We start from the raw sequence: 52,323 nt of genomic DNA on the forward strand, positions 1-52,323 counted from the left end.
TCGTATTTTATTTATTTACACGCACACATTTTCGCTGGTTTCTCCACTTCCCAATAGGAATATTCCACGATATATTTCGACCAATAAATCATAACGGGACATCTAGTGGACGGAGCCTCTACTATTGATTTGAATTATTCAATCATCTAGTGGCAAGAGCCTCAATAATTGATTTGAATAATTCAATTCCTTCAGAAATTCTTTGAAACTGTATAACATAAAAAAATCCGAAAATATCCGAAATATTTTTAAATCCGAAAAAAATCCGCAAGAGCTAAAAAAATCCGCAATTCGGATAAAAATCCGCCGATTGGCAACACTGCCTCGTCGTGTACTTCCTGTTTCCTCAAGTGCCCAAGTTTTGATTGTGTTCACAGAGGGACAGATGCGTTGACAGGAATGTCGAAATGGCGCCGAAACGTTTGCTGGGTCGCGATCACAGAACGGTTATTTTTTTGAAACGTAGGAGTGGCAAAGCCCCGATGCATCTCGGTCCGAATCATGATACCGACCACAGAACACGACTAAAAACTGCAGATCCCAAGAAACACAAAGAGCGCTTCCGTACCTACCTGCCCCCACCACAGCCCGAGCAATGACCCTTTGAAACTCGCCAATCGGTTCCGCCAAACCCTGTATCACAGAACACCTGTATGAAGAAATACACAAAATGTTTGGAACAATATAATTAAAATGTTACTGATGGGAACTAACATTGCTTTTCACCTCATCCAAAATGGAATCAATAGCTTCTACAATACTTGGAAAAACTGCATTTGGTTCAGGACTTATTTTATGCTCATCCCCTTCTTTGTATTTACCTGTTTGAACTAGATATCCTCTAATTCCCGTTCTCTGAGCACCTTGTATATCATCTGTTACATCCTGTAAAAAGTTGTATATGGGAAGAAATTAGCAAAAAACCTAGTAATAAATTTCTTTTCGCAATGAAAAAAACCCACTTAGAAGCACTTAAAGTGTGTGCGTTCGACCATTTTTCTGGAGGCACATCATGCCGCAAAGTATCAATATTTTTCCTACAAGCAAAGCAGAGATTGGGCAAGCAGTTGAGTGCGGGAAATACAATTTCCGCAAGAGTAGAAAGAAGCCGACTGGGGCTGCGTTATTCCAATAGGGCTACCCTGAACTGTCATCAAAACTTCTCTAGTACCATTGAGTATTATTGACTATTATTAAGTGGGTTCGATACTCAATGCTAGTACAAATCTGAGATCACTCATTGCCTTATTTACGGTGAACTGCAGCAGACTCATCGTAGCCTGGAATCGTCGACGACGTAGTAACAGAGTACTCTGTCTACCCTGCGGTGGAGAGCGACCAGGTTTTTTCATGTAACCGCTAAATTTTATGAAAAAGGAATTTACGGTACGAGTAACAACGATTATATGCGTACAAAGCACAAAGATGTAATCTGGGAGGAGATAAGCAAAGAATTGGAAAAACTATATAAAAACAAAATATTTCCATTTTCTGAATTTGATTTCGAATCAGCTGATCGGCTGGATCCACATTTTTCCTATGTATACTCCATTCACATTTATTTTAGCAGTCGGTTGGTCATGAACTAATTTCCTCAAGTTTTTGTAACTAGAACGGAGTAAGGTTGGCACTCATGAAATGTCGTTAATGTCATAACGCCGTTACCACAACTAATATCAATTTTTATTACGAAAATGCCGAAAAGTGATTGAAAAAAGAGACAGGGTTTCAAGAAGTGCTATTTAGAATTCAGGTCCGCTCATTCAAATAGTTATACCCTGATATTCTAAACTCCACGTCAGACGGTAGCGAACATATTCAATGTAAGAGAATTTATATATAATGTTTCATCTGAATCTAAACGACTTATATTTCAGCTGAATATTTCCACAATCAAAAAGATTGTAAATAAAGAGGGTGACAAAGAATTAGGAGACCCGAACATGTGGTGGCATTTGGGAATTTTATGTTTGAGTGAATTAATGCGAAAAGTTTACTACAGGATTTTCGATTAATGTCATCGTAAAATAAGTTCCCGAAAATTGATTATTTTTCATTTGACTTGTCCTATACATTGTGAATATCCTAAGGTACCAAAAAATACCTAATTATTATTACGCGCCAGTTGTCCTGTTAATTGTTTATTCATGTGAAATTTTTGTTCAAAGGTGAAGTTCATCTTGACTTGATTTTGAAACTTCCTTTAATTCCTTTTACTTATACTGATGCAAGATGATTGTTGTTGAAGAATTTAACATTCTTGTAATTATCTGTTAATTCCTTCGTGAGATACCCATTCCCAACCACTGCATAATATGCATTTCATTTTCGGGTTAATTTTTGAAATCTACAACTGATATAAAACGTATTCAAACTTCAGCCAAAGAAGATAACGAACATTTACTCTCCTCAAGCTAGTGCATATTATGATATTATACTGATCTCCTGTAATTACCATGCAAATAACTGGATTTGGTATGCCTTCAGTTCATCAGTTTGTATAAACTTCAATTATGTTCGTCAAATATTTTCCGAAGAGATTTGACATTGTGATAAAATACGTAATAACAGAAATTTTTACGTAGAACGGGCAACATAGCGTTGATTTAAAACCCAAAAATGTTTTGACAAGCGTCATAACCCCACATTTTCGTACTATACACAGTGAAATGTGTCAAATTTCCATTGCTAACCGAGTGCTAATATAAAAGTGAATGGAGTACAGTTACATCATAGGGATCTCTTGTCTCTGAGTTACATATTACATTTTAGCTGTATTCGGTTTCGAATTTCGGACAGTCCGAGAATTGTTCTAGAACTGCGCAGAACTGTTGCGCCCTAGTTTCAAATCCTAGAAACAAACGTCATGAATACATATATGGCGCGTAAAATATGAAAAAAATTTAATACTCAATCTCTGTGGTATGTGTTTATTTTGAAAATCCTCAAGGATCTTTTGCCATCCATTGTTCGAAATCTTTTGTGAAAACACTCCATAGTAATACTTCTTTTGTCCAAATTATCTTGTTGAAATTCTGTTGTTAAAACTCTTTTTTTGCAATTATCTTATTGAAGTCTTATTTATTTGATTATAATGGTACTGTCTCCTCAACGTAACCATCATTTTAAGGCTACTATTAGTTCTAATAAAATTTCAAGAATCAACAAGTTTGGTACTATATTTTTATCAAATTCGCCAAGGAACTCTTCATCACAGTTCGAAGAGGACGATGAAGAACTATTAGTATCAAACAAATGAATGAACTCCATACTTCGCAAAATTAATGAAAACAGAAGGATAAAAATAAATAGAACACAATTGGAACTTCATATTTAATATTTTATGTGTTCACCCTAAGGCAACTCATATTATTTCAAATTGTATGTATTTTCCTAGCAGCTCACAATTAGAATTTAGAATTAGTGTTGATATCTGTTGGTTTTCAAAAGAGCTTATAGAAGCTTCTCACAACAGGCAGACAACGCTAAGGGGATTCCCCGAATGTTCGCCCAGGAATCTCATAATTACAATTAGAACTAGTATTGGCATATGTTGGTTTTCAAGAGGGATTATAGAAACTTCTCATCCCTCGATCAGGGGTTTCCCCGAATGTTCGCCGGGTTATCCCCTAATTAAAATTAAGGGTATATATAAAACACTAAAATCGGTAAATATTTGATTGATTCACTTGATGCTTGATGGAAGTTCTTTTTGAATTAGATTAAAATTAGGCTGTGACTAGAGTCTCGACTCGGGACCAGTGTCCAGTCCCGAGATACGCTGCACTGGTGCAGTGAAAGAAGTAGCGAAAATCATGCGCCTATGCCCAGTCAATTAGAAACAATGATTTATATTTCAATCGGGCATGTAGATATGAGTTGCTATAAAGGTAAATATGTTGTTAAAGTATATTTTATTTTCAAATCATCACATTTATAAAGAGAAAAAAGAGCAATCTTGAAATGAAATATCTAGGGTGAACATTTTAAACAGAACCACAACCTCTACATTTTTGGCTAAATTTTCATACACTTCAAATAAAAATACATTTCATTGAGGTGCCGCAGCATTGTATCGTTATTTCGTATAGAATATCATACATTTCACAAATATATTTTCCAGGTTCCTTTCTCGATCACATTTTTTTAAGTCAAGAATGGCTGTGAGGAAGGTTCACTTCTGAATCAAAAATTGTCTGGCAATTCCTCTGGATCAATTTACACTAAGCAATTCTCAACTTTCTCGCCAGTTAGAATAGCATACTTCGATGATCCTTCCATTCTCATATTCCAAGATAGTATTTCTCCTGTCTTTGCAATCTTGATTTTGAAAAAGCCCACACTATTTTTTGATAAGCAATCACTACTTGAATTTTGTCGCAACTATTCATAAATAATATTATAGGATTCGCGAACATAACCTCAAAACTCTTTTACAATGTCGGGACTGGACAAGGATACCGAGTAAGGACAAGAGACTTGTTTGGTAATTGAGTCATTTGATTTCGTCCGTCGGGACTCTCATTTTACTCTCAATTTTAAGGCTGTGACTAGAGTCACAGCCTTAAAATTAAAAATATTTCACGGATCAGGCAGCCATGCAACCGAATCATTGAATGACACAGTCTTTATTATATTTTCGAAGTTTGAATGTGCAAGATAAAGAGTATTCATTTAATGTGAATATAGTTTTTTTGGTAATAATATTATTATTATTGAAATATCTTCTTATCCACATAAATAGGGAAGTGTTTGGGAGAGCGATTCAGGACTTAAAGGTATATTATACTATTCAATTTATATTCCTATTTTCTGTATATCAATTTTTCATAGGATGGATTGCTCCAGATCCAAGTGATAATAAGCGAGCTGTGTGCAAGTTATGTAACTGTTCTCTCGTTCTCTGTTAGCACATAAAAAAGATTTGTTGCTACACAGTGAATCAAAAAACACGCAGAGTCTGTGAAAAAATGTAATGCTACCCCAAGTAGAAAAATTACCGAATATGATAACTTATAATAACTTTATTTCTCAAATAGGGTAACCCTAATATACAAACAGTAATCTAAAATAAACAGTAATACACTCGAAATATTATCGTGAAAATGTTTAAAGGCTCCTAATGTTTCAACAAAGTTTAAAGAAAAAAAGAAATCATCAACCACAACTCCATAAACAGCAAAAAAAGAAGAAAGAAATCCCATTTAGTCTAATTATCCTTCCCAACTGTGTCCACTTCTGAGATGACGGGATAAATTCACTCTGAACGAAGAAATGGAGCAAGAGGTCTTAATATCCACAGGCAATCTATCGAACAAATCAAATCCCTTGAAGAAAATAGAAATCATAGCAGCAGCTTTGCATGTTTTCCTAATGTATATATTACAATTGTTTCTTGTTGGATAACCATGCACTTTCCATCCATAGATAATGAATTTTCTCAGGTAAGGTGATGAAGTGCCATGCAGAATCTTAAAAACAAACAACATTGTCATGTAGTATAATCTCTGCTCGACATTTATCCATTGCAACGTCTCCAACATGCATGTGACAGGTGTAAGCCTGCCACACTTAAGTATGATCCGCATTTCCCTGTTCTGCAACTTCTGCAGTTCATTTTTCTGGGTTTTATTAAATAGGAACAACACTGATGGGCAATAATCGAAATGAGGCTGAACAATTGAGTTGTACACGGTGATTTTCGACTGCATTGACAAGCACTCATTGATCCTTGCGAAAAAATATAGTTTTTTAGATATTTTTTTCTTAATGTACAAAAAGTGTTCGGCAAAGGTCAACAGGTTGTCCAATTGAAAGCCTAGATATTTCACTGAAGATACAAACTGGATTTCTTCATTATTCAACTGAAGAGACAGAATATTTCAATCTATACATTCCAATTTCCTCCTGGTAATAAAGACCATAGCTTTAGTTTTACGAACATTGAGTTTCAGCTTATTATCAAGTAAATATCGGTTTACCTGCGCCAATGTTACATTAATTCCTCCAGAACATATTCTAGGACAGGACCACAACAGGCCACAGGAGTATCATCAGCAAAGAGGTTAACGAAGTCACACACTACATACAATCCAATATCGTTCAAATATAACAAGAACAAAACTGGGCGCAGTACACCACCCTGTGGTAAACCAAACCCATTATAAAGTTCCTCTGACACTCCTTGTTCAAATCTAATGTTCTGCTTCCTATTTGTGAGGTAATCCACTACCCAGTCCAACACCAAATCATCAAACCCATGTACTCGGAGTTTAGAAATCAAAATAGTTCTATCAACCGTTTCAAATGCTCTTCGGAGGTCCAGGAAAACCGCGACAACATAATTACCCTTATCAATTTCTTGCTTGAAATTGCTCAACGCCATTTGAAGAGCCCCCTCACAGGAATAGCCCTTTCTGAATCCCGACTGATTCAGACTTCCACAGTGTATATTCTAGACTATCAATTATCTTCTTTATATTGTCGACAAAAAACATGTTAAATTCTTTTGCAAATTTTTTTTTTTTGATCACTCAGTGAACCAGAACTGAACCTTATACAAGTGGATGTAGCCTTATGTTTAGTATTGACTAAATTTTTCAATGTTATTAATGTTTTCAATGTATAAATTCTCCACACAGATTTCTGAACCTCTTTCAGAGTGAAACACTAGCATTAGTTTCATGACAAAAACTTACTGACAACAGGGAATGATCACTTATTTTGGGAGTTCTGTGCACAAGTGCATCAGCAATGCCACTATTATTAACCAGTACATAGTCCACCAAGGTAGAAGATTGATCTGCTATCCTAGTAGGTGAAGTAATCATTTGTTGAATTCCATATTGTAAAAGAAGATATTTAAATTTCCTGGCATAAAAAGAATCACCCAAAAGGTCAAAATTAAAGTCCCCAACAACAATACAACGTGATTTAGGAATGAAATAATTTTCACATAAATTCTCGAATTCTTCCAAAAATAATGCACTCGAACTTGATGGCGATCTATAAGTGTGTAATAAATTGTGTACTTGGAATCATTTATCCTTATCTTGGCCATCTTACACCAGAAAACTCCATTCAAAAAACAAGATTTTTCATATAAACAAATTATATCTTTTCATAAACTTTTTAGGGTTTTCACTCCCAATCTCTAATGTATATGATAACACCACCCGTATGCCTGCTATCACTATCACATCGTAAAACATTGTATCCCTGCAGTGCTATTTCAGACTGTTCAATGTCCTCAGTAACTCTAGTCTCACTAACACATAGGATCTTGGGATTATAACACAACAAAGAAATTCTCACTTGATCCATCTTATTTAAAATACTTTGTGAATTGAGATAGATGATTGTACAGAATGCTGGGACATCTACCTAGTTTTTTCTATTGTTCTTAAAAGATTCCTTCTTAACAATCGTTGGCCTATTATTAATTAATTTAATGGTATTCGAATCGTCGCCCGCCGAAAACAATTCATTGAGTTCTGACTTACCGTCTGTTCCGATATTCCTGAACAGTACTGTCAGTATATCAGAAACGATGCCTATTGGCCCAGTCGTTCGAGTTCTATTGTTATTCGATTACTGGCCAGTAAAACCAGCAATATCGGAACAGGCCCTTAATCTTTCTATAATACTCCTGCTGTGCCCTAGTTTGATTGGACACAATCTTTATTCCACTTTGTCTCTCAAGCTTATGTTTTAGGATTCCCATTGCTTCCATAGGCGACTTTAGAACAACCTTCATTAGGCGAACCCTGTCCTTATCAAATTTACCAAGTCTGAAGGAGTTCACAATTTCTACATCTGAGCTTATATTGTGGATAATACTGGCTACATTCTCTTTATCTTCTCGTTTTCTGTCTTGATCCGATCTCTTAACCGACTCCTTGACGTTGAATATAATAACATTAGATGCTCTATTCTGCCTTTCCAACATTTCAGACATAATATTCTCCATGTGGATCTCTTTAATTGTATCAGCCGCGAAATGAGATCCAACAACCGACTCCCTCTCATCAATTATTGAATTTATATTATCGATCGATCTATGAATTATATATTATCGATCGCTGATTTAAGCTCTTGAACCTCTTTTATGAGCTCCGGGACTCTGCTGAATCACAAGCTTCACAGTAAAATTTCAATTTTTTTTAGTTTTTAATTGCAGAAATTTAAACTCAGATGCCGTAAGATCCCCACAATCACCACAATAGAGTTTATTGCAGCTATCACACGGAAATATCTGGTTTGCTTCATATGTTAGTTTGCATCTAACACAGATCTCCATGTTTGCCTTGATCCGTTATCATATATTACAAAATCTATTCATTCAATTCTTCTCGGTTATTTGGGATGGGTACAAGGATTGAACACTCTTCACTTTCCTCACACTCTCCTGGGTCTATAGGAGAGAGTCACAACAGAAGGCGACCGCGGTTAACGGGAAAAAGGGTAAGGAGAAAAACAAAGGAGACAACGGTTCAGTGTTTGGCAGTTTATACCGATTCCAGCAAGCGAAACAACGAGCATATGAACACCCGCGCTACCATATGCATATGTTAACGCCGATAAGAAAGAAAACCAACAAATCGGACCCAAAGCGCAGACACAAATCACTTTTATTAGAGAGATATGGAAGCATCCTTAACGTCATGCGGTAATAACGTCAAGCGCTAATAACGTTACGACGCGTGCGTATTCCCATTTTCAGAATAGCGGGCGGTATTAACGTTACCGCATGCCGTAATTTTACGTAATTTACGGGTGGATAACGTAGCACGTATCGTAATTTATGTTGTTTTCTTGCCTTGCGTATTACTATTTTTTCGTTTGTTTTGACAGAAATAGGTTATGTTTTGAAACAGGGGCCTCTTAATTGACATTGAGACGAATTTTTTCAAGAGAAAAGTAGCAGAAGAGACGAAATGAGTTCCTCAAGAATAATCTAATAACCAAAGTTAAAAGTGTATATCTTCAATTAATGGGTCACATGAAAGGAAGAGCCGAATGAAAATAGAAATTTCCATCCTAGTGTTTAATTCTGAGTACCTATTTCAATCCCATATTGATGATTATGAACTATGTACATAACTTGTTTTCAATAGGAAATAAAAGGGTTCAATTCGAGCTTTTTTTTATTAAGACTAATAAAAGTAGAAACATCTAGATTGAACATTGGCTTATGGCTTGATAATAGTAAAGCAGTACATGTGTACTCCTTTACTAACGTGTATATACACGTTATCTCTACATATCCTCCAGGTGATATTCCAATTTTTTCTTGGTAACTATAGTGGCCACTTATAGGTCCATGCCCATAAATTTTAAAATTATGAAAGCATCACTGTGAACAGGTATTTTTCAATACAGTTTAATCCAACTCCACAAACAGGGTTCCTTTGATAGCAAGGTATCTGTTCCCCTGGTGAAGAATTCATCTGGAGAACAGTGCAGCACCTATTCTGAGTCAGCTGATGTTCTCGCTGAAACATTTTACTCCCACTTCACTGATGAACCTATGTCGGCCATACCACCTTTACTTACTCCTCGATGTTCTGGCTCCCTTGATCATATACCATTGTCGTCAGACATTGTGGAAAAGTATCTTTCCAGCCTGAGGGTCGCTGCTGCTCCTGGTAGTGATGGAATTACTTGTCTTCTCCTTTCGAAATGTTCTGGTGCTTTTGCTGAACCACTTTTCCATCTTTTTCAAAGATCTTTCCTTACTTCATCACTTCCTTCACAATGGCGTTCGGCTTCGGTTACGCCTGTTTATAAGAATGGGGATAAGACCTCCCCTTCTAACTACCGCCCCATAAGTCTCGTGTCTACTGTATGCAAGGTATTCGAAAGAATAATAACCGACCACATTCTTGATTTTGCCAAGTCCAATAAATTGATACCTGATGCTCAGCACGGTTTTCTTCCGGGTCGATCAACGATGACTAACCTTCTCATGGCAGTGAATGACTGGTCCAGATGCTTAGACGATGGCCTTCCGATTGATGTTGTTTATTTGGATTTTGACAAGGCGTTTGACAGAGTTCCCCACCGTCGGCTAATTCATAAGCTGGAGTATATGGGAATTCGAGGAGGATTGCTCTCATGGATCAAGTCCTTTCTCAGTGATAGAACTTTTAGAGTTAGGGTTGGTGGTGTTTTCTCTACAAGTGATAGGAAGGTTACAAGTGGTGTTCCCCAGGGATCGGTTCTTGGTCCGATTCTTTTCCTGCTGTACATAGCGGACCTCCCACAATCATTGATCTCAAAGTGTCTCCTGTTCGCCGACGATGCCAAATTATACAGTGTCCCATCCCTTACCTATAACCAGCTGCAGTCCGACCTGGATAGTATTGCTCTCTGGGTTGAAAAATGGTTGCTACCTCTCAACATCAGCAAGTGCTGTGTTCTGCACCTCGGCAGAAACAATCCCAGGCTTCCTTATACGCTGGCTGGAGAGTCTCTTACTGTGGTCCGGAGCCATCTTGATCTTGGGGTGATCGTCAATTCCGATCTTGACTGGTCGGAGCATATAACTGAGGCTTGTAGTAGAGCCAAGAAGGCCGCCTTCCTCATTCAACGGTCTTTCAGGGGTTGTAGTATACAGACTGCCAAATTGCTGTACACAACCTACGTGAGGCCTATTCTAGAGTACGCTGGGCCAGTTTGGTGGGTAGCTCTCAAATCTGACTTACAGCTTCTTGAGTCTATCCAGAGATGGTGCACAAGAATCCCGTTTTCCTGGTTCTCTCGACCAAGCTACGAGGCAAGAATGAGATTGTTTGACCTGACAAGATTCGAGGACCGGCGTGCCAGGGGTGACATGATAGTGGCTTTTAGGGCTACGCATGGATTCTTTGGTGTAGACCTTGAACATTTATTCCCTTTAAATACGAACCATCTTCGCGGACATAGTTTCAAACTTGCCAAGGAATCGTTTAAAACCACCTGCCGGATGAACTTCCTACCTAATAGAATTTTCGACGTTTGGAATCGTCTCCCGAATGAAGTGGTGAATGCTGATACAGTCAACAGGTTCAAGAACATGTACGACCGATGGCGAAATGCTTAAATTCATCTACTTTCTAGCATACATTGTATATATTAGTTCTGTATTGAGTGCATAGGTTTAACCTCCACTCTTATTGTAGTGTAATAATAATAATAATAATAATAAAAACAAAAATTCCTGTAGATATGCATCCATATAAACGCACATAATCCACAAAAACAGCATAAAATCAACCCAACAAGCATTAGAAACAAACTTTGACATTTACCGATCATCTGTTGCTAACGCTAATAACGTAAATTCGTATCTTCCATACGACTAAATTCCGAGCCAGATAGCGCAAGACGTTATTTCATTACCGCATAACGTTATTAGCGTACGTCGGCGTTGTACGCTTCTTCCATATCTCTCTATTTACCGATCATCTGTTGCTTACGCTAATAACGTAAATTCGTATCTTCCATACGACTAAATTCCGAGCCAGATAGCGCAAGACGTTATTCCATTACCGCATAACCTTATTAGCGTACGTGGGCGTTTTACGCTTCTTCCATATCTCTCTATTATCAGGGAATTCCCTCGAGAAAACGAGAAACAAACAACTCCCACCTTAGCCTTCAATTGAACGAACTCAAAATAGAAACTCAGCGAAACAAACCGACAAAATCGCTAAAAAAGCGGAGCACCTCGAAATTCATGTACACTGTACCACCATAACATTTTCTAAAGCTATCAACGAAAAGAAAAATTGCTGAATTGAAAACAGCTGCATTTATGGCTGAGCACTGTTCAACTAGAACTGCAGATCATTTGACTGAATTGATTAACCAATTGGATGAAAATTCAGAACTCCTCAAATCGATGAAAATCCATAGGACAAAATGCACAACTCTCATTCTGAATGTGATCGCACCATGTCTGTTGAAAGATCTCATTTCTGACGTCGGCAATGAGAAATACTTTCTCATAATAGATGAAAGTACCGCTATCGACTGCACGAAAATGCATGCATAATGATAAAGTATTTCAGCAAATCATGTAAGGAAATAAAAACTGCCATATGTACAGACTGATCGAAATTGAAGCCGGCGACGCAGCAACAGCATCAACTGCCACTGGAAAATTTAACTGGAATTGGTGTGGATGGAGCAAATGTGATGATAGGACTGCACAATTCTCTTTCAACATTGCTTCAGAGTATGATTAACCATGATCTGGTAGTTATTAAGTGTGTGTGCCATTCTTCAACAGCAGAATGCATTTTATTATCAAAGAAAAAAAATTGGTTTAGTTGTAGCTCAAAGCGGAAAATTGAATATGAAAAATTATATGAAACAATGAATGAGTGGAATCAAACAAAAATTGATAAACTGAGTGGAACAAGGAGGTTGGCTAGATCCAATGCTATCAATAAAATCATTGATCAATGGGACATTTTGAAATTGCATTTTCATATAGCAAAAGAAAATGAAAGATGTTACACAGCACAACAACTGTTTGATATGCTGATAGATAAGACAAACTTCCTGTATTTGACTTTTTTCGGATTATCTAATGGGAGCAGAATTTCTGCACTTTGGATTTGCATTTGATGAAGCAGCTATGGGAATAGAGAAAAACAAGGTTGACATTGTCCGAGAAAGATGCAAATATTTTTTGGTTGAATTATACAAACAGATGCAAATAAGATTACCAAAAAATATGGGAATATTGGAAAAAATTAATATTTTGACTCCGGAAAATGCAACGGCTCGAGTAAGAAGACCAGATATCACACCTCAGGCTCTACACTTCAGAAGTATACATATGTATGTGCAGATGTTTATAAAACAGTGAGCGAGTGGAAGGCCCTCCATCGTATCGAATGGAAAAATACTGAGAATGCAGAACATTTTTGGATTGAGGTTTCCGAAAACAAAAATGCTCTAGAGGAGCCACGTTTTGGAGAAATATCTAAGCCTGCTACATCTCTGCTATCTCTGTCTTCCTCAAATGCCCCTGTAGAAAGAGCATTTTCTTTAGTGAACATAATTAAACATAAGTTAAGAAATCGATTGTCAATTCCAAGCGGAAGCTTGGTGCCGCCTTTAAGCCCACCGAAGCCATGATAAATAAGTTTAATATAAATATGTATCAAACAAGTGCAGAAAAAAGTTCTGCCCTAGATGCTAACGAATGATTTTCATTGTTTTTAGGGTCTGATAGTCATTTTTATATGTACCTATGTGAAAATAAATTGTGTTATTTTTAAGAAAACCACCATTGTACTATTATTTTTTGTGTTCTTTGTTATAGCAGTTTATAGAGTGCGTATGACTGACATAGTTAATTTTAAAATTGAAATTTTCTGTCATTGATTATTTCATTTCGATTGATTGTATTTAATTCACACTTAGTAGAAGAAATAGCATTGTTTTTTTTTATTCCAGGTCAGTAATTGGAACTTTGTTTATGCTAGTTTGTAGATAATATTTGAAATATTGTTTCCACTACAGGTTAATGACATCAGAAGAACCTATTTCTTCAATAATGAATAGATTACATTCTTATAAATCAAAAACTCAGGCTATTGATCGTGATATAAGAAGTAGGTAAGCTGAGTGAAATGCCTCTTTCCATGAGAATCTGTATCGCACTTGAAACACACAGAAATAGTAAGAAAAATATATTCAAGTTCAAATGGATCCAAAATATTGATACGAAGATGTATTATAAAATACCAGCTGACAAACAGAATCCAAGTGATCATTGTGCACTCTTTGCTGTTCAGAAAGTGAAGAATATTTTGAGTTCAATAAAAACACCGGGATTATTCCGCGCATGTGTTATTCCACTTACTACTGAATTAGAGCAACTATATTTCGGAGAGGTGATTTTCAAAGAGGAGTATTCACAGCTGACCTATTCACCTGCATATGAAACAAAACCTGAGAAAGAGCAGACAGTGCTTTCAGAATTTCTGAAGAAGATTCAAGAAATGAATATTCTTGTGAGCAACAAGAAGGATCTCAAGGATATGAAGGATAACTTCGTACTCAACAATTTTGATGGAAAGAATGCATCAGTTACGTCATGGTTGGAGACCTTTGAGACTGAATGCGATCGATGTGGAGTAGAAGCTGATGCAGACAAAATACTGATTCTACGTTTGTTTCTCGATGGAACAGCTAAAGAATGGTTTGCTTCAAAATTAATAGTATTAAGTGTTGAATTTGATTCGATAATGACAAAATATAAATCAAGTTGGAAGTTTGGTCAGTTTTAAAAAAAATATCAAGTTTGCTTTTTTGACATCTGTCAATAATAAAAATATAAAATAAATGTTGCTGAATAAATAGAGTTACGAACTTGTGAATCTCTTTTATTAAATACAGAGTGAAGCAAATATTAAAATATAACAGGTTATGGGCCCAGAAGCACCAGTGATTGAAATATAGTAAGAGGACAATCTCAAATTTCGTAAAGAAGAAAGTGAAGAAGTGCGCAGTATCATATAATAATTTGAAAGAAAACCAGTGGGCAGTAAAACAAGTAAAACTATGGCTTTCAATGACGATTCTAATGAAATATCAAATATCACAAAACTCAAGGATTCATCGACGTTTTCAATGTGGGAATTTGAAATTAACATTCTGTTTGAAGCAAAGAACATAAAAGATATCGTAGATGGATTAGAAGAAAAACCAAATGACCCAGAAAAACTGAAGAAATGGAAGGTTAGAGATGCTCAAGCCAAAAATTACATCTTGAAAACAGTCGACAAGAGTGTGAAGACTCATCTTTTCACTTGTGATTCTTCTAAAAGTATGTTCGAAAATCTTAGCAAGATATACAAAAGAAACACCAATCAACAGAAGTGTAGTCTCCTACAAGATTTCCATACGTTCAAATTCGAGAAGAACAAAAATGTAGCTAGTAATATAAGTAGTTTGCTTACTATTTCTCACAAACTAAAAAGTATGAATGAGGAAATCAAAGATATTATGTTGATAGCAAAAATAATGTCAGTGTTACCTGAAGAATATAGACATTTCAGTAGTGCTTGGGATTCTGTAGCTGATTCGGAGAAAACTTTAGAAAACCTTCAAGCACGTCTTACTGCTGAAGAAGAGAAATTGAAAGAAGGAAACAAAGAAAATGTGGCTTTCAAGGCTTTCATGAACAATTCAAGAAGTAACATTGTTGCAGGAAAATTCCAAGGAAAATGTTTCAAATGTAATAAAATAGGACATATGGCTAATAAATGCCGAATGTTGAAATGCAGAATTTGCAGAAAAACTAATCATGAAGAAAAAGACTGCTTCTTCAGAGATGAAAAACTTAAACAAAGTAAAACGTTCAAATGTAATATTTGCAGAAAAGACAATCATGAAGAAAAAGACTGTTTCAAAAATAAAAAAAATGAGAAAGTCAGTTTTCTTGCAGAAGTGTTGACTGTAACCAAAGAAGATACTCCAGAAGAATCATTATATACAAACGAGGAGAAAGATGATATATTCATTGTTGATAGTGGATGTACAAATCATATGGTTAATGATCAATTTAAGCTCACCAATATTAAAAAGGAGAAAAACATGGTAAAAAGTGCCAAGAAGGGGGCATGCATGAATACAATTGCTGTTGGTGAATATCAATCCAGTAAAATTGAATTGAAAAATGTGTCTGTGGTGCCAGAATTAAGTAAAAACTTGATGTCAGTTAATGCCAAAACTAACAATGGTGGAGAAGTATGTTTCTCGGAGTATACAGTGAAAATACTCAAGAACGATGTCGTGGTCCTGGAAGGATGGAAAAATGAAAATGGATTATATGAAGTGTGTCTCAGTAAATGTCGAGAAGCTCTCCTGACTCAGTCTGACATAACAATGGAATGGCATAAGAAGTTAGGACATATTAGTTTTGACAACCTTAAAAAAATCTCCAAAATATGTGATGACGTTCCTGAATTCAACAATATAAAAGAAGTGTGTGAAATATGTATGACCTCTCGCCAAAATAGACTACCATTTCGAGAAATAAGGGAAAGAGCTACAAGACCGGTACAGATCATACATACAGATTTGTGTGGTCCGATCGATCCTTCTACTCATGATGATAAACATTATTTTATGACAGTTGTGGATGACTTCACTCATTTTACTTCAGTATATTTACTGAAGTACAAGAATGAAGCAGAAAGCTATTTGAAGGAGTATATTAATAGAGCAGAAACACATTTCAATCTAAAAGTGTCAAAAATAAGGTGTGATAATGGTGGTGAATTCAAAAGTAACGACCTGAAGGAGTGGACAAGACGGAAAGGAATCATGATAAACTTTACCATTCTTCATACTCCACAATTAAATGGAACATGTGAAAGAATGCATCAGACAATCATGAACAAAGCGAGGGCTCTGTTGTTTGACTCACAACTAGATAAAGAGATGTGGGGAGAAGCAGTGTACACAGCAACATATCTTATAAACCGTAGTCCAACAACTACAACAAATTTTCTTCCTTCTGAAAAATGGTATGGAAAGAAACCTAATATGTCGAGACTCAGAATTTTTGGTAATATTGCCTATGCAAAAGTACTAGGACCTCTAAAGAAATTGGACAAAAGAAGTAAGAAATACGTTTTTGTTGGATATGCCGACAATGGTTATCGATTGTGGGATCCAGCAACGAGAAGAATATCTATTCACAGGGATGTGGTAATTACTACAGGAACTCCTATTCAAGAAGAAGACAATAATGAAATATTTGTAAGAATAAATGAAGAAAATTTTCAAGAAGATGAAAATGAGAATCAAGATACTGTAAGTCAAGAAGAAGAACTAGTTGAAGATAATCAAGATGAAGATAACCATAATGATGAAGCGAATGAATATTACGACCAAAATGAATGTAATAGCAGACTGAGAGACAGAAGAAACATAAAGAAACCCACAAAATATGATGACTATTTGATGGAATCAGATGATGAAGAAAGTTTTTTGACATATCAGGACTGTATCAATGATGAAAATAAAGATAAGTGGTTGCAAGCAATAAATGATGAAAAAAAATCGCTTGAGGAGAATAACACATGGAATTTTGTTGATGAAAATCAAGCAGAAGGTAAAGAAATTTTAACCAGTAGATGGATTTTCAAAGTTAAAGATGATGGAAGATATAAAGCAAGATTAGTTGTCAGAGGATGTCAACAAAAATCAAAATTGGATTTCAAAGACATTTTCAGTCCTGTGGTGGAAAGTAGTTCGCTAAGATTGTTATTAGCAATTGCAGCTCAAAATAATCTTCAAATTCAGACATTCGATGTGAGAACTGCATTTCTAAATGGAAAAATTGACAATGAAGTATATATGAAAGTTCCAGAAGGATATGATATGCCAGGGAAAGTGTGTTTGCTTAATAAAGCACTTTATGGATTGAAACAAGCTCCATTACAGTGGAACAAAAGGTTAACTTCTTTCCTAAAAAATGAAGGAATGATTCAGTTGAAATCTGATCAGTGCTTATTCAAGAAGAAAAATAATAACCTATATTTGGCAATCCATGTAGATGATGGAATGATGGTTGGTCAAAATGATGAAATACAAAATTTTATAAAAAAATTGAGTCAAGAATTTAAAATAGTTATAACAGATTTTAAAAATTATTTGGGCATGGAAATAAAGAAGAATGAAGATGGAATACAACTATGTCAAGCTGAATATGCTAAGAAAATTTTGAACAAATTCCGAATGGATAAAGCGAAACCAATAAAAACCCCTCTCGTTGTTCAAGGACATGCAGAAGATGAAGGTTCTTGTGAAAATAAATTTCAATACAATGAAGCAATAGGGAGTTTGCTGTATTTGACATGTAAAACAAGACCAGATATATCTTATGCAGTAAATTATGAAAGTCGTGCTACTGCAAATCCAAGCAATGAAGATTTTCAGAATGTGAAAAGAACAATGAGATATTTGAGAGGAACTATTAACACAGCAATTCATTATTCATCGGAAAGAACAGAAGACAATATAAAAATACAAGCTTATTGCGATGCAGATTATGCTGGTGATAAAAGAGACAGAAAAAGTACAACAGGATATGTAATCATGTTTGCTGGTGGACCAATATCATGGTGCTCGAGAAAACAGAGTATTGTGGCTTTATCAACTACAGAAGCGGAGTACATAGCTGCTGCAGAGTGCTGCAAAGAAGTCAAATATCTAAAAACAGTCATAGAAGAATTATTGAACACAGATATGCAAGTCATAATGCATGTCGATAATCAAAGCGCAATAAAACTGATTAAATCTGGTCAAATGAGTCGCAATAGTAAACATATAGATGTACGTTATCATTTCATTAGTGAACAATTCAAAGAAGGATGGTTTCAAATAAAATATTGCAGTACAGAAGAACAAGTTGCTGATATCATGACAAAACCTCTGATGAGTACCAAGTTTGATTACTTCAAGAGAAAGATTGTATTCGCCAGTATTATGAATTGAGGAAATTTGTTTCTATTTCAATAATTTTATATTTGAGTATTTTGTCATTAAGGGAGAGTGTTGAATTTGATTCGATAATGACAAAATATAAATCAAGTTGGAAGTTTGGTCAGTTTTAAAAAAAATATCAAGTTTGCTTTTTTGACATCTGTCAATAATAAAAATATAAAATAAATGTTGCTGAATAAATAGAGTTACGAACTTGTGAATCTCTTTTATTAAATACAGAGTGAAGCAAATATTAAAATATAACATTAAGTTTGAACAATTCTTTTGCAACTTGGAAGAAAAACTTTTTGGATAGCTTGTGTGAAACGAGTTAGGATAAATTTAGGGAGGCATATTCATTTAGATACATGGGTGGAAGTTTAGTTGATTATGCTTTTCGAAAGGAAAATTTGTTGCTGAATCTTAGGAACAATTTCCCAATCGACATTTTGATTGCGATAAATTTGCCAATTTTTGTTCAGGACAGAATTAATTGACCAGATGTTACGACTTTTGAGGAACTTATTGGTGAATTAAGAAACTTGGAAAGTTGTGTCAAAAATTACACTAGTCGAATTACCAAGAATAAAAGCATGAAGCAAACTAATGAACAAGTATCTTAAAAAAGAGCAGATGAAAAGAAACCATGCTCATATTGTGATAGGAATGGGTTTCCTGGGCGATTTCAACCAGAATCTTTATGCCGTTTAGAAATAAAAAATAATGAAAAGCAAGAGAATGTGAATGGTATTATAAGAACAGTGAATAATGTTGGGGTACAGAATGCACTGAATGAAACTGTAACCGATCAGAAAAACTAGGTTTGCTGCCATTGATTAAATTGAGAGTGTTCTTAAATAATGATGAATTATGTGGGATTTGTGATTCAGGTTCAAATGAAATGTCACTCTTCTGAATTCGAAAATGACAGAAAAATTAAAACTCTAAATTCAAGATGATAGGAACACGTTTAAAACAGTCAATGGCAAAGCAAATTTTTCAGGAAATCTAACAACTAAAATCAGAATCAATAAGATTGAAAAAGAGATTGTGCTTTTTGTAGTTAATGATAATAACTTCTAGTATGATATTCTACTTGGATTAGATTCTATTTTGAATTTTCAATTGAAACAATTTGACTATTTATCAGAGATTAGATACAAATGAGGACGAAAAAATTAGATATTTTGACAATGAAATTGATAACCCAGAATTTTCAGTAAATTTTAATGAAGGGATACTTATAGAGCTTTTCGAAGCAAAGTTAGAACATTTGACAACAAAACAGAGGAATGAGATAGAAATGTTAATTAACAAATATGGAAATATTTTTGCGAAGCATAAATTTGACATTGGTCAAGTAATGGTAAGTGTCCACCTGAGATAAAGTCTCGAGAGAAAGTTTCGAGATTAATCTGAGGGCGTTGTGAATCTAAGCATCTCTCACGAATGGTCGGCACCTTGACGTTGGTGTGAGAGCTTAAGTAAACTGTGATGATTCTTGGAGCGATGTCGATAAGGTCTAAGTTGAGCGGTGAAAACTAAGACTGACCCCCAAGCCGTGGTGTAAGAAATCGTGCCCAGGGTGGAGTGTGTCGCGAACGATTCCCTGGGGAAACCGGGTCGCATCCCCTTGTAAAAGAAAGAGGCCCCTTCAGTAAATGCAGTAAATTGCCCCCACCAGGGGGCAATCATAACCTCTTTCAGCAGAGACTGGCTACAGGGTAGTCTGTCGAAGCTGAAACTTCCTAAGGAACTCCGCCTCAAGATGATTGAGATGGGGGACCTGGAAAGACTAACGAGAGTAAGTCTGTAGGTGAGGGGTGCTCAGAGCTCCACGCCTACGGGACTTATTCTCAGACGAATAAAGATGTCGACTCCGGCCTCAAAACCAGAGGCTGGAAGGTCTATAACAGGGTTGACAAGCCTGAAATGGCACAGGTCATCCTTGGTATGGACAAGGCGTCTCTCGAGGTCCTGAAGGCTTGCAAATTCAAGTTGTGATTGGAATGCGGATGGACACATTCAGGCTCATCCAAGGCCCAGGACGGGTGAGATGCTCCACCCTCTTCGACTGCACAGGCAGCTCCAACAACGGGGCCCAGTGCCGAGGAGAAGGAGATCCCCACTCCAGAGGAGAAATCCTCTAACCCGACTGACCAGTCGGAGATGGAGGTGGACTCAGCGAGGGCTCCCACCGAGCCCATGTCTCCCGTTGCCCTACCGGTATCTAAGGAGACCGGCGGGCGCGAGAGAGGCGGCGGGGGGGGGGGGACTGAGCGGGGTTCCACACCACCCAAATCACCAGTAGATCCTCAAGGATCTGCTGGTATGAAGTGACAGTCAGCTGGCTGAAGACAAATATTGCTCCTCATGGCTGCTGACATATACGTCACGCAAATAAACTTGCAGCACTGCATAGCGGCAACCGATATTCTTCGGTTGCGGCTGGCAAAGCTGCACACATTTTTAACTCTGATTCAGGAGCCCTGGATTAGGGGAGGCGGGGTGAGGGGCCTTACCTTCAAAGGTGGTATCCTCTTCTGCTTGCCCAAGCATACGAATCCGAGGGCGTGTATACTTGCTTCCATTGATTTAGGGGCTCAATTACTAACAAATTTCTGTTTCAGAGATCTGGTAGCGGTTCAGATTCTAGGCTGTAGAGGACCGCTGAAGAATCTGGTGGTGTGTTCGGCATACCTTCCCTACGACTCGCCGGACCCACCGCCATCAAGGGAATTGGAGGAGCTGGTCGAATTCTGTCAACGGAAGGGATGGCCCTTGCTCGTTGGGTGTGACGCTAATGCCCATCACATTTTGTGGGGTAGCACTGGGGTCAACCCGAGGGGTGAGGCGCTAATTGACTTCCTGTATTCAACAAGTCTGAACCTACTCAATAGAGGTGATGAGCCGACCTTCGTTACTTCGAGTAGAAGGGAGGTGCTCGACATAACTTTGTGTAGCAGTTTCATCGCTGACTTCATCGAGAATTGGCGTGTTGCAACGGAAGTGATCTCTCTATCAGACCTACGACACATCTGCTTCACTATCAAAGGAAACAGAATTTCAAAGGATCCAGAAATTTTCAGGAATCCGAGAAGAACAGATTGGTCCAACTACTTGACAGACCTCTCTAACAACCTAGGACAGGAGAACCTTGTACCAAAGACCACGAGAGAATTGGACACTGCTGCTGACAAGCTGCAGGAGTACATTATCTCGGCCTACCACAGCAGTTGTAGACCTCAATTTCGTAGACCAAAGGGTCAGACGAAGTGGTGGACACCTGAGCTGACTGATGCCAGACTTACTAGCAGGCATCACTTTAACAGGGCAATGAGATCTGGCCTGGAAAATGACTGGGACGATTACGAATCGGCCCTGAAGAGATACAAAGGACTCATAAGGAAGTCCAAGCGCGAATCGTGGAGGCGCTTCTGTAGCGACATAGAGGGTGCACCTGAAGCCAATCGGCTGAGGAAAATACTCTCTGCAGGATGCACAGTCACGATAGACTACTTAAAGCTTACTACCGGGCATTAAACGTGCTCAGAGGAAGAAAGCTTAAGACATCTCCTAGAGGCGCATTTTCCGGGCTTCACAGAGAACAACAACACGCAGGATGAGCGCCAACGACATGCCTCACGAGAGGACTGGAAGTTGCCTTCACAAGTGGTGACAGTCTCGAATCCGATGGGCTATTAACGGATCCGAGCCCTACAAAGCAGCGGGCGAAGATGACATAATTCCGGCACTCCTTATTAAGGGGCTCCATATACTCCGAGCGAGTCTAGCTCTAGGACATATACCATTGCCCTGGAGAAAGGTGCGGGTTGTTTTCATACCCAAACCTGGCAAACCCACGCATACGAGAGCGAACGACTTTCGTCCAATAAGCCTTTCCTCGTTTCTAACCAAGACGTTGGAGAGATTGGTAGAAAGATATATCAGGGATGGTGCGTTACAGACGTACCCATTACACCCCTGCCAGCATGCTTACCAAATAGGCAAATCAGTAGATTCTGCTCTTCACTCGGTGGTTAACTGCATTGAGGACGGACTACATCACAAAGAATAAACACTGGCTGTATTCCTGGATATAGAGGGTGCATTCAACAACACTGCGTTTGGCGCGATGCAAGCTGCGTTGTCCAAACATGGCGTGGAACCGACACTTTGTCTCTGAGCGAGGTCTCTGCTGAGGGGTCGCAGCATAACTGCTCGGCTAGGCGGCTCGACAATCTGGGGCTCACCGGGAAGGGGATGTCCGCAGGGAGGTGTTTTATCATCCCTTCTGTGGAATCTTGTCCTGAATGGGCTCCTGGTCGAGCTGACGAGGGATGGGCTCGTTGTTGTGGCCTATGCGGATGACCCTGTCCTACTGATCAGAGGTAAGGTAATCAGTGTCATCTTCGATCTGATGCAGAATGCCCTGCGTATGATTGAACGATGGTGCTTAGAGAACGAACTCTCGGTCAACCCTGGTAAAACGGAGATGGTTTTTTTTACTAGGAGGAGGGTGCCCCACAACATCAAGCTTCCTAGCTTGTTTGGGATTGGGCTCACCCTATCCGAGCAAGTTCGATATCTCGGTGTGACACTGGACCACAAGTTATTGTGAAATAAACACATTGAGACTCAATCGAGCAAGGCTAATGTAATTTTTTGGTCTACTCGGAGAGTGCTTGGTAAAGGATGGGGCTTCAAACCACACATTATGCACTGGTTGTATACTGTAGTGGTGAGGCCTATCCTCACCTACGCATCACTGGTGTGGTGGACTTCCATGGGGAAGAATTCCAGCCGCACCATTATGACTAGATGTCAGAGGAACGCATGTCTAACCATCACAGGCGCTCTGAGATCCACCCCTACGGCAGCTATGGAGTGTCTGCTGGGCCTACCACCTTTGGACCTTGTAGTTACACAGGTGGCCATGAAGACAGCTTTTAAAGTTTGGGAACAGGGACAATGGCGCGATAGAGGACTATTCAGGGGGCATGCGAGGGCTCTCAAGATGGTGAGGGATGCCAACGTATCTCTTCTCCATAGAGGGGACCGCGCGGGCACCAGCTTCTACTTTGCCGAACCCTACAGGGTAATTGTCCCTGATAGAGACCTATGGTCTACATCAAACAGGCTTCTTGAGCCCGAAGGTCCCACTTGGTTTACCGATGGCTCTGTGATGCCCACAGGGACTGGAGTGGGAATTGTGGGACCTCGTTTCAATCTATCCATCCCCCTAGGGAAGGACTGTTCCATAGTGCAAGCGGAACTGTATGCTGTTCTAGCCTGCACACTGGAGAATATCCGCAGAGGGTACTCCGGAAAACACATCTATATTTGTTGTGACAGTCAGGGAACCCTGAAATCCCTTTCTGAGGAAAGGGTTAACTCACACCTAGTAAAGGAATGCAGAGAGGCTCTGCGGGAGCTAGTTTCTGATAACATTGTGAAAGTTATCTGGTGCCCGGCTCACGCAGGACTTCCGGGGAACGAAAAGGCAGACAAACTTGCAAAGCAGGGAGCCCGCTCAGCTTTTGTAGGTCCGGGACCGGCGCTGCCTATCTGTCGTACATCTGTCAAGAACTTCCTTAATAGTTGGCTGGACAGGAAATTTTCCTCTGGATGGAGCATAAGAGGTGGTCTCAGACAGTCGAGGCTTCTTATCGAGAGACCATCCTCTGTGCCTGAGGTCAAAAAACTCTTAGCTCTTGAGAGGAAACAACTGAGTCTAGTGACTGGAGCAATGACTGGCCGTTTGTTTAACAAACACTTAAATAGAATGGGACTGACTAGCCGTTCCCTGTGCCGCTGGTGCAGGAGCACGGATGAAACGGTTGAACACATTTTGTTCTTCTGTATCAACCTTGAGGACTTAACACGTTGACTGTCCCATGAATCACATATGATACATGAAAATTTTCGCCAGGAGTCCATGAGTCGTATGTGATTGATTCATTGATTCATTTGACGTTCAAGATAAATATGGTTACTTTTCATGAACGCTGCAGTTTGATTGCTTCATATGGGCTTAACGTTTTGTAGAAATATGTATTGATAACCTCAATCATAATTAATCATACATGATTCAAGAAACGTCAGCATCAAGCCTTCTATTGGAGTTGAAGATTTTGAACAAGAATACTTCCTTAAATGGCTGCAGAATTCATTTTTCATAGAATATATATTTTATCACTCAAAAGTAACCCTTCTCTTTCGATAAATGTGTTGGACGTGGGGGGTGAAAAAAAAATTAGAATGGGGACAGTCAACGTGTTAAGGATGACACATCTAGGAAACAGAACACCCACAACTCCTATGGTGAGAGGGACACCTCTCTGTCGACTTGTGGCATTTTTGTCAGCATGTCACAGAGTTTAAGTCTCTCCAACTACAAGCGGACGAACAATGGGTCACAATGACCTCAGCTCAGCTCGGTGGGGCACCGCACGTAGAAGAAGAAGAGAAGAATCTAAGCATTTGAGACACGTTCAGTCTCGGAGACTAGTATTGACTTGTGTCGGGGGTGCTTGAGACTGCTCTCGAGACTATTTTGTCGCAGGTGGACAGGTACCATAAAGGATAATGAAGCACAAATTCAACTTATAGAACATAAATTTGTGGGAAAAAACCTTACAGATGCTCAATGGAAGATCAGAAAGAAATAGAGTTTCAAATAAGGAAATTGTTGAAGGCAAATTTAATCGATATCTTCCTCACCGTTCGCAGCACCGGTCACCTTGGCGTAAAAAAGGGATGACGGATGTAAGACAAGATTGTGCGTTGATTTTCGTGAACTTATATTTTCTCCAACATTTGAACATAAAAGATTTACAGGAACTATTGAAAGCAATATGTGGAGAAGGCTTCAGACTTGAATACATCAAATGTAATTTTGCGAAAAAAGAAGCAAAATATTTAGTACATATTGTAGGAAACAATTCAGTGCGACCATGTAAAAACAAATTGTGTTATTTTTAAGAAACCCACCATTGTATTAGTATTTTTTGTGTTCTTTGTAATAGCAGTTTATAGAGTGCGTATGACTGACATAACTAATTTTAAGATTGCAATTTTCTGTCATTGAATATTTCATTTCGATTCATTGTATTTAATTCACACTTAGTAGAAGAAATAGCATTGTTTTTTTTATTCCAGGTCAGTAATTGGAACTTTGTTTATGCTAGTTTGTAGATAATATTTGATATATTGAATCCATTACAGGTTAATGACATCAGAAGAAACTATTTCTTCAATAAAGAATAAAGAATTGATTACATTCTTATATGTATATATTTTTTTCATTAAGAATGATTAAACATTCATTTCATATTATATTCTGTTTATTCATTTATGAAGAATTTTCAGATTTTTTTTTAATTAGTTTATACTATATTGATTTCCAAAAAATTAATTATTTTTTTTTGTAAACATCGAGAATTAATTATTATTATAATTATTGCAGCTAAGTAATGCTAAAAATCAACAAATAAAAATCTGGGGGATTTGGCGGAAAATATCATGATTTTGGGGGATTTTTGGGTATCATCTGGGGTATTTTCAATGAAGCAGCATGGCAACCCTGATTATTTGTGTTCTGTGGAAGTTACTCCGCTGTGCTATGCTACGCTCATTGAACTAAATAGTTCAATGGCTAAGCTACACTGCCTCATAGTATCTGTATAATCATGTATAATACTAATACTAATAATGATAATAATACTAAAACTATAATACTAATACTGGTATAATAGGTCCATGCACTGCCTTCAATGTGCGGCTAGCCTTAAACGACTTTGAAGCGTTTAAGAAATTAATCCCGTTTAATAAAACTGTTCATACGGTCTTTAGAATAATTTATTCCTATAACTGAATTCTTTTTTTGCAATGTAATTTCAGTGACACGAGAATTTATGTAGGTTTTAATTACAATTTCAAATTGTATAATATAATACAGTTTGTGTCTCATTCAGACTTTGGCAACGTTGTTGACGTTACATTTTGGATAGGTTATTGCTTAATTTTCAGATCTTTCGATTCGTTTCACGATGATACACGATGATGGCTAGTAATCTTACTGAAATGCATTGCATCCTGTTATAGGCATACATTATTGTTCTAAGTGGTTCTATGAAGGCCTTCATTTTATATTGTGTAATTGTACAACTGCAGCAATGGACTATCAGAACTAATTTAGGAAATCGATATTCTTCAAATAATAGATGAAAATACATTGTAGAACAGAAATTATACTTCAAATTTTTTAATATGAGTGAATCAAAAATTATTCAGTCAGTTCAGTTGAATATTTCTTAGTACTGAGGGGAATGGTTTGAGCTCCAAATCGACAAAGAATCAATTAACAGTATTTCTTATGGAATATTTTCCAATGCATTGTTGTTATACCAACAGACGATCGTAAAATTGATAGTATCAGCTATGGGTTATGTTTTTCTTATAAGGCCCGGTACTTCCATCTTCGAATACATTTTGACTAAATTGTGAATAAGATGTCTGGAACTATTATGTAATCATCGATTCGATTTTGTTTTACGTTTTTCAGGGATATGGGATCAGTTTCTTCTTATTGATAGCATAGTATCAATTGACATTTGAAAACAATTTGAATACATTCCTGGCTCTTACGAATGTGTCGTATTAATAAGCGATTATTGGTGTGTGAAAATGTATAATATTAGTTTCGAAAAAGTGTGTAGAGCTTTCATTTCTTCAACATGCCGTCCAGTTTTCCGTGTGGATAATCAAGATATGCTGCTTAAAATTCGGCGTTGTTGAACTATCACCCTTTGTTGTTGAAAGGACCCCGCACACTTACTTAGGAAAAGCGGGTCCAGTGAATTTTCCCCATTTTTACATATTATATTTATATCAACCTTGAGAACAATATATCAGATTTTCACGAAGGTCTTACATCCGGTTTGTTCTATAGAGCGTTCCAAAATTGCAGCTAGGGAAAAATGAATCTTTAAATTTTGATGATAATTCTTCTAATTTTCAGAATTTCATCATGATGCCTTGGGTTCTGAATAACAAGATATCACAGATATCCAAACATCGCTCATCACGTTGAGTTTCGTTATACAGGTTGTTTCATGAAGCTGTATAAGGAACTGAATGTGACTTTGTTAGTGACTTTGGGAGCACCCTGAGTTTTTCAAAATATGATAACATGATGTATATCCACCTCTGTAGGAAGTTTCATTAATTTACAAAGAACAGTTGCGAAATTATTCAGGTTCAAATTCGGATTTCATACAATTTTTCCTCGAATTTTTCTTTAAAACTTATCTGTAGTTGAGATTGATGTCCAGGAATATAGGTTTTTCTACAAGCGTGCGCGTTCAACCCTTTTCCCGCACGCATTCCAAGTTGCAAAGAGTCACTTTCCCGAAAGGTGCGGGAAAAACGCCTGCTATTTCTTTCCCGCACGCATTTGCGTGCGGGAATGGATTAGCAGGGGTTTTTCCCGCACGCAAATATTATAGAGTAAATTAAATTCTATCATGTTTCTATGCACAGAACGTCAACGATAGGCGTTTTCGGAAACTTACCCGGGTTCATTCGATCCCTAACCCTTGCGTTCGTTTACCTAACCCGAACATCCAACCCGTGTTCGGAAAGTACGGTGCTGCTAACTCGATCACTAACTCGGGTTGTTTTACCGTAACCCTACACAAAAGCAGGGTCGTTCGAATCGCTAGAGTCACCGCATGCGCACTGCAGTTTAGTTTTGTATCTGAAAAACGCGGGAATAAGCTTTCTACTCTTATTCTCAATATTTATGGAAATAGAAGAGAATTCGGCTCAATGTGAAATGTGTATTTTCATTAGCTAATTCCACTATAGCTGCAATTTTCTTCTTGCTCCTAATTTTGATAAATAGATATTGATATCGATCACACTACAAATTTTAAGATATGGCAAACGCCAATGAATTCAAGCAAAGCATCAGAAAATCCAATTATTAATTGGGAACAGGAACCCAGAAAAACTGACTGGGAATAAAATCATTCCATATTTTGTTATTTATTTATTTTTTCTTGAAAATTACAACGCTCAAACTAGCAGCCCCTCCCAATTTCGGTAAAATCTTGGTTATTGTTTTCTTGAGGTCCTGGGGAACTGCAGATTCTAGGATGATCCAATCCCCAAGAAAACTTCCAGATCACTCAAGTTTTTATGAATTTCTTGCTTGTTCCTGGAGCATCAAGAATCTTGTGTATCCAATAATCCCAGAACTGTCTCTGGTAATATAATGTAAACAGGCTTTGTATCGTGTATAAATATTCATCCATGAAACGAAGTTCCAATAGGAATATAAAATTTCTCTGCAAAATTGCAAGAAGATTCTTACGACTTTTTCTCTAGAAACTCTGTTTCTGCATCAATAAAATGTGTAAAGTTTATAACAAATTTGAATGACGTTTTGGTTATGTTATTCTCACGACTGACACTTCCAAATCCTAACCTGATAAGTTCGTGAACTTAGAACCGGGTCAGTGATCCGAGAAGATCCGTCACGTGACCTCAATGGATCGAGTTAGTAACCCTGAGTAAGTTTCCGAAAACGCCTGATGAGAAACTCATAGTAATGACATGCAGAATTACGTCTGTCATTATATATGAATTAATCAAATGAGATATGAACTGTTTCGTGAAATGGATACATTTATATATTTCAAGCGCTTGTAGAAAAAATATTGTTCCTAACTCTTGCGGAAAGTGTCTTGCCCGCACTCAACTGCTTACCCGAACTCTGCTTCGCATCGTTCGGGCAACGGCAGTTTCGTGCGGCCAAGTATCACTTTCCGCACTTGATAGGAAAATAACTATTTCATTCAGTATAATTATTATGATAGCTATTGTCGGTCGAAAGGTGTTTCTATTCAGGAATGTACAGGATGGACATAATTCGGTGTCACTAATCTCCTCATTTCGCTATCGCAAAATCTGTTTATATAGAAAAACAGTGTTATCATTCCAGGTTGTTGTATTTTTGAGCACTCTAAGGATGCATATTTTTTCAAATATTATACCATATAAGTATGTCGACCTTTGTGAAAAATTTCACTCGTGTATATATAATTGAAATATTGTTGCCAAATCATTCAGGTTTAAGTTCATTACTTGAAATAATAATTATCAACAATTTACATAAATCATCTGACAATCCTTGTTTTATTTTGCATAGAAAAGTGAAAAGATATTTCTTAGAAGTATGCCTTGATTTAGTTTCATCTTCGGGAACTGGCAAACACTGTCTAAACAAATCAAGAAATTCGTTTTTTGTAATTGGACAAAGGGCTTTGAATTCCTTATCAGTAAAATCCTTCTCGTCATGATACCTCCATTTGAGGAGCTTCTCCATTCGCGCATTTTTTTTGTAGAAATGTAGAGATTTGAATTCCGTTCATTCTAATGTTTTTCTTGGTGTATCGTATAAACCAACAAGGAGAGGACGAGGTAGAAAGAGATCCTCATTCATGTGGTGTCTGCAAATTCTAGCATTCTCACTAATAAATATGTCATGTGCTATGAAAATTTTCACTCTGCACAGTGTTAACCTGCAAAGATCACCACCGTCTTCATTGCAAATGAAGCACGCATGACTTGGAGTTTGACGCAAAGTATTTAATTTAACTGGTACTGTGGAATCATCATTTATGTCGTTGATTTCTTCAGTTATCTCTTTCAAACAATTAATGCAATTAATGCACAATCTCGTTAATTGGGTTACTTCAACTACCGGTTATTCTAATACTTCACGCTTCAAAACAGCCAGATTTCTTTTATCGACATCATCTTCTCTATCTATTCGTCTGGGTCTGAGGTTATTTAATGGAAACTCATGATCACATAGGAAACATGCATATCTATTTCGTGCATTAGTTGCTGTCTTTTCACATTAACTTTATACCAATAATGGTCGCAACGATTAAAAAAAAACTAACTGAAAACTACTTACAGAAGGAAAGCTAACCAACCGTTTAAGTAACCTACAGAATTCATAACAAATTCGAATAACTGACAGTAATCTCAACTACAGATAAGTTTTAAAGAAAAATTATATCAAATCCGAATTTAAACCTGAATAATTTTGCAACTGTTCTTTGTACATTAATGAAACTTCCTACAGAGGTGTACATACATCATGGTATCATATTTTGAAAAACTCAGGGTGCTCCCAAAGTCACTAACAAAGTCACATTCAGTTCCTTATACAGCTTCATGAAACAACCTGTATAACGAAACTCAACGTGATGGGCGATGTTTGGGTATCTGTGACATATCTGTGTTATTCAAAAACCAAGACATCATGATAAAATTCTAAAAATTAGAAGAATTATCATCAAAATTTAAAAATTCATTTTTCCTTAGCTGCAATTTTGGAACGCCCTATAAAACAAACCGGATGTAAGACCTTCGTGAAAATCTGATATTTTGTTCTTAAGGTTGATATAAATATAATATGTAAAAATGGGGAAAATTCACTGGACCCGCTTTCCCTAAGTAAGTGTGCGGGGTCCTTTGAGGTGAAATATAAGGCTCCGATGAACAGTCGGATAGGTATTGCTACAGTTTGATGGCAACTTCAGCAATATTTAATCTGAGGTACTGTATTGATAATTCTAATCGATAGTAAAAAGAGAGCATTTATACTTATCCTAAGAATAAGACTTATTTGCCGAATAATTTTAGTTTATCGCAGGTGAAAGAACCGGGCCTTAGTGAGATCAAAAATCACCCTAAAAAAAATTGATATATTGCTTTTTTAGGTGATTTTTTACCTATCTCTATAGAACTCAGAATCTTGCAACTTACATCACCAATCATTACAGCTTCATGAGGTGGAATATCATCCAAGGCAGCAAGAAAGAATTCTTTTGTTGGCTTCCCCACAATTTCTGCTTTACATTGAGCTGAATATTCTAAACCTTTCACAAAACATCCTGGACCTAAAGAGAGTCCACTTTCTGTTTTGTAATATTTTCCTGCATGAATAGCGATTAATTGAGACCCATTCAGCAGGCACCTAGGGAGGATATCACAATATTTGTATATGGAAAATTCAAGTACCATTTGAATTGAAGCTTGTTGAAAAAATAGTTTTGAACAAGTCAGCAGTTCCATGAACTTGGTAGTATTGGTGTTGTATGGATATAAAGGAGTTTTTTAAATCGGAGTACTTTTAAACAGGAGGAGGAACTCGTCAGAATGAAGCGCTCTATCGAAAATCATATGTACAAACTTTCAAAACCTAAGGTTACAGGGTATACAATGCCTTTTGTAGAAGACATTGTTCATTCATTTGGTCCATATTTTCCGAAAGACATGACTTTGGAACCGCTAGATTTATTTTATATTCAATTCAGTTTTGGTGTGAATGTGTTACCTGTAAATTCCCATCGACTGGTATAACAAAGAAATCTGAAAGCTATATTCCCGGTAGATCAAAGTACACAAGACGTAGCCCATAAAACACCCTGTACATTGACATTCGTGAAAGAACGGTCCTCTTAAAACAGTTCTTAAGAGGTCTGTGGTGAAAGTAACCTAGTTTTATTATTCAGGAAAAATTGAATATGCTACTCCATTGTAGATTCAATAGGTAACTTACGCTAATATAGAAGTCCAAATGTGTAGCATACAAATAATTTTGGGTCTGAAAATGCTGCGGCTTTTCGCCTAGTGCGGAACATGTACTCAGATGCGAATACTGTTATTGTGGGTATAAATTGAAAAATGTCGTGACGTTTTCAAAGGGAAATTCGGAATTTACCCGAGATTAATATAAGGGGAGATACCTCAGACCCTGTAGAGTACGTCTACCAAAAATTAGACCTGTAAGTATACAGGGTGTCTCAAGTTCGAGTGCCTATTAGACGTTTCTGGAAAACTGGACATATTTGAAATCTGAAAATTGGGATTATGATATTGTTCGAAGTTCTCTACAGAGCTAAAATATTTTCGAAGCCCAAAAACTTCCGGTTATACAGGGAGTGAAAATAAATTCGACGAAAAATTTTTTTCAAGTTTTCTATTCCTGGTATGATCGAGTATTCAATAGTGAATACATTTCTGTTAAAACCATTATATTAAATCGAATAGTTTTCAAAATATCCGAAAAAAACTGGAAAAAAATTCAAATATGTTCAGTCAGTAATATGTACATTATTCTTAATTTAAATATCCTGAGCGTAAACCGTTTTTACAACATCGAAAAGGAAGGATGTGAAAAGGTCATGTACCTTTTGGATTTCAAAAATATCATCACAGAGTGTTTCAAATTTCGTGTTGAAAATTGTGATCTTAAATTGGCCATAACTTCTGTTTCTGTTCAAATTAGAACCCTATTTTTTTATAATTGTGTTGGATTCTGCGGTCAAAAATAATGATAGTTTTCTCATATGATTATGCTCCTAAATTCAATAATTTCTGAGTTATTTGAGATTTTCTGGATTTATGGTGTACGTAGAGTCAAATTGATTGCATCTAAAAAAATTCAATGAATATTCTTTCGAAACCATGGGAACATTCTGTACCCATAGAAGATAAATTATCTGTTAATAATTCACAAGTGTCAGGTGTTATTGTCACATTCACCATGTATATGAAATAGATCCAGAATTTCGTAATTAGAATAACGGTTCATTTTGTTAAATCGAGAAATGAAGATAACGAATAACAATAACACCTGATACTTGTGAATTATTAACAGATAATTTATCTTCTATGGGTACAGAGTGTTCCCATTGGTTCGAATGAATATTCATTGAATTTTTTTAGATGCAATCAATTTGACTCTACGTACACCATAAATCCAGAAAATCTCAAATAACTCAGAAATTAATTTAGGAGCATAATCATGTGAGAAAACTATCATTATTTTTGACCGCAGAATCCAACACAATTATAAAAAAAATAGGGTTCTAATTTGAAAAACAGAAGTTATGGCCAATTTAAGATCAAAATTTTCAACACAAAATTTGAAACACCCTGTGATGATATTTTTGAAATCCAAAAGATGCATGACCTTTTCACATCCTTCCTCTTCGATGTTGTAAAAACGGTTTACGCTCAGGATATTTAAATTAAGAATAATGAACATATTACTGACTGAACATATTTGAATTTTTTTCCAGTTTTTTTCGGATATTTTGAAAACTATTCGATTTAATACAATGGTTTTAACAGAAATGTATTCACTATTGAATACTCGATCATACCAGGAATAGAAAACTTGAAAAAAAATTTTTTCGTCGAATTTATTTTCACTCCCTGTATAACCGGAAGTTTTTGGGCTTCGAAAATATTTTAGCTCTGTAGAGAACTTCGAACAATATCATAATCCCAATTTTCAGATTTCAAATATGTCTAGTTCTCCAGAAACGTCTAATAGGCACTCGAACTTGAGACACCCTGTATATACAATGAGAATTGTCTAGGACTGCCTATCAGAATTAAAAAAAAAAATGAATAATTTATTTATTGAATAAATGTCAGCCCTGAGGAAGTGGAAAATATCCACGAAACGTTGGCAAAGTTAGAAAAGTGTTTCAGTCACCAAAAGTCCTATCAACCCTGTGAAGAGATCGACAGCATCAGAATTGCGACTTGAGTATCCACAATAGATTGGAAACATACATAGCCAGAAAAAAAACGGATTTCGTGATAATTTTTTTAACACAATATTTTTCGAAGTGTATGAGGCTCCTGCTCCTGCAGAGTTTCTTGTTTAGACAGCTTTCAATTATTGAACCTTGGGGTTGATGTCGCTTTAAGGCACCATTACCAAATAGAGACTGTTTACTTGTAATTTCTGACAATTTAAATAGATGCAAGTGAATGAAAATGCAACCACAGTACAAAATTACTGTGTTGAAATTATTAAATATAAATTGAAGGTTGAATTTTCATAGTGTTACGGTGTACAATGTGGGCAAAATTGGTGTTAACTGAACTACAACTTTCTAACCTAACGAGATAGAGGAAAATGAATGTGCCTGTTGAAACCTTACAGACGAATTCGTCCGTAAGGAGGTCACATGTCACATTTAATATTTTTATTTGATCTTCGTTACCTTGTTTTCTGGAAAAATATATGAAAGCAAAGATTATAGAGTAGAAAGATAGGAAACGAAGCGACTAAAGTGATGTGAGCGCCATCTGTGTTTCAAATGTGTTTTTAAGGCCCTAAGACTGGTTAAAATATCAATTCGAGGGACAAATGATATTTTGTGAGATGTCAGATGGCCATTTTAATCAAAGAGGTTTTGAATGGTTTGATTCTCCTATCGCCTTTTGTTGATCAAGCTCGTTCTAGTTGCTGATTATTGAAATTTTTGTCTAATTTCTTGGCGAAAACCTCAAAATATCGAAAATTATTGTATGGTGAAGAACTGCGGATCAAATAAAACGAATTTCACTAAGGAAAATGGGAATGAAAGTTTTAAAAATAGTAACATGTGACTCGGTCATTCATTGACTTTTATTTTCAGTGCTACGAAGTGGATAAAATTTTCAGGGCGTAAAGACCTGCAAACACTACTGACTACATCATGTTCAATGAACATTTTACTGCAAGTCGATTGAGAACTGTTCATACAAGTCAATTGTTGTATGCAGGAAGCATACCTTGCAAGAAGGGCCAATTTAGGAGGAATCTTTTATAGGTCCATTCAAAAATTCTCAGTTGCTACTCCTTCAATATATTCAGAAATGCAAAGGTTTTATTGATTTCGTTTTGGGTATCGAGGAACTGTCAAATTGTTTGGAAAGTCAAAGTTCTATGAAACCTGCTGTGAGTGTTTCGTTCATTCATTAATCAATTCGTACATTGTGTCATAAGGAGACCATATCATAAAAAAATTATGAAGAAACTCTACTATCAGACTAATATACAGGTCTTGTATACCTCAGTGAAGTTTTTTTTTAGTTGAGGTTCTGAAAATTCTGTAAATAATATGTAAGTAATATTGAATATTTGTTTATATTAATTTCTGATATGAATTGTACAAAATCCACTAAGTTTATTGATTCAAAACAACGAATATTGAACAGAAATAACACTTTCGACGTATAGCAGATCACCATATACTTTTGTGTCCTAGTCAAAGCTTTATCCGTTGTCCATAATTTCAAATTTTTGTGAATTTTTCATAAATTACAAATAAAAATATAGCACATCCGACAGCGAGTTTCATTGATACCAATTGATTCCAAACAATGTTCGGATGAAAACTATCATTCTGATATCGATTGAAATTTATTCCGGGAGGATTCTGCATTTCTTAATAAACTTTTTAGGGTTTTCACTCCTAATCTCTGAAACAAAATCAATTAAAAATGAAATTGACGATTTGCTCCTGCGTAAATTCTTGCACTAATTTGTCAGGAGCAAATTAACTAGAAGAAATTGTTGCCTGACAATGAACAGAAAATAAATAACGTTGAAATTATAATTTTAAGTGGTAACGTTTCGGAGTCTATATCAGACTCCTTCATCAGACGAAAAATCTATTTTCGGAAATCTTCTGAATTGTGGCTTTTGTTTGACATTAATTGTCAATATATAGAAACAGAGACTGCAGAGAAACGTTGATGCATTTAATTTTGTTTTGTTACCCAGGTTGTTTATTTTATGGTCTCAACAAAGTCGATATTGAAATTGAAAACAAGGAATAGAATTCGAATTTCGCGGCCACTATAAAACAGAAAACTGTTACTAAACAGGTTTTCTGCATTGACAGTACGTTTTCAGCGCCATCTCATTGTCAAATGTGTTTTCACTGACCAAAATGTAGTCGGTTTTTAGTACTAGAGATATGAGGGCGTTTCCTATGTTTCTATTCTATAATCTTTGATATGAAAGGAGTTGACTGTCAAATTATTTTAGAAAAAGCCGTTAATAAACTTTGAAAGACTAAAAACGAGTTTTATTGGCAAATTCAGACGAGAAAGTAGCTTGAAAGTAAATGTGCCATTTATGTCGCCTTTTTTCGTGACATGTTCTAATGATGCCATCAACTGCATTCCTCTACCTTCTCTTGTTTTTGAGTTATAGGCCAATATTTAAATTTGGGGGATTTCAACTTTGGTCATTAGACCAAAGTTGAAATCACAGAAACTGAGATAGTTTTTTTTTTTTTTTTGATAGCAATCCAGTGGCGTACAATGATTTTTTCCTACAGGTTTAGTCGCTGAGCTTTAACATAAAGTTGTGTTTTTTCTTATGAAAACAGTAGTTTGAAATGACTTAGAAAGAATGGCCATTTTTTACCGTTTCAGGAATATATCATACATCGCCCTCAGTCATTCGAGAAGTCATTTTAAAATAGTGTTTTCATAAGAAAAGGAACACATTTTTATGTTATAGCTCAGCAAATAAGCCTGTTGAAAAAAATCATAGTTCGCCACTGGATTGCTATCAACAAAGTGTCCGTATCATGTTTTCATTTCAACATCCTAGCTTAAACAGAAACGTAGATAATGACCAAACTTGAAATTTTAATTTTGACCTATAACTCAAATGAAAAAGAACTCGAAAACAAAAGAAGAGATATGCAGTTGATGGCGTTATTAGTTTCTCGAAAGATGACGACCATAATGTGCCATGCATTTTCCCCTATCTCGTTTGATTGAAAAAGTTCAGGTATCACCAATTTTGCCCACCCTTTATAATAGTACCTTTATTCTACAACAGGCCAAGAGACTATCAGAAATATTTTGTACAATGTTTTCGATGAAGAAATTCGGAAACACAAAAAGACAAAGGCAAGGAGAATAGTAACCATAAAAGAAGAGCAACAAAAGTCGAACTTAAAAGGAGCAATAAGGTGAAACTGTGAAAGTAAACAGAATAGCTCCCAACTACAAACCCCACCTTTACATACTGTGCTGAGTGCTGACATTCAGAAATGCAAAAATATGTAACAGGCAGAGAAATTACGACATAATGTCATTCCACTAAAGAAAATAGAGGAAGAATGGAGAAGATTACAATTAATCTGGATTAATTGAAAAAAAGGATTGTGAAGGAAACAATCATAAGGCAAATATTATTACTGTTAATAAAAAGGAGTTGATGACATTAGTTTGAGAAAATCTCATTGAAATTGAGTCACTAAATTAGTTACATATCAAATGTTACAGCTGAAACATATTATCAGGATCATTTAATTTATTGTTAAGATGTTGTTATCTCTTGAAAAATTGTGTTATATTATTCAATGAGCTCTAGTAAGATATGAGAGATTTGCATAATGATTGATGCAGTATTTAACAATACAAGAGATCATTTGATTTATTATGGTAAGGAAGAGACATTGAAGTGTATATTGGGTTAATATGAAGAGCCAGATTGATGAAAGATCTGAGTAATCAACTATTAACTGATCTTGTTAATAGGAAGCATATAAATAAACAAAAATTCAGTAATTAACTTGAAGATCCTTTCTATCAATTGGGCCAATATCAAGCCATAAAGGAGACTGTATATTGAAATTAAAAAGCCAGAGCAGTCAGCTTTTAGTGAAACTTGGTTGCCAACACCTACCTGAAGGCCTCATTCAAACGTTCATAATGAAATTCATTTGGAGCTAGGCCAACAAGAACAGCATTTGGGTTCTCTTCTTTCTCACACCCTAAACCTTCGAAATCTTCCAATGCTTCAGGTGACAGAAGTAATAAGGATTTCCATTTTCTACACTCTAACAGATTTCGAGCAGCAGCTAAGGAACTAAATATATCTTCTTTCTTTAAATGGAAACCAATCTTTGTCAGACGATTGTGAAGGAAATTTTTGCTTTCTTTTGTAGTGTTTGTAACAAATTTTACTTTCAAGCCTGTAACGAGTAATCTACAAATCAATATTGAATTCTCTGTAGAAAAAAAAAGTTAGGTTAGTAACTTATTCAAAGCATCTATTGCCCCAGGAATAACTTGGTTTTCAATATGAAGTGTACCACTTAGATCGATTAGGATAGCTCGTATCATTATTTCTATATATCTAGGTTTGGAAAAAGTTAATAAATTTATTTATCAAAATGATCTTCGAACCATCTGACTGACAAAAAACCTATGGAGAGTAGAGAGAAGGAGAACGATCGCTGCTTTGAGACCACAGATTTCTTTGCTTCGTTCCAGAATCGCATCTTTTCCATCTTTTCCATCTGTTACGTCAATTCCGTCCAATCAGAGCGTAGATCTACGTCTATCTACGAATTAGAGCAAAGTCTGCTCGCTCTCTTTCCTCCGAGATGTAATTCTGGAACTCTACTTTTGTCCCCTAAAATATGTACCAATAGAGTAGTTCATGCCTTTGCCAACAGGCGCGCTGGCCATCACGAGAGTGCGAAATTTTGATTTACACAAATCAAATTGTAGTTGGCTCGTTGGCTGAGTGAACTGTTTCCCTGGTGACAGATGATAGGAATATTATTATTTTCGATTTTTGATAAGAGAACAACATATGACCATGGTGAAATGTTGAAGCGTGTGCTAGTATAAGAGTGTTTTGGCATCGGAAAGTAAAGGAGAAGACATAAAATTTCCGAGAGCATTTTTGAGAGAAAATTGGAAAAAACCTTATCTCAAGAGTCGACTCCGAATCAATTTGTGTGTCAAGAGCACTTTTGCGATGAAGATATCAAAAAGATGATGGAGAAGTTGACTCTTCTGAATAAGAATATCTAACCAATAAAACTACATGGTTCAGAAGTAGATATTCTTGAAGAATTTTGTTGGCATAACATAATATATGGTTTATATCGGTTCTCAGCTGAGTATTGGCAAAAGAATCTACTCTAATACCTAAGTGATAAATCTGAGACTGCTACCTTTTGTTGTCTTGATGTGTACTACTCCTCACTACGGATTTATATAATTTTGAAGATTACGGTAAACCAACTAACATAGCTGCTTTCAATAAACAATGATAAACAAAAGTAGGTACAATTTTTTTGATCAGTGATTTCTTTTGAATTTCATTGATTTCGACTTGCATTTTATTGCATATAATTCAGCGAACTCATATTTAATATAGATTTGATTAAAGGTATTTGAAAAATCATTAGAAAAACCACGATGACACATAACCTAAAACCTAAAATAAAACGAAGGCTGTTCATTTCAAATTGACTCTTGAATCCCCACCCCTTATCGATACCCGCTGCAATCGCAGTGACACCTATCCTACGTTTCCCGTTTTCGGGGACACATTTTTAGTACGTCGATCGTTCTCCTTCTCTCTACTCTCCATAAGAAAACCAGAGAACCGTTGAGACATAGAGAAAGGGAAAGAATCTCTTGTCTCTGCGTTGAGACCAACGCACAGATTATAGAGATTACAGATTCTCTGTAATCTGTGATTACACGTGTAATATCTTTGGTTGAGACTGTTGTGAGGCAACTATGCGTATGGTCCGTATATACACATTTGGTAACCGAACGTTACCAGAGCGGTTACTCTGGTGACTGATATTAAACCAAATTGTCAGGAATTCGACATATACGGACCGCCCACTTACTAACCAGAAGTAACCAAAGTGTATATACGGACCAAAGCCCACAGAACACTAATATAACGTGCGTTCAAAAAAATTCGTCGTCAAGTAGGCTATGGAATTTTGAACGTCGATATTTCGTGTCTAAACGTAATTCTTAACTCGTGCTTTACTATTTTCCAGGTGAACTGTCATTTTAGCATTTTGGGTTGTTATTGAATTAAAATTATTATCAGCAAATTATAAAGATGGTTTTTACGGACGTGTGAAAGACTTTTACTATTGAATTCTACTTCAAAATTGGAAAGAAAATTGAAGGAAAATGGAAATATTCTGTTCCGGCGACTTCATTGAAGCCTATGTTGCTGTAGATTATTAAGAATGAATTTTTCCATTGTACTGTTTTGCGATGTGTTGACGAAACAGGTATGTTCAAACAAAAAAGGAAGTGGTATACCAAAAAAGAAAACTCTAGAGTTCAGTAATAATGAAAACATGGTGACAGAAGCTCGACAAACCTCTCTTCAGATTTTATCTCAAGTGGATGGAGTATCCGTTGGCATATAATAATAATAAAGATATCCATTTGTTTCCATAAAGATTGACATGTTATCAGAAAACTGAAAAGGTTGTGATTACCAAACCTTGTAGCATCCGAGAAAAATTGGAGTTCAGTATCATACTGAACTGATGCATACTGACAGTATGCATGAGTCAAAGGCAAAATGTGGACCTACTTTCTTTTATGGAACTTCCAATAGCAGAACGTTATGAAGGAGAAAGCATCATGCCTTTTTATAGCTGAATTGAATTTTAATAAATTGTCCAATAGCTATTTTCATGTAATTCAGTTCTTTTAGTTTAGTCATGGATTTTCAGTAATGACTGAATCAATTCAATATTTATAGAGAATTAATAAACATATTATTGAGAATCTTACTGTGATCTATTCATATGACTGAAGTAACTAGAACCTTTTTACAAAAAAACATACTATACCACGATCAATTCAAGATATTTGTCTCTTAAGCTACATTCACAATCAATTCACGGGCCGAAGTGCACTTCGGCACGGAAGCTTAGCATATGGCGTTCTCCGTTTCCATTCACAATGAAATTCAAGCCAAAATTTCTTGCAAGTTGCAAACTATCACTTCGGCAAGCAATTTCGTGCCGGCTATAGATGATGCTGATGCTTATGTTTTGATCAGTTACATTTTTGATTCATTTGAGTATTTGGTACCAAGATTATTGCGAATGGTAAATTTCGTGCCGAAGTGCACTTCGGCCCGCGAATTGATTGTGAATGCAGCTTTACGTATGAAAATAGTGGACGATTAAAATTTTTACGAAGAACTTTTCTAACCGCCTCAGATTGTTTGGATTCTTGTCATCTTACTCAATGAAAGAAATGCTTTTCGAACGTTGGGTGAAATTTACAGGTAACCTTTTCTGAAAAGTGCCTTTCCGTACAAAATTACGATATATAGGTTAATGTCATCATTGTTTACACAAAGATTATAGAGTAGAAAGATAGGAAACGCCCTCATATCGCTAGTACTAAAAACCGACTACATTTTGGCCAGTGAAAACACATTTGACAATGAGATGGCGCTGAAAACGTATTATCAATACAGAAAAACTGTTTAATAACAGTTTTCTCTTTTATAATTGAGGGGCGCGAAATTCGAATTCTATTCCTTGTATTCAATTTCAATATTGACCTTGTTGAGACCAGAAAACAAACATCCTGAGCGACAAAACAAAAGGATGGTTTTGTTTTGTGACCAGGATGTTAGTTTTCATCTGAACATTTTTTGGAATCGATTGGTATCAATGATATACACTGTTGGATGTGCTAAATTTTTATTTGCAATCTATAAAAAATTCACAAAAATTTGAAATTATGGACAACGAATAGTGCTTTGACAGGATACAAGAGTACATGGTTATCTGGCTATAGTTACGTGAAAGGTGTTTTTTCTGTGAAAACGTTTCGAATTAATAAACTGAGGTGAATTTTTCCAATTTATATCAGAAATTGATATGAACCAATATTCAATTTACCGTCATAGGATACACATTTCCGTTACTTACATATTATTTACAAAATTTTCAGAACCACAATTGAAAAAAACCTTACATAGGTATACAAGCCTTGTATTCAAGCCCGTCAGTATAATTTCTTCATGCTTTTTCATGATTTCTTCATGGTATGGTCTCTTTATGACACAATATATAAATTGATTGACGAATAAACACTCACAGAAGGTTTCATAAAACTTTGACTTTCCAAACAACAATTTGACAGTCACCCAATTCCCAAATCGAAATCCATAGAACTTTTGCATTTCTGAATATATTGAACGCAATTGAGAATCTTTGAATGGACATGTAAAAGTCATAATTTCCCCTAAATGAGCCCTTCATGTAAGGGATGCTTCCTGCATACAACAATTTACGTGGATGAACAGTTCTCAATCGACTTGCAGTAAAATGTTTATTGCACATGGTGTAGTCAGTAGTGTTTGCAGGCCTTTACGCCCTGAAAATGTTATCCACTTCGTAGCACTGAAAACAAAAATCAATGAATGACCGAGTCACATGTTACCAGTTTTAATACTCACATTCCCATTGTCCTCAGTAAAATTCGTTTTATTTGCTCCACAGTTCTTCACCATACAATAATTTTCGAACGATATTCTGAGGTTTTCGCCAAGAAATCCGACAAAAATTTCAATAATCAGCAACTAGAACGGGCTTGAAAAACAAAAGGCGATACGAGGGGCGCGTTCCACTAGGCGCTCACAACGCTCACGACGACCTAAGGCCGTTCCACTAGAAGATCACGATCGCCCGCTTCGAATCGATGGCGTCATCGTTTTCGATCATGACGACCCATCTCTGCCCGTTGGTCGAAGCATTGAACTTTAGTCTACTCTGTAATCTGTGACTTTAGTTCAATGGGTCGAAGTGGTCGTTTGTGAACGCGTGGCGCTAAATTTAAAATGGATGAATTATCGTTGATTTCGTGACGTCGATTTCATTTGAACTTTGAAATAAAGTTATTATTTATTTATTTTATCATCGAATTCCGCTACAACTCGTAAATTTTGTAAAATATCGGAGTCCATCTTCAACACTACCAAAGATCTTTGAACACTATTGCTTTCTCACGAACAAGAACACAAGATTTGTAAATAAATTCTGATTCCCACTGTACCAATGTTGTGAAAGCTAAACCGCTTAAATCAAAGAAGAACTTGGCGAGAGTTTGGTTCTTCATCTTTCTCAAGAGAATCAAATTATACAAAACTGATTTCTGCATTCATTTCGCTATTTGAATTTTCAAAAACGAGTTCACCGTCGCTCACGTACCGTTCCACTAGCCTATACGCTTTTGAAGCCGGGCACTAGTGGAATGGTAATTCGGGCGGTCGTGGTCGTGATCGTTGTGAACGGCGTGAGCGCCTAGTGGAACGCACCCGAGGTTGTCTATGGATACGAGAATCAAAACATTCAAAACCGGTTTGATCAAAATGGCCATATGACTCTGACATCTCGCAAAATTTTATATGTCTCTCGAATTGATATTTTAACCAGGGCCTTAAAAACACATTTGAAACACAGAGGGCGCTCACATCACTCTAGTCGCTTCGTTTCCTATCTTTCTACTCTATAATCTTTGTGTTTACATTTTGGGAAGATGAAGTAATTCAAGGAAAGACATACGTTCAGCCACCGAACATCAGCCTTCAAAATTTCATAGCCACCTTGACGACGAATTTTTTTGAACGCACGTTACAACCGTAGATAGAGGAATCTATCTCTATCTACGTATACAACCATGGCTGAGCATAGACCTAATAAAATTATTAGGGCTGTGGTCCGTATATACACTTTGGTTTCTTCTGGCGTATGGTCCATATATACACATTTGGTAACCGAAAGTTACCAGAGCGGTTACTCTGGGGACAGATATTGAACCGAATTGTCCGGAATTCGGCATATACGGACCGCCCACTTACTAACCAGAAGAAACCGAGCCTATGGTCCGTATATACACATTTAGTAACCGAAAGTTACCAGAGCGGTTACTCTTGTGACAGATATTGAACTGAATTGTCAAGAATTCGACATATACGGACCGCTCACTTACTAACCAGAAGGAACCAAAGTGTATATACGGACCACAGCTCATAGTAAGCTGTGGTTACAGCTACTCTGTAATCTGTGCTCATGGAGGTAAAGGATTTCCTACAGAGAGAACCCTTTCTCTATGATTTCCTACCTCCATGTCTGTGTTAAGCCTAGTTCTCAGAGCTTCGTAGTGTCGCCAGCGACAATCCCCACTCCTTCCTACATTCTCACACGAGGAGGAGCTAAATGCTCATACCCGAACCGACGTTGCCACGTCTGTCGTCTACTTTTTAAGCCACAGAACATTTGAAAACTGTCAACTGTTCATCTCTGACAGCCTGTCAACTCATTTCACTTGTCTTATTTATTTTTATTTTGTTATCAAAGACGCAAAGACCGTTTATTATTTACATTTTTCATTAATATTTTTTGTGAAATTGTGGTAATAGTTATATCAGAAAATCTGTATTGAATAGATGACCAATGCAACACAAATAACAGGGTTGCAATCACTTACAACATGATTAACAACACTAACAACAAGAAGTTTTGAGCGGAACGTTAAATTAAACTGATATATCTACATATAACAACATAAGGGTCCTGTAACGTTCCTCGAACAACTGAAGAACATTAGAATCATTATTTGGAAGACTGAACCTGGTCGAAAGACCCTCTCGGTCAAAACAAAGATTTGGACCATTATAGGCCCCTCCAACCTTCTAGCCTCACAAAAATTGTGGAGGCAAGCAAAAGCGTCATTACAAGTAAAACTCCTCACTTGACGAATATTTTCGTTGTTCCAAGGTATAAAGTATTTAACTTCATCTAGAACTTTAAGAATATTTATTTGGCAATCTGTAATAGATAAATAGATATATGAAAAGTAAGTTGATATTAAACTTTTGATATGATAACTATCATCATCATATATCAAGATTTCTGAATTAACAATAAATTTTCTTTCAGTGAATACAGAATACCTAATTTATTGAAATTTTGAAAAACAAATCAAGAAGTGGCGGATTTTATTCCCAGAAGATAAGCCAGATGTACGAAAGCATTCAGAGCGTAGCAGCTGCCTTAATTGGCCTTTTACCTAGGTTACTCTATAAAATATTTGGAACAAAATATTCCAGGAAAGTATTTCACAAAAGGGTTAGCACAGATGAATTGATGTATATGCAGATAAAGGAATGATGACCAACCTGTAATAAAATACTGCTATGGGGATTGTGAAACCGTGGATCCATATGGATCACCATAGTAGACCATTGTTCCTGGCCTTTATTTCTACAGCGTTTGTACGGGTAATAAGAGATGGAATGAATATTTTCTCAAAATGTAAATACATAGTTTTGTGTAATTTAGTTGTATTAAATATTCTTGAAAAGATGCACCGTTTCATTGAAAAGGTGTATTCACTATAGGTATATATAACACAGGAACACGATAGTAGAAGTAATAAACTTTATTGAAACAATGTTTCCAAGCGCTAACAACTCAGGTCTTCCTGCCCAGGAACAGTATAAAAATATAATCGATACAAAATAGAACTAGTAAGAAAAACAGCATAAATATAATGAGTATAAATAAATAACTGAAATCATTAACTCATCGAGTTCTCTTAATGCCAACATTCGAATTCATTGAAATTGATGAAAAAATCGAAGACAAACATCCAAGGTGGGCGCTAAAGTAAACAGGAGCCAGAAAGGTAAACTAGTATAAGTCAGCTTTCTTAATAATAGCATTTTTGTTGTCTCCTCGTCAAGTAATTTAAGTGAAGCTTCTTATGCTAAAATACGGAAATTTCTTCCGGAATAGGAAAAAAACTTAACACTGTTTCCTCAACCTCCACATCCAACAACACAACGAGAAAATGGCATAATTATTCACTTCCTGCTAAAATACTGTGTGACTTTCCCAAGATATAGACCATATTAGTGAGGTTAGAATCACTCAATTGGCGGGAGATCCATATTCAAATTTTTTTACATAGGAATCGACTTTAAGATGGAATATCGCTAGCTAGAAGTAAATGTTAATATAAAGACATGTAAAATTGGGTGCCGCAATTATTAGAGGTTGTTTCCAAGTACATTTTACATCACAAAATACTTTTATATGTCCTAAAATCAAAATTGAACACATTATTATACGGAATATATCCGTATGTCGTAGATCATTTCTGCTATACGTCAATCATGAACCGTAACAAAGAAAATGACATGCTGCGCTTGCGCGTTAGAATGATGTCAGCTTCAGAGGTTAGAAACGAAATGAAGCTACGACAAACTTCCATGGATCTTGCTGACCAATTTTATATTGATCTATTATTAAAAAAATATACCATTTTATTACGAAATTTTGTTTTCAACTTGTTAGGAAAGGATCATAGAACACATTCCAACAGAAATAAATCTTAAGAAATTCGCTAAAATATCCAAAAACAGGCGAGAAGTACGCGGCATTTTTAGTCCCATAAGAAATGCATAGGGAATTCAGGGACCAGATCCACGGATGGATCGCGATTCAAATTTCCCGCCTAACCTCACTAATATGGTCTATTGAATACTTTCATTACCATTACTGGCATTAATAACGCACATTTAACACTGTTGGCTAAAGAATCACTAGGATTAACACCACCATCAAATTAAAAACAAAAATAATGCATTTCAATGTACGTATTTTAACTAGAAGTAAAATAATATTCCAAATTCTGTGTTATTTTTGCCTACACAACACCTCCACAATTTTATTTTGACGTCTATCTGACAGCTGGTTGAAGTTTCAGTACCGAAGTTGACAGTTTCAGAATGAGAGGTAGACGTGGCAACGTCGGTATGGGTATGAGCATTTAGCTCCTCGTCATTCTCACATGACGTGTTGTGTTCTCCGCTGTCATAAACAGCTGATTGTCAAATACGATTGAAAAATTCTATTCTATTTTGAATTTACATTACATATATCTTTTCAAAAATGAATTTTCGAGTTGCTCACACCATAATGTCCGAAGTAAACATGGTGTTCGAACTAAAATTGTGGTTAAATTGTGTAAAATTTACATTAGTACAGAGGCCATGAAAGTATTCAATAACTTGGGCAAGTCAAGCAGTATTTTGGGAGGAAATGAAGAATTATGCCATCCTCTTGCATATTTTGGCCGAAGAAATAGAGAAAGTATAAGATAAGAAGTTTTACTCAAATGACTCGAGACAAGAGACGAATAAAATTATTGGATGCTATTGAAAGAGCTATTCAAATATATGGGTTATATTCTATCCTCATTATATTTATGCTGTATATTTTTCTACTGGATATAATTTTATACTGTTCCTATTTTTGAACCAATTATATTTTCATATTGTTTCTGTTTTATATTTATAGTAAATACACCTTTTGTATAGAACAGTGCATCTATTCGAGATTATTTAATACAACCACATTACATCATATTATGTATATACATTTTAAAAAACTATTCGATCCATGTGTAAATTGCTTGTACAAGCGCTGCTGAACGAATGGTCAGGAACAATGGTCAGCCCAACACTTTCCGCATGGATCGGATCCAATATATTTCACAATCCTCATAGCAGCATTTTATCATAAAATGGTCATTATTCCCTTCTTTACATGTACACCTATTCATCTGTACTGACCCTTTTGTGAAAAACTTCTCACAGAATATTTTGTTTCAAACAGCAAAACCCAGATATAATGCGAGCATTTGTCGGCTGATAAGCGCTTAAATGCTTTCATTTGCTGATGTGTTTAAAAACTGATTGTGAAAACTAGAAAAACCACAACATCATCATATTCCATCAGGACTGTAACCTCGTATATCTCTTGCTCAAATGGCATATGGATCAAAACCTCCAAACTTGTATATTTTGTGGGAGTAACGTTCAGCTACTTTTTGATTTGTTTTGGGAATTTCAATGAAATAGGCACTTTTTGTATTCACTGAAAGAAAATTGGAATTTAATTCAGGAAATCTTGACATATTTCTCATTTCAAAACGTGAAATTAGCTTACTTTTCATATATCTATTACGGATTGGCCAAATGAATATTCATGGAGTATATAGCAGTGAACTCCCATGGTTCACTAGGAAGTTAAATACCTATCTGCCGCAGTGGTCTAGTGAATTCACCTTCTTCTCCTTATTTTATTTCGCCTTTCGCCACGAATATAAAGCTGTATACTTGTAGAAAAACTCCATTCTGAAATAAACAATAAATATGAAATGAAAGAATATTTTCTTTTTCCGTGATAATTATCATTGGTGTTTCATATATTTACCTGAACTTAGATGGAAAATATACCATGATTAAAAAATACTGAAAAGAATATCTAAAATCAAAAACAACTGTTTTTGCGGCTGACAGATAGGTTATATTTACTTGTGATTGTCGCAGAAATTCGAGGTGTAGTTGGAAGTTGGAATATTTCAACTACAAAAGGGGCGTGTCGCGACACTTCTCGACAACCAGAAATGAAAAGGAAGGGGTCAGGGGAAGTTTTGTTTACATGCTCTGATTGGCTGGAGAACTGTCGCTGGCGACACTACGAAGCTCTGAGAACTAGGCTTAAGGCTGGAAACGCCACAGCCCAAAGGCTTTGGTTTCTTCTGGTTAGTAAGTGGGCGGTCCGTAAATGTCGAATTCCTGACAATTCAGTTCAATATCTGTCACCAGAGTAATCGCTCTGGTAACTTTCGGCACAGCCCTCTTAAACAACTCTTGTGTTAAGAGGGCTGTGCTTTCGGTTACCAAATGTGTATATACGGACCACAGCCCTAGTTAGCATAGACAAACTGCTGGTTAGTAAGTGGGCGGTCCGTATATGCCGAATTCCTGACAATTCGGTTCAATATCAGTCACCAGAGTAACCACTCTGGTAACTTTCGGTTACCAAATGTGTATATACGGACCATACTGCATAACTGTATATTAGTGTTCTGTGCTGCATAATTCAAAAGATTATAGATACCGCGTTCGGCAATACCATCCGAGAGCCGACGAATATGTTAGTCACGTGACAACAGATCGTATAACAAAGGAAGCCTTTTGTTCAATAGAACGTTTATTCTGCATCTGGATACCGTAAACGAACGATTCAAATCTATCCGACAGTAATCATAGGCCAATTTTGGCGCTAGTGGTTAACTTTTTTTTTTTTTTTTTTTTTTTTTTTTTTTTTTTTTTTTTTTTTTTGGTGTAGCAGGGGGAAAATCTGCAAACAGACGAACACACCCTCTCCTGAGGGGGAACAGTGTGGGGATTCTCACTCTCCGAGCTCGAGACCCACTAAAAACCCTTAACTGCTTCTTCATAGGTTCCGGGCATTTTGCCTATTAACCAGTTGACTCTTATGGTTTCTGGACTCTCACACGATCATAGTCGTGTTGATATTTGTATGCTGCCTATAGCTTTTATAGGTTAAGCTCTTCTTTGGTTACATTTAGATCCTTACCTGATCTCTGGGTCTTCGGTAGTAGGTTCTTGACCTTCTAGCTTCTTCCGTTGGATCGTAGTCGACTAATCTTCGTAGTTCCTCATTTGGATGTTGTTTGGCTTTGTCGAATATCCTTTCCGCCTTTCTCTTCATAAATTCTATAACTGGTTCCCATTCCAAGTCTTTGTAGATTTGTTTGTTCCTAACAAACCAGGGTACGTCCATCGCCATTCTAAGGAGTTTATTCTCAGTGGCCTGTATTTTCTTGATGTGGGTCTTGGCTGCGAAGCCCCATGCCGCCGATCCATATGTGAGTTGTGGTCGCGCAATTGTTTTAATCATCGTCAACTTGATGTTCTTATTCATATGACTTCTTCTGCCTATGAGTGGATAAAGTTTACTCATTGCGGCTTTTGTTTTATCAACTGCACATTTGATGTGGTTTTTCCATGTAAGTCCTCTGTCAAGCGTCACTCCTAGGTATGTTGCTTCATTTTTCCATTCAACCTCTTCTCCATCAACTTCAAGGTTTTCTTCCATCCTCAATCTTCTCTTTTGCAGTAATATTGCTTGAGTCTTTCTTCCATTGATTTGGATTTTCCATTTGATGCACCATTTGAGTAATTCATCTATGGCTTCCTGCAGTCTCCGGTGTATGATCTCTGGGCGTCGATGTCTGAACGCTATTCCTGTGTCATCTGCGTACAATGTGAGCATATTTCTAGCATTCTTCGGGATATCATAGACGTATATTACATAAAGCAGAGGTCCAAGTACCGATCCTTGAGGCACTCCCGCTTCCAATTGTCTGATTTGAGAGGTTGCTCCATCTATTTTCACATAAAAGTTTCTATTCCTCAGATAGTTCCTTATAATCTTGCATAGCTTGGTCGAATATCCTGCTTTTTTCATCTTGTAGATTAGGCCTTCGTGCCATACTCTATCAAAAGCTCTCTCGATATCCATCAGAACTAATCCTGTGGCCTGTTTGGTCTGCATTCCTTCGGTGACGTATTCTATGAGCCGTAGTAATTGGAGTTCAGTCGAGTGTTCTCGTCGAAATCCAAATTGTTCGGGTGGAATTATCTTCAACATTTCTGTTTCCTCATTCAGCCTTTTGGCGATAACCCTCTCGACGACTTTTCCTAGTGCTGATAATAGGCTGATTGGTCTATAATTTTGAGGAAATTTCCGTTCCTTTCCAGGCTTGTTGAAAACTATCATTTCTGCAGTTTTCCATCTCTTTGGGTAGTATTCGGTCCTCATCACTCCGTTTGTTATATTCGTCAAGGCTGCTATTCCTTTTCTAGGCAATTTCTTCAACATATAATTCGTTATCCTATCTTCTCCTGGTGCTTTCCGGTTTTTCAGTTTCATTATTATCTCTTTGATTTCTGTTGGTGAAGCCGGTTTTGGAATGATTTCGGTTTCCGGTGGTTCCATCATCAGTTCTTCGTTTGCCTCCACTTCTTCTTCTAGATCTTCATTGTCATCATCATTTCTGTAATTTATTCTGGCTTCTCTCTCAATTGAGTCGGCAAGTGCTTCGGCTTTTTCAAGTCTCGTATATACCATTCCGTTTGCTCCATGCAGTGGGGGTATAACTGTCCGTTCTTGTCGTAAGCGTTTTTGCATTTTCCAAGCCGAGTGATCTATTGTATTCAGTTCCCTTAATCTCTGGTGCCATCTGTTATTACGCAGTTCTGTTAAAGCATTTTTCAATATCTGACTATGCTTATTTAGTTTCTTCTTGTCTTCTTCTCTTTTTGTTGTTCTGTAGATTTTCCTGAGTCTTCTGTTCTTTTTTATAAGTTCCTTTATATCCCTTGGCGTATCTCCATGTGAATGTTTCGGAATTGGTTTCCTTATTCTCTTGGTGCTTCCTTCATAGGCTTCTTTTATTTGATTTTCCAATTTTTCAACTGCTTCATCTAATTCATCCCGGGTGTTTATTTGGGGAATTTCCGTGATTTTCTCCTGAAGTAAATTCTTATATTTCTCCCAGTCTGTGCGATCCTTGGTTTGTGTCTCTTCTTCGTTTCTTGGGCCATGTCCCACTATGAATTCTATGGGATTGTGGTCTGAAGTTCCGTCTTCTATTGTATCAATGCTGATTTCTTCAGTGATGTCTTTCATTACGACAATGTCCAGTACATCAGGTAGTCCATTTACTCTTGGTATGTAGGTCGGTATATCAGGTCCTATCACAACTGCATTAAGTTTTTCAGCATAAATCTTCAGTCTTCTCCCATTGGTATTTTCCACCCTACTGTTCCATTCCTGCGATTTGCAGTTAAGATCACCAATTATGATTTTCGGGTGTCTTCCTACTAGTAGCATTTTTAGATCCTCTTCCAGCATGTCCTTATCCGGTGATTTATAAGTCGAAATAATCTTCACTTGTCCTCGATTGGTATTCACAATAATCGATATTGCTTCTACTTCTTGACCATTGAATATTTGGTCGAAATGGTGATCCATATTCCTTCTAGCCAGTATAGCAACGCCACCTGTGCTGTTAGGTCTATCATTTCTGTAGATATCGTAATTGGGAAATGCTATCCGAACGTTGGGGTTAAGTCTTGTTTCTTGGAGAGCTATGACATCCGGTCTCTTCTCTTCAATCAGTTCTTCGAATTCTGGTCTGCGGGCTCTCAATCCTTCGACGTTCCAAGAGACGATTATGAGATTGTTC

General features: G+C 36.6%; 1 protein-coding gene and 2 long non-coding RNA genes across 5 annotated transcripts; all 3 read right to left on the reverse strand.

The window, feature by feature from the left end:
* Positions 1-348: 348 nt before the first annotated feature.
* LOC123307966 (haloacid dehalogenase-like hydrolase domain-containing protein 2) lies at positions 349-38,617 on the reverse strand. 3 transcript variants are annotated; one of them, XM_044890496.1, is made up of 5 exons: positions 38,429-38,549; positions 38,075-38,377; positions 31,342-31,552; positions 715-885; positions 349-649 (listed from the first exon to the last, which is right to left on the reverse strand). In XM_044890496.1, the coding sequence occupies exons 1-5, from the start codon at positions 38,512-38,514 to the stop codon at positions 569-571; spliced, it is 852 nt and encodes a 283-aa protein (XP_044746431.1). In that variant the 5' UTR covers positions 38,515-38,549; the 3' UTR covers positions 349-568. The 3 variants fall into 3 exon arrangements, with proteins under 3 accessions (XP_044746431.1, XP_044746423.1, XP_044746414.1); XM_044890488.1 differs by lacking the exons at positions 349-649; positions 715-885 and adding exons at positions 5,005-5,327; positions 5,387-5,471 and having other exon boundaries at positions 38,429-38,616; XM_044890479.1 differs by lacking the exons at positions 349-649; positions 715-885 and adding an exon at positions 5,005-5,471 and having other exon boundaries at positions 38,429-38,617.
* Positions 28,071-29,097, reverse strand: LOC123308153. Its single transcript, XR_006537063.1, has 2 exons — positions 28,943-29,097; positions 28,071-28,847 (listed from the first exon to the last, which is right to left on the reverse strand). It is a non-coding gene; the product is annotated as an uncharacterized LOC123308153 (long non-coding RNA).
* Positions 38,618-47,565: 8,948 nt separating the features above from the next.
* Positions 47,566-48,773, reverse strand: LOC123308116. The gene is made up of 2 exons (XR_006537055.1): positions 48,474-48,773; positions 47,566-48,394 (listed from the first exon to the last, which is right to left on the reverse strand). It is a non-coding gene; the product is annotated as an uncharacterized LOC123308116 (long non-coding RNA).
* Between the last annotated feature and the right edge of the window lie 3,550 nt (positions 48,774-52,323).

Source organism: Coccinella septempunctata, chromosome 1, assembly GCF_907165205.1.
Source record: "Coccinella septempunctata chromosome 1, icCocSept1.1, whole genome shotgun sequence".
Classification (NCBI taxonomy): Eukaryota; Metazoa; Arthropoda; class Insecta; order Coleoptera; family Coccinellidae; genus Coccinella; species Coccinella septempunctata.

Bases quoted from the DNA above. Each gene is read 5' to 3' on its own strand.
- LOC123307966 (XM_044890479.1), bottom strand. From the start codon at position 38,514: ATGATACGAGCTATCCTAATCGATCTAAGTGGTACACTTCATATTGAA. The intron at 38,378-38,428 runs GTTACTAACCTA...ATTGATTTGTAG, and splicing joins GCAATAGATGCTTTGAATAA to ATTACTCGTTACAGGCTTGA. The intron at 31,553-38,074 runs GTAGGTGTTGGC...TATCCTCCCTAG, and splicing joins CGTTTGAATGAGGCCTTCAG to GTGCCTGCTGAATGGGTCTC.